Here is a 72,089-nt window from a genome sequence, read left to right as displayed (position 1 = left end):
TTAGAGCGTGGGGATTGCAGTGAGAGGGTTGGATGTGCATTAGCAGTCCAACAGCACTCTTCAGTGGAGGGCACAGCCCCTGGCAAACATAGAAGGAAATGCATGCGTCAAACTCGGTGTGTTTCGTTGTGTATAATCCTGAAGCGTGTCCACGGCAGGATTTAATCCAACAAGATAAACATAGGGCCGCACCGCTAGCGAGAACGCGGCAGCTGTGTGAGCCGTCATAAACTGGCCAAATTCGCCAGTCTCTTGTGCCGTCCCTCAAACTCTGAAGACTGAATTGTGCAGTGTCTGAAGGGCGCTCAAATAACAGCTCAGTTCAGTGACGCTTGAAGTGCTTGTGCTGCGAGACAGTCAATGTTAGAGTGTGGGGGAAGAACGAGAGGCTTCTCGTAAAGAACCGTAATAAGAGAATAAAATTTGCCGAAATCGACACGACTCGATACGTCTTAGACGAGACTAGGTCGCGGCGGAGTTTGGCGCGATCCGTTCGGCTAGAGAGGTAGTCAAACGGCATCGCTATATAATAGCAGTCCGCCATGTCACTTAATCGTGGCAAAAACCCGCGCCGTTCGTGATATGCGCTGATAAGGCTGCTTCCAGGACCTCGAAACCTCTTGGTGGAGGTCCGTGAGAAGGGTAGTTTATCCACCACGCGGATAGCCACATAATAGCACACTGAGGAAGGGGAAACGCGTTTCTCCTGTCCGCTCGGAGGGAGAGAACCGCTTATGCCGGTCAGAGCCTACTCTGAGTAGAAGCTGCGGTTAGACAACATAGTATAAAAGCAAAACTGCTCTGATTAACGCGCTCGAGTAGGGAAGAGCGAGCAAGTGGAAAACTCCAGTGCATCACTGTACTCATAGTCAAGCCGCACATATCGCCCCTAACCAACACCTCGTGCGGGGCCTCGGCGACCGCAGAAGCGAACGGTGGGGGTTAGACGCGAGGCGACTGAAGAAATAGACTCCAGAGCGCGGATACTTTTCTTTATTTACCATAGCCGTAGGCTATCACAGAGAGAACATGAGAGAGGCTGCAAACGAATCTCTCATGAGTGCCTCCCTGTGATAAACCCATATACGGCTCTTACCTTTCGTTGACTCATCGCGTCCGCGAAAGAGGAGTTAAACACTGCTCGAAGAAAATCGCTGGAGAACGCGAGATGATAGGGCACAGATGATTCGCTATTCCTGAAGGAATGAAATCTGAGCGAAATGGCGCGCTGCACCCAGGTATATCATGCGTGCGCATGCGTAGGGTGGTGCTATGCGCCATTTGGCCAATAGGATTGGCGGGATGGTATAGGGCTTCAGACATTCGTCACACCGGAGGTGTTCCCATACGTGGTGACGTCACCGCAGCATCGAAGTGACCTATGATAGGGAACCCCTCCTCTAGCCCCAGCTGGCCCGCTTTGGCCCAAGGTTTTCGTCGGGCCAAAAAACCCTGGCCGTTGGCCCCAAGGAAGCCCCGGCGAGGCACGATCAAGCCCCGGAAGTGACAGTGGAAACGCGACTGGCCCTGACACGCACTAGCACGCCCGGTCTTAGCTCGGTAGTGGAAACACGGCTATTCTGACCAATGTGTTACACTTGAACTTGAAGATGACCAAGCACTCTGGCCAAAACATCTCACTGACAAAGAACGCTGCTTAATAGTGCAGAGAGGCCCAGTTCAGAGCAAGGATAGAATTTATCCTTTTTATTTTTCTTATTTTTTTCTTACAGTTACAACTCCAGATGTCTATACATCATTGCTGTGTGAAGACTGCTGAAGAGAAGTAACAAGTAGGGCTTTTTTTTTTTTTTTAATAAGGATTGTCAAAAGGAGGGAAACAAGAGATGTAGAGGGCCCCATGTCTGTGTTTGCCTTGGGCCCCAAAATGTCTAAATCTGCCCCTGTGTACACATACAGTAAAAAATATATTAATTATAAATTATAAGTACAAGTAGTTTATTGTAATATTATATTGTAATTTTGATGGTACTTCAAGAAGGTCTAGTATCTGCACTAGCCCAATACTTCACCTGTCTACAGAACCATTTTTATAAAACACAAATTTGGTTTAATAATATTTAAACCAACAGTAATTTATTTTATATAACATGTTGTAATTTAAAGGGATTTTACTAAATGTTACTAGAATATTTATTAAAATATTAATCTGTAAATTATTAATCATTTATCATCTCTAATACTATCGTGTAACCACTAGATGGCTGTTTAGCTCTCTATATAAACATAAACATGACTGTATGTTTCCTAGTGGCTGGGAACTTGACATAATTAGCTACTTGAATTTTGATATACATTTAGACATTGTTAAATACATATTTATCAAAGTTTTTGCATTAGTCAAATCTGGACACAAAGAAAGCATTTTGTTACTCATTCTTGCTTCGTATAATAGCTTCATCAGTCACTACTAGTAAAATTTCCAAATATACAATTGAGAGTTAAATACCATAAAACATGGAAAAATTGACAAATTCATATTTAAGTAGCTTTATTGAAATGGTAAAAAGGTTTTACAAAGTATAGCACTCTGATACCCGTGCATTGTTCCATAACATTGTTTTGATTATAAAGTTTAATATCAGCTCAGTGGTGTAATCAGATTATGTAATTTAATTATGAATGGTTACCATGAAAACAAGGAAAGATTACAAACCTGCTGTCCATATACATGTGACATTATAATGACGTTAAGTCGAGTCTTTGAAATAACGTATCATTGTAAACTGACGCACGTGATTTCATTAGGGGGGGGGGTGCTCATTTCCACTCAATCTCCTGTTAATCTTGAGTACCTATAGGGTAGTACTGCATCCTTCATATCTCCAAAAAGTCTTTAGTTTTATTATATTTACAAGAGAAAAATAGTCTGTGCCGATTTTTTTCGGAAAAACACGAGTTCTGGAGGCGTGACGTGTGGGCGGAGCTAAAGAATCACGAGCGCGAGTAGGCTTTTGCGTTGAGAGCGTTTGGAAGTTGTGACATTACCCGTGAGGAAAAAAAACCATCATCCAAAACAAACCATGGCTAACAGTCAGATTCAGCCGTTTATTTATGATCCAGAATCAGATGCCGAGGCTGAAACTGAACGAGAGCAGCAGCAGCAGCAAGGACTACAGCAGGACGTCTCTATGTGGTATGTAACTGGTTAGCAGTTTTGGAAAATGACTAAGTTCCACTTTATGTCTTCTTTTTTTTTTAAAGGTGTACAAGGTTTACTTGATGTGCTTACGCGCTGATAGCTAAGTTAACAACACAGAGATATTTGAAGCAGTTTTATTCACCGCCTGCGGTTCCAACACATGATCGTGACCCTTTTTTGTTGGGACTGCATTATCCTTAAGAAATAAACAATATGCAAATCCGATGTCAAACTGGGCCTTGTTTGTAAAACCAGGGGCGTTTGAAGGAATTTGGGGGCCCCAAGCTTAATGGACATAGAGACCTCCGACCCCTGCACGCACGCAAAGCCTACAGGAACCACAGCATAGCCATACAGTTTAAATTCACCCACACTTTATATAAATAAAAAATGTTTACAGTGCAATGAAAAAATAGTTTGGTGGGAATTCAATAGTGATTTGCACTGTTTTTTTTTCTAATAATATGACAGCACACACTTATCAGTTTAAACTCTGGGCTGTGCAGGACATCAGCTATAATTATAGAGCTTGTGGTACCTTGGCTATATAGAGGAACATCAGCACTTAGAAGTGATGCATCTGTTGATGTTGAGGATGAAGTTGATGGTGTAGCTGGGAAAATAATTGAAAAAAAAAATCTGAAATTGCCTGTGAAGTACGTTTTACCATTTCACTGTTAGCATATTGACAGCTCAGGGGTGCGTTTCCCAAAACCATAGTTGATAAGTTAGATGGTAGACACTTTGTAATAACAATCATTAATAGATGGTAAATTGATAGTTAATTAATCTTTAATATTTGTCATTTAACTGTAAGCAAACAGTATTTTTACTTATTATAAAGTTTACCGAAAAATTTAAGATGTTAACATTTCCATATTTTGATATTAGAAGGGAAGGGGTGCAGACAGCTGCATTCTCTACCAATGCTTAAAAACATCCCAAGCTAATGTTTGATGCACAGAATTTATTGTGTGGTTTTCATAACCCCCATTTGGTAAATAGATTACTTATTTTAGATTACTTTCATCTAGGGCTGTAGCTATCAAATTTGTTAGTAATCGAGTATTCTACCAAAAATTCCATCGATTAATCGAATAATCGGATAAAATGTGTTTTTGCTTATTAATATTAATTATGCAAGAGAAAATAAGACTCCTGGGTCTCTTAAAATGAACAACTAAGTTTCCTTTTTTAGGATTTTTTTTATTTTTAAATACATAGAATGCAATGCATACATCAAAAATAAAAATTTAATTATTATCCATTGTTTCTGTCTGTACTTGTACTGTGAACAATGACAATAAAGTTGACAGATTAATTGAGTGCATTTAAGTGCCATTCATTTGGGGTTTTAAATAAAGCATTTTCTGAGATGCACATTAAACATTAAATACAAAACATTAATTTAATTTATATTTTAATTATTGAAAATTAAGCAAACTTAGCTTTTTGGTAAACAATGGGGATTTACTATTAAAAATAAAACATAGAAGAAATTTTGTGTGATTAAACTGCTGAACAATATTAGTACATCTCTGGCAAATACGTGTCTAAAACAGGACTTTTATTTTGACGGGTTGACGTACCTTTACAGTTCTGTGTATGTGATGTGACGCTAGTTTTACTCAAATCAAACGGTCAAATGCTCATGAAGTGACTGTCAGAGCAGTTCTGGAGATGTTGTTCATGTGTTCTCGTCTTATTTAGTGACTAGTGAGACAGCAGACGCTGAAATTACCATGAGTGTCACGCGCGCTTCTGTGTGTAAATAAAGGAAGTCGAGCTCCATTCATTAACAGAGACACGCAGAACATGCAGGATTCATATTTAAATAGACTGTTCCGGCTTAATATTTACAGATATTAGTTCATCACGTGAGATCACGTGGTTGGCTGGCTGCTGTCAGACTACTGAGAGGGGCCCCTTGAGGGGGATCCCGATAACAGTGTCATTACACGTTACTGTATTGACGATCAAATGGGCGCTCACACTGTGTAGTTGCATTTTATTCTTAACCAGTCATTGTCTTGTGGCCCCAGGTCAGCTCGGGGCCCCAAGCAATTGCTTGGTTTGCCTGCCTTGTCGCGACGGGCCTGTGTAAAACAAGCATCTTCGAAATGCAGGGAACAAACACAAACACTTGCACAGCTCCGTTGATGCTCTGTAAAAACAAACTCCATCCACTGGTCCCTTAATGTTTTTTGTCTTTTTTGGTAATCTGTGCAGGGTTGTCTTGCCCTGGCAACCAAAAACACACTTCTTTTGTGACATTTCGCGACGCTCTCGCTGTGATCAGTGATTGTCTGTGCACAGCCTCTCTCTGCTTTGCTATACGGGAGCCCGCGCTCTTCCGGCAGAAGTGTCCTTAGGACCCATATAAGGAAATTCCGCTCCATCTAACGTCACACAGAGCCATACTCGAAAAAAACTTTCCGAAACTTGTGACAAACCGGAAGGAGTATTTTTGTTCCAAAAATACTCCTTCAAACGTACAACATAATTTTTTTTAACTTTGTCCATGTTTAGCATGGGGATTCAACTCTTTAACAGTGTAAAAAACTCAGTATGCATGAAATAGCATTTCACCCCCCCTTTAAACAGAATGAGGCAGAAATATATTATTCAATGCATTGATAAAGGCTATATCGATTAGCACTTTATTTTAAACTTTATTCTTATTAAAAAAAGTGCAAGATGACTTGAAGAGCAGAGATAAAACATTAAATTGCCGCTGTCATTGTTTATTTTCATCATGTTTCATCAGTAAAACGTCTATCTTTATGTTGTTCAACTACTAGGCTACATCAACAGTGAGTCTCACTTGTGCAGTTTGTGAGCGAGGGCGCCCTTCCGACGACGAGTATGAATAAAAAAATTAATTAATTGAGTACTTATTATTTTTCACAAAATGTGAGTAAAAATAGCTAAAATGCTAATTCTTAAGTTTTTCTCCAGGGTAAAAAAAACGTGCATTTTTTGCAGCTATATGTATATGCAGCTATATTACAAAGGTAATATTCCTTATTAGGTTTAATATTTTAATTAGAAATAATAACCATAATCATTATTAGTCCTATATATATATATATATATATATATATATATATATATATATATATATATATATATATATAGTGCAGCAAACCTGTTTTTTTATTATTTTTTTTATTTTTTTATTTATTTTTTATTTATTAATACCTTTTGGCCTTTTTTTCAAATAAAGAAAATGTTTGTCTGAAAAATTCAAAGTGTTGGGTGCCCTGTACAGGACATTAATGTTAAAACATTCAATGTTTGTAGCACCAGTGGTATATGCAATAAATAAATAAATAAATAAAAAAGTTGACATACAGCTCTGGTATGATATTTATTATATACACATTTTCTTACTGGAGGAAAAATAGGAAAATAACAGCTAATTCAATAGGTGTCTTGTCTCCATCCTGCCACCAGAGGTCCCTCAAAGACCAACAAACACATGGACTACTCTGTTTACAAAAATACGTTTTCTGTGAATTTGTGTACAAATAATTGTTTGGTTTCTCAAAAAAGTACATCCATCTCTTTGATTCAGTTTACTGTCTAATCTCTCATATATGTTGCTGGCTCATTAATATTCAACATACAAGTATACTGGGCAAAAATGCATATTTAAACAGTACTAGTATCTAATAAGTTCAGGATATCTTTGATCTAAAAAGTTACTAGTAACGAAAAAATAAGTACTAGTTCCATTTTTTCTTAACAAGAAGAGTATAATTTAATACTAGTCACTACTGGGATAAGTATTAGTATCTAATGATTAAGTACTAACTTTACAAAAGAAACACATAAAGAATAAGCACTAGTACCTAATGAATAAGTACTAGTATTTAATGGAAAAGATACTAGTATCTAAAAAATAAGTACTAGTACCATAAAAAATATACTAGTACAGTTTCTAGATTAAATGTTACAACGGTTCTATATATTTTTTTTCTTAACAAGAAGAGTACAATTAAATAATTGTCACTTTTGGAATACTAATATCTAATGATTAAGCGCTCGTACAGTATCTAATGAATAAGTACTAGTAACTTTGCAAAAGACAATAATATCTAAAGAATAAACACTAGTACCTAATGAATAAGCACTATTAGTATTAACTAAAGAATTAGCACTGGTATAATGAATAAGTACTAGTACATAGTGGAAAAGACACTATCTAAAAAATAAGTAATAATACCATGAAAATAGATACTAGTAGGCTACGGCTTGTAGATTAAATGTTAAAACAGCTTTCCATAAATTCTGAAAAGTCAAATTATAATTATGATTCGCCGAATTACAATTGTAATATCTGAAATATATTTTATGGATAGTCAAACTAAGGTTTTAAACGCTAAATCTGCTTGCGATAGTTGTGCCATTTTAGCCTATAAATACAAATACACATACAAAAATAATAAAATGTGTATTAGTAAAACGTAGTAAAGTTGATGTGATGTTGATGTGGGCGGAGCTAGATGTCCACTGCAGGCTGCAGCGAGCCCTACTTGGGAGGTAGAATGTGGCTGCTGAAAATACAATGTTTTATTTTAACTAAACGATTTAAAATAAAATTTAAGCAACTGAAAAAAATTCAAATATAATATCTTGTGATATTTAATGTACAAAATCAATATTATAACCACAAGTAATAATCAATATATCTGCCACCTTTAGAAATAATGAGCTTTTGAGCTTTATTGTCATTCCGCTACATATGTGTGGACATACAGTGGAACAAAATGTCATGCCTCACCGGACCACAGTGCTATAAATTGTTGACATACAACAATTAAGTAAACAGTATAAAGCTATACACAACTATCTTACTGACAGATTTTGACTAAAATATACTATACATAAATGTTTGCCTATACATAAAAATACAAATCTACAAATGCTTCACATATTACTGTACATGTGCAAAGAGAAACATTGTAAGCCAAGCAACTGGCTGTGGAACAGTGCAAGATAATTTGTGGTGGACGAGCAATTTAAACACACATATCTTTTTTGGGATTATGTACACACAGCGGGGTTTGTGAAAAGTGTCTAGTGTGCATAGGAGAGTGTGTTACTTTAGGTGGTTTGTACAGGCCCACTCGCCTGTGTGTAGGACATTTAGAATATCACCAAAAAAAGTTTCAGACAATTTTTGTGATGTGGTAAGGTAAGGGGGTGGGGGGCGGGTGTCTTGGAGGTGAGATGGTCCATGTTTCGGGAGGTAGGGGGCTTGTATGGGGTTTCAGAGGAGGGTCAGGTGATGTGAGTTCAGGGCTGTCACAGCTTTGGGGAAAAAGCTGTTGAGCAGTCTAGCGGAGCATAGACTCAAAGTCCACTTTTTATAATATGCAAAACGGAGGACAGATTAGGATCTTTGAGCCAATCATGTTGCTCAGTGCACATCACACAATAACACATGTACGTCTCATGCACATTACATGGTAGATGCCTGTCTTTGGTACACAGTTTCCCCTTAAATGTTGTTTTTCAACTTAAATCAGTAATGTGCACACATTACATAAAAAACTCAATATCCCTATGGACTATATACTACCTTGATCATTGCATGTTTAAAAATATACATTCAACAGTTATATGCTGTGTAATATGTACTTAAATGAGATTAATGCAATCGATTCAAAATTAACTAAGTTAAAATTTCCATAACAATCCTCCCTTTTGATCATGATTGATCACTTATATTGATTAATGTAGATAAAAATTTTAAACACATTACCCATGATGTTTACATCAAGCATAAAAATAAATTCACTATGATTCAAAACACCATCACTCATAAGGATGGAAAGCAGCATTTTGTATTGTTTTTCATAGTCATTCTTAAAATATAAGCAAGTTATAAAGAAAACTCACTCATTACTTTTACTTCCATACAAGAAAGTGTATATTACATCTTATGAACTACTGAAGATTTCATGGTTGAATTTACAGCTTTTCTAATCATTCCCAATACACAAGGCCACATACACAGCAAAAATAAAATCATGGCCTGTCCGGAGACAACAATTAACTCAATTTATTCTGCTGTCTGCCATAAACCCTTAAATCAATTCCTTCCACACACATAATCAACATTTACTTCTCAAACTCTCAACCTGTTAATTGCATTAGTCATGTTCTTAATACCCATATCTATCGCATGACCATCAGCATGGTTATCAGAAATATCCAAACACATGCAGTTCCCACAAGTACACAAACCCCCTAAGAGATGCGGTAAGCTGGTCCAGGACAAGTCGGTTTTGCAGCACAGTAACCGTCAACCCTCATAGCTCCTCCTTGATACCTTCCATCACCTTATTAGTGTTCATGAAACTTATCAGATCAATGTCACTCGAACATTATATGATCGAATGGCTGATTTGGAAGTGGGTGTGCCACTTAAGGCATTAATTGCCATCAGCGCACAGGAAGTTAAGGTGCTGATAAGGCATTATTTGCCGTCTGCCCACATTGCTTGTGGCACAGATCACATGATTGAAAATGTTTGTCTGCAAAGGATGCAAATCCCTTTGTGAACCAATATTAACTCAGGAAATAAAACATTGCCCCTATACTCACATGATCTAGAGGCCACGTACAAGTTTTGCATAGTGTGGGAAAAAGTGTTTAGGCAGATAAGGGTTTGTCTTCAGTACTCAGCCAAAGGTTGTTTTTCAGTTTGCCCTGTGCCTTTATCCAATGTTTCTTCTCCTCTGCTGTGGTGAAAGCTTGCATGGTCGTAAGAAAATCAGAAGGGAGTGTGAATGAATCATTGTTAACTGTTACATATGTTATAGATGGTTCTGTTCTCATCGCTATGTCCTTCGCCGCAGTGTCAGCTTACTAGGTTTCCTAAAGACACAAAATCGTCACTTTTGGAATGTGCAACGCATTTGCAGATAGCAATTTGGTAGCAAAATTGCTTTTAACAATACTGCTTTTTTTATCATGGTGTAGTAGAACAGGCTTACCATCGGATTTTAGAAATCTTCTTTTTCCACGATGCCCCAAAATCAGGACGAACCCCAAAAGAGAAACAAGAATTTGTGTAAATGGTAACTGTTTGTGCTTCAGCAATTTTGCAAGTAGGGGTGGGAGTTATAGCCTCATTATTATATCACAATATTTCAAGAATATTTACAATATCAACATTTATGATGACATATATACATAAATAAATAAATAAATAAACTTCTGCGACTTTGATGTTTTGAATGGGAGAAGATTGGGACCCACTTTATATTAATTGGCCTTAACTACTATGTACTTACATTTTATTAATAATTTAGTACAATGTACTTATTGTGTACATACATGTTTTTACATTGTACTTATATTTTTTTTAAAAACGACATGTAATTACATCTGTATTTAATTTCTGTAATTACATTTATAATTACACTGTTGACCCATACTTTACACCTTAACCCATCCTTAAACTTACCCATACCTCCAACCCTCTCCCTAACCTTACCCCTATCCCACCTCAATAGCAGCAAAAGTGTTTTACAATACAATATGAACACAATAAGTACATTGTTCTTATTTTTTTATGTAAGTAGTAGTTAAGGCCACCTAATATAAAGTGGGACCGAAGATTGTTTTCTGGGTATATACGTAGACACTGTTCCTTTTCAGCACTATACTTATTGTCTTCTATCTTCTGTTTTTTTTTTTTTTTTCCTACACCGTGAAGGTAAGGTCGAACAAATATATTAATAAAATGCTCGTTTTAAAATCTTACAGACATCCGCTTCATAAAATACACATGATAAAATGATAAAAGCTGCTAAATACTTTAAACAGCAATGCAATAGAAATGAACAGAGCTACCGTTAAAATGGATGTTTAAAGACAAAAGCTTTCACTGCCACATAAGGTTGTTTTCCTGCAGGTTTATAGACCCTAAAAAACATAAATTGACACTCACATAATTCCCTGCATGACACTTCATATTTTGTTTTTCATCATTGAAATAATTTTTTCTTTTATAGTTTTTTAATATCAGTTGTGTACATTAGGGTTTTATCTTGCATCTAATGTTGTTAAATTAATGTTTATTGCATTATTTCAGTTTCATGTGTGTTACCATGATGGTGTTTAGTGTATATACAGTTGCAATCAAAATTATTCAACCCCCTTGACTTGCAAGACAATTTGCTGTGGAGCAAACTGTATATATATATATATATATATATATATATATATATATATATATATATATATATATATATATATATATATATATATATACACACACACAGTAAGTATATCCTATCTCAGCTTGTGGAAGAGCACATAAAAATAACTCCACAACACACAAAAAACTGCTTTTATAAATAAATTTATTTTGATTTAAGTGATTGCAAGAGTTTCAGAAAAGGTATTGAGAAGAATTAGCAGACATTTTAATAAAGCTTAATTTCAGAATAACTTTTTTTTTTTTTTTTTTTTGTAAACATAAGATCCAAGAAAATGTAAATGTAGTAAAATCAAGGAAACTGTGGAGCAGGACGACTACAGGTCTTTAGCACAAAAATAGCCCGCTGAAGTCGCACAGGTTATATCAACCCAGCAAACGTTAGCTGTAGGGTGGAAAAAATACATAAGATATTATGATCATTACAGTGCTGGTAGGATCAAAATAAAATAGAATGTTCAGATAAAGGCACTTGTCATTTCATGTAATTTAAAAAAAATAGACTATCTTACAGATGAAGTTAATCACCACACAGTTCTCTGAACCACCGCCATTAGGTTCACCAGAGCACCAGTAAGTGTAGTCATATGGAGTTCCATCAGTCCACACCCACTGTCCTTCCTGAAATTGAGTGATTATAAATAGTGCTGTACTCTGAATACTGTAAGCAGCTAAGTCAACCCATCTTCATATTTCATGAATTTTCAGTCTAACAAATAAGTCTCTTTAGTCCACATATTTTATCTTACTTGTATAGCATCATAAGCACCAATCCAAGAGTGCGTGGAAGAAGGTGGCAACAGACTCATCAGAAATTCGTTTTCCATTTTATTGTGCACAGATGCGAGATTTGAGTCAAGACTTTGGCAGTTTCTCTAAATAGACAGATTTTATTATTGTCGGTACAAAATATAATATTTTCAGCATGAAACACAAAGTGACTTTTTAAAACAAAAGTTTTAGTCAATTCTTAATTTTGCTCATGATCAGTTCTCTGTATTATTTATTCTCAGAGAATAAAGTTTTACTTTAAGAAAAATAACAACTTACCTCTGCTGTGATCATGTTAACCGTCTGAGGGAAGAACTTGAAGCATCGGACTCCAAAATTTTTCCATCCATAAGGGCATTTTTCAAACAAATTACCTGCAGTACATAAACATTAGGTCTCTTGTAATATCAGAAAAACCTTTCTTAATATTGTTATTTTATGTAGCTTATTTAATGATTGTGTTATTATTTGCTGCAAATGAGTGTATTTTAGGCTCTAGTAGAATGCTTATTATTCATGCAAATATTAGTTAAAATAATATATTTCCTGCTTTCCCTCTCCATAATGCTACAAACAAACAACAATTCAGTTTTGATAGAACAAGATGTTAAAATGAAAAACCAAGTTTAATTTTTTTTTTTTTTTTTATAAATATCTCTTGGTTACCCTCTGCATTGGAGAACACAATGCAAAGAAGAAGCAGAGTTCTCAGGATTGCCATGATGAACCTGGAAATAAATAAGCAGGATTAAGAAAATTAAATGTCCGCACTCTATGTACAGGATGTATTTTACAGACAAAGCAAAAAGATTCTTTAAGTAGAAAAAAGCTCTGTGCCAAAAACTCACCTTTGTTTTCAGATCGTTGCCTTCAAAATCTGAGAGAAAGATTTTGTGAAGTTCCAGAAAGAGCCCTGCTTTTATACTCTACTTGATGGCAAGTGTGTATAAGTCATTGACACAGGGTGTAACTGTTTGATCTGTTCCTGTGGCTCAGTGTAGTAGGTGAAGACACTTCATAGTAGGCCCGGATTGGTTGCTTTACGGGCTGTTTTAATTAACCACTGTCTAGATTCTATAGTGTATCTATATGTTTGATTGACTGTATTTTATTCTAATAATGAACAGGTTGCAGCGTTTGCAATGCACCCTCTCCCTGGCAGGAGTTTTCATGTGGATGAACGGCCAAACCGCATAGAAAAAGCTGCGGTTTTAAGAATAAGTAGTCAAGGACATGTTTTGCTTGATTTTAAGTTCAAATCTTCTCAAATGACTTGTTAGCATTTTCAAACTATAATAAACTGTTGGCTGACATGTTTGCTTAGTTATTTTTTCCACGGCTTTGCATTTTCTCACACATGCCACTTTGCAGACAATTACTGGTGAGTAACTAGGTTAAGTTTTTTTTCTTTTTCTTGATTCTTGAAGCACTTAACTATTTACAAGCGTTGAATGAATATGTGCAATAATGTGGATGTTCACATATCTGCCGTTCTGTTGTCAACGCTTGTCATGTATCTCACTTACCATTAGCTTGCTCAAATGTTGTTGATGTTTAGGGAAATGTAAATGTAACTGTAGCTGTTATCTGCTTTGTTATTAAGAAATGTTTATTAAAAAAGGTTCAGCATTATTCATACCATTAAACATATGACATTTGTAAAAAAGAAATCCAATGTTTTATTACATTTCTTTCAATCTAGATTTCCTTTCGATCTTGAATATATGTTGTTTGTAACATTTACAAAATTTACAAAAAAAATGTACAAATGGAATTATGAATATTGGAAATATGTTTACAAATACAAAGATACAAAAAAATATAAGCTCTTCACAAAATTTTCTTATTTTTTTACAGGCTTAATAATGCTTCAGTGTGTGGTACTCCTCAAAACATGGGGCAGCACACAAGGGAGTGTTGCATGGCACACACATGTAATTGGTGAGGCGCCTCTGCTTGTTCTTGCGTGTACTGGAGGCAGACCTTGCAGTGTCGTCTGGTCCGGCTGCCCTGGGAAGTCGTCTGAGATACTTCAGATGGAAATACCTGGCTGTAAGGTGCAGAGGAGTGTCAAAAAGCAGGACGACCCCCTTTGGATGAACATTGGGATGTTCTTTACTCCTCCAGCAGCCCTCTCATTAGGTTCTTCCTGAATTGCTTGGGGGTAATTTCCTTCCCTATTGATAGTAGAGCACATCAATGGGGATTAATAGTAGTAGATAGTGAGTGGTAGGGCTTTGTGATTTGGGGACAATATCTAATTGCGATTTTTTGACAGATATTGCAATTACGATTTGATTTGCTATTTTAAATTTGCAAAGTCAAGCTTCAGCTCAATATCATCAATAATGTGCAGCACAGTATGAGTGTCATTACTCTGCTGAAAAAAAAAAACAGAAATTCTTACAGTTTCCTTGAATCCATTACAAAATTCCTTTTTGTTTTTGGCATTATTCCAATAGGAATTACTGTTCTTATTGGCTTGCTATTACTTCCTATTACTGTTGTTCTATCCAATACAATTCCCATTATAACCCTGAAATCCTTTTTATTTTCAATTGTGTTTTAGGAGGGGTTCTATATATATATAAATAGCCTCGGGGGTGACTGTCACGGTTGGTAAACCGTGATCTCGGGTTGTTTACACTTTGTGGTGAATTCTGTGTGTTCCGCGTCTGCACTGATTAGTTGTGGGCGTCTCCGTTAATTGTATCAGCAACAGCTGCCACTCATTACTCATCCACTATATAATGGCTTGTCTCACGTCCTGTGTTTGTGAGATCGTTGTTTCATGTCGTTGTGTTTACCCCCGTCTGGCTTCTGTGTAGTTTGCGTTGGATGTCTGTGTTTCCCCAGAACCTCATCCACTCTTCGCACATTCACTCAGCCACGGACACTTACCATCGGCTCTATTCCCCGCAGTTCCTGTGCCACTCTCTCCTGCTGCCTCACGGCGTCAACATCCGGATTCCTCACCTTCTCTCCACCACCGTCTGGACTTCTCACCGCTACACCATCCCTCTGGAGTGTCGCTTATCGTCGTCATTGTGTGTTTGTGTACCATCATCATATCTTCTCATTAAATATCTGTAACTCGCCATTGTTTCCAGTCTGTCCTTTCACCAGCTGTCACAGAACGATCTCACCAATATGGAAGCAGCGAGCACCAATACCCTCACCAAATTCATGCACCACAGCATCAAGAGGATGGATCAGCAGCAGGAGCTCACCCAGCAGATCCATCAGCTCACGTCTCCCACTGCGCCCATCGTCCCGCCTGCGTCGTCTGTTCCCCCGGGGATTCCCCAGGACCACTTCCGGCCAGAGCCGCGACTTCCGGCGCCGGAGAACTACGCGGGTGAGCCAACCTTTTGTAGAACATTCCTTAACAAATGCTCGATGCATTTTGCTCTGCAGCCCCGCACTTTCGCTACGGAGGAATCCAAAGTAGCATTCGCGTTCACGCTTCTCTCTGGCAAGACTGCCTTATGGGGAACGGCGGTGTGGGAGAATCAACATCCGTGTTGTGCCTCGTTCCACCACCTATCGGATGAGATGAAGAGAGTCTTCGATCGGGCCGCTACTGGCAGGGAGGCCGCCCATCGCCTCTCGGAACTCCGGCAAGGACATTTATCTGTTACCAAGTATTCCATCGAGTTCCGTACCCTGGCAGCCGCGTGCCAGTGGAACGAGGCGGCGCAGTGGGATAGATTCCTGCACGTGTTATCCGACCGTGTTCAGCAGGAGATCTACCTCCTCGAGCTGCCCCTTACTCTCAACGAAATCATAGACCTGGCGTTGTGGGTGGAGGCCAGGTTTAATCGCCTGGGCCGCCAACACAGTCCTTTCAGACCACCCTTCTCTCCTGGTAGGGGGCGCTTGGGTCGAGAGAACACGGTCGGTTCTGTCGACGATCACGAGCCCATGCAGGTGGGTTGAGCTCGGCTGTCCCGGAGGGAGAGGGAACGGCGGAGGTCCCAAGAACTATGTTTATACTGCGGAGGCTCTGACCATAACAACTACTCTTGCCCGGTAAAAGAGTCAGCCCGATAGTAAACCTGAGGCTACTATCGGGTGGGATCTCCGCTGAGAAGTCCTCATCCACATCATCAACCCTCCTTCCGGTGAGACTGCGGTGGAAGAATCACCATCATGAATGTCAAGCCCTTCTGGACTCCGGAGCCGAAGGTAATTTCATTGATTCTTCACTCGCACATCACCTGAACATTCCTGTCCTTCCTGTGTCTCTCCCCATCCATGTCACCGCAGTCAATGGCCAGGAACTGCCTCACGTCACCCACCATACTGAACCGATCACACTCATCACATCTGGACGAGTCAGACGTCAGACGAGTGCTCCAGAGGTTATTAGAGAATAGGCTTTTTTTCAAGGCGGAGAAGTGCGTATTCCATGCACAGTCTGTCCCCTTCCTAGGGTATATCGTGTCGTCTGAGGGAATACGAATGGACCCTGACAAAGTAAAGGCTGTGATAGATTGGCCATCTCCAGATTCCCGTAAGGCGCTACAGCGGTTTCTGGGGTTCGCCAATTTCTATCTGCGTTTCATTCTTAATTACAGCCAACTAGCCTCACCTCTGACAGCCTTGACCTCCCCCAGTACTCCGTTCAGGTGGTCTGACGCAGCTGAGGCTGCGTTCACAAACCTCAAGAACCACTTTGTTTCGGTTCCCATCCTTGTGGCCCCTGATCCCACACGGCAGTTCTTGGTGGAGGTCGACGCATCAGAGGTGGGGGTAGGAGCAGTGTTGTCCCAACGTGCTGCTTCAGACGATAAGGTACACCCCAGCGCGTTTTTCTCTCATCGATTATCTCCTGCCGAACGTAATTATGACATTGGCAATAGAGAGTTGTTGGCGGTCAAATTAGCGTTGGAGGAGTGGCGCCACTGGTTAGAGGGTTCAGGGGTTCCCTTTATTGTTTGGACCGATCACAAGAATTTAGAGTACATCAGAACTGCCAAAAGACTAAATTCCAGGCAGGCTCGGTGGGCACTTTTTTTCGGCCGTTTTGAATTTACCCTATTGTACCGCCCGGGTTCCAAAAATGTCAAACCGATTCTTTGTCACATCTTTTTGATCCCTCCGCCCATCCCGTTACTCCCGAGTGTATTTTGCCTGAGAGATTAGTAGTCTCAGCACTCGTATGGGAGGTCGAGTCGAAGGTCAAGGCAGCCTTAGAAGGGGTAATGCCTCCATCCGGTTGCCCACCAAACCGCTTATTTGTGCCGGAAGAGTTAAGGTCCGAAGTTGTCCAGTGGGGTCATTGTTCCAACATGGCTTGTCACCCAGGGATAAGTAGAACTAATGGGTTGGTTAGACAATGATTGTGGTGGCCACGTATGGCTCGCGATGTCCGCGATTTTGTTTTGGCTTGTTCAGTTTGCGACAGTGGTAAGTCATCTAACCGACCTTCTCATGGGCTCCTTCAACCGCTGTCTGTCCCTTCGAGACCCTGGTCCCATATCGCTCTAGATTTTGTTACCGCCCTCTAATGGCATGACAGAAGTTACTTTTTTAGATCAAGTCTTTCGGCTTCATGGCCTCCCGGTAGACGTGGTTTCAGACAGGGGATCTCAGTTTATATCCAAATTTTGGAAAGAATTTTGCAAATTATTAGGAGCGTCAGTTAGCTTGTCGTCGGCTTATCATCCCCAAAGCAACGGACAATCTGAGCGAGCCAACCAAGATTTAGAGAGTACGTTGAGATGTTTGGTCTCCAAGAATCCTTCTTTCTGGAGTCAACAACTCTCTATGGTGGAGTACGCCCACAATTCGTTGCCAGTGTCAGCTACGGGCCTCTCTCCGTTTCAGTGTAGTGTAGGGTACCAGCCACCAGCGTTTCCCAGTCTGGAATCTGAAGTCGCGGTCCCCTCCGCTCACGCGTTTGTCCAGAGGTGCCACCGCACCTGGACCAGAGCCCGTGAGACTCTGCTCCGGGTGAGGGAGCGCACTAAGGCCAAGGCCGATCGCCACCGGTCAAAGCCTCTCGTCTATGTCGTGGGTCAAAAAGTGTGGCTTTCTACCAGTAACATTCCATTGTGATCCGTTTCTAATAAACTAGCTCCCAAATTTATCGGCCCGTTCACTATCACCAAGATCATTAGTCCGGTGACAGTCCGCCTCAAACTACCTCCTGCGTACAAGAGGATACTCATGTGTCCAAAATTAAACCCGTGTTTTATGCACGTATTAATCCGCCTATTCCGGTTCCCCCGCCGCCGCGTCTCGTAGATGGGGAACCGACATATTCGGTTAATCGCATTCTAACTTAACTCCCTTATTGATGACTACAATCAGCAGGTAGGCCCTTCTGGGAACTCCAGGAGGAGTTCTTAGAGGGGGGGGGGGGTACTGTCACGGTTTACACTTTGTGGTGAATTCTGTGTGTTCCGCGTCTGCACTGATTAGTTGTGGGTGTCTCCGTTAAATGTATCAGCAACAGCTGCCACTCATTACTCATCCACTATATAATGGATTGTCTCACGTCCTGTGTTTGTGAGATCGTTGTTTCATGTCGTTGTGTTTACCCCCGTCTGGCTTCTGTGTAGTTTGCGTTGGATGTCTGTGTTTCCCCAGAACCTCATCCACTCTTCGCACGTTCACTCAGCCTCGGAAACTTACCTTCGGCTCTATTCCCCGCAGTTCCTGTGCCACTCTCTCCTGCTGCCTCACGCCGTCAACATCCGGATTCCTCACCTTCTCTCCACCACCGTCTGGACTTCTCACCGCTACACCATCCCTCTGGAGTGTCGCTTATCGTCGTCATTGTGTGTTTGTGTACCATCATCATATCTTCTCATTAAATATCTGTAACTCGCTATTGTTTCCAGTTTGTCCTTTCACCAGCTGTCACAGTGACAAGACTTTATGCGAGTAAGTGTGAAGCCACATGGTGGTGACGACCACATGTGAGGGAAAGAGTGCACGATCCATGTAAAGTCTTGGATTGCAGGATGGGGTCTGGAAATGTCAAATCTAAGATCGATCTTGATGATTTGGACAGTGCGATTTACAATGACATGAAAAAGAAATATGGAAAATAATTATGGAAGTCATACCCTGGGTTTAGAATCATGGTTTTCCAAAAAAAAAAGAGATATCTTTAGCATAACAGCCCTGAACAGAGTAAAATAGAGCTTGGAAAAATGTGAAAACAAATTAAGAGAATAAAAAAAGTGGAAAAACAAACAAAAAGACAAGCTTCAGAAACATATTAATTTTTATTTCATTTCACAATACATTTAAATGCCATTTAGGAATGAACTAAAATAGTTAATTAGTTCAATAGTATAGTTCTGTAGCATGTGAAGATAAAAGAACATAACTTACTACTCAGAATTCTTCTCTTTATTCTCTTAAACATTTGCAGTGTGCCAAAGTGGACTTTGATCTGGACTCCTAGCTTCACCCCTGTCGACAAATGCCACAGCAGCACCAGATTCAGTCACCACCACTGCCTCCATCCTACAGCACAACTGCTTTTGCACCGCAGTCCTTGCTGCCAGACAAAAGACTTCGAACTACCGGCAACAACTTCGACAGCATCATCGTCATCCAAACCCTATGCTCTGCCCCCAGCGACGGCATAAGAGCAGTGAAATACTCTGTGACTGGAGTCAGCACCATATCTAAAGTTCATGAGAGAGTGACACTGCAGCTGGACAGCTTGAACGAGGATGAACTGGAGGAAAGAGGAGAGCACATCAGAACTTTCCCCATGATTCCCCATGGAACTGCGATGGTCTTTTGACCATGGAGCTAGAAGGACTTGAAAGAGGCTATGACAAACCTGCCTCACCCCAAAAGTTTTCAGATGATTTGGACATGTTTTGTCACAGTGGAAACAGTGGAAAGTTTTTGATCAACTAAATGGCTGCTGGACCAGAGAAAGCTAAGGCAGACTGACAACAGATACTTTTCCAGCAGAAGCTGGAGAAGGAGGGGGAGTCGGGACCAACGCAACAATTGCAATTGTATATTTACCTGTGGAAACTAAAAGATGATGAATTATGTGAAATGCTTGTCAATGTTGGAAAAAAGACATAGTTTCACCTAATTCTGAAATTATACCACTCTCTGAATTACACTGCTCAGCACATGTATCATTTGGAAGAGATTACATTTTTAAAATAAAAATGGTTTCATGTATAGACACAATAGACCTGAAATAGTTAATCTGGACAGAAAACAGATGCACTGTTGCTGTTGAATTGAGAAATGAACAGCAAATGTTTTTTTGATGTTGTTGATTCTCTTCCCCATGTTTTATTGTCTAAAAAACGACTATAGGGAAGACATTGGTTTATATGAAAAAAATGTGTATTTTTCACATTCATTGGGTGGAGACAGCAGAGGAAAATGTTGAATACAATCCAACACTATTGACGGTTACAAAGCAAGTTTGTAAAAAGGGAGGAGACATTTTTAGGTCATCTCATAACCAATGTCAAATCTCTATCTGAGAAACAAAAAGAGGCTAATCAAATGATTCCAAAGCCTATCATGTAAAAGCAACTAATATAATTTTTGGGCACGTGTTCATACTGTGGAACATTTATTCCAAATTGTGCTGTTGAAGAATAGCCCCTGAGCACTTTGGCTCATGGGAAGGGCTTGCAACCCCATGAAAAACTGACCTGGATCCCAGAAGCAGAGAAAGCATTTAAGAAAATATTACTGCTACAAAGGTCTCCAACGCAGGGACTTCCAGACCCAGAGACAAATTTTGTACAAACTGTTGATGACAAAATGGGTTCATGACTTCTGTTGTGTTGTTATAGGATCATGGGGGACACCTGTGGCGTATTTTTTAAGTAAACCCAATCTGGTAACGACAGTAATGCAAAATGCCTGAGTGCTATTGAATCTCAAGTAAAAGCAAATTTAGCTTAATTGGAAATTGTGGGGTACTCTGATGTGACTTTGCTCATGCTAAGTTACACCTCCATCAGATGACAGGTGGGTCACAGCACGCATCACAAGAGACCGGCAGAATTCAAATAAACAAACTTCCGCCTATCTTTCACCTTTTTTTTTGTGGATCATCTCATTCTGTTTGTGAAACTGTACACCACAAAACCATGCCATTTTTTAAATACCAAAACGCAGTTTCTGAGCGCGAGTTATTCCATAACGGACACAAACAATTCTGTCGCTGAAGAACTGAAATCTAAACAAAGGAATTATCATCCATATTACAACGTTATTGCTTCGTTGGGACAAACGTGCTCTATGAGAGACCCCCACCTTTCTAACTAAACTGGAATTTAAAGCTGTGGATGTGTTTATGACTCTGCTATGTACTGTGTTTTGATGTGTACTGCTTACATTTAGCAAATACATTCTTTATAAGCTTTCCATTGAAAAATAGCGATCTGTCGTCGATGCATGAAGCTTAGATCCTTATAATGATATAGTTTGTCAAGACTAAACTTGTCCCATTTCATTTAATCTATTTGTAAACATTGACACGTGCAAACAAAGAGAATTCAGGTGCAGGTTAACAGGTTAGAAGGTTTTAACAATGATTCATTCACACTCCCATTTGATTCTCTTTACAGCCATGCAAGCTTTTGCCACACCAGAGGAGGAGAAATAATGGGTGAAGGCAGAGGACAAACTGAAAAACAATATTTGTCTTATTACTGAAGACAAACACAAAACACTTTTTCCCACACTACGCAAAACTTGAACATGGTCTAGATCACTTCAGTAAAGGGGGAATGTTTGATTTGCTAAATCAATATTGGTTCACACTTGGATTCACTTACTTTGCATACAAGTATTTTCAATCATGTGATCCGTGCCACAAGCAAAGTGGGCAGATGGCAAACGATGCCTCAAGTGGCACACCCACTTCTAAATCAGCCATTTGATCATATAATATTTGAGTGACAATGGATCACCCTTTGCAAATGAAGCCATCACGCAGGTGTGACATTAAAAAAAAAAAAAATTCATGAGGTGTTGTTAGCAGACAGGATTGTCTTGGGTAAAAGCACTCCCATTGTGTTAATGTATATGAGAATGAGAAAAAGAACAACAGTCTAACTTGAGTCCTTTTGAAATTAAGTTTGGTAGGCCAACCTCCAGTGGAGGACCATCAAGAAACATGTGCATGAGCTTTCTGCTTAACATCACTCTTACACACACAGAGGCCTACCACAATAGCTGCCATCAAATTGAAGTTGAAATTAAAAGATATGAACTGCGAGGGCTGCGGCTGACTGTGCAAAACAGACTTGTCCTGGACCAGCTCACCGCATCTCCTGGGGGGGGGGGGGTGTACTTGTGGGAACTGCATGTGTATGGATATTAATTAATTGCTGTCTCCGGACAGGCCATGATTTTATTTTTGCTGTGTATGTGGCCTTGTGTATTGGGAATGATTAGAAAAGGTGTAAATTGAACCATGAAATCTTCAGTAGTTCATCAGATGGTAATGTACAATGTCTTGTGTGAAAGTAAGAATAATGTGAAGCAGAACCGACTAGCCATTTTCTAATATCCATATTTTACACAATCAATAAAATGCTGTGAAAACACTCAAATGGTTGCATCCAGGGCCGCTGCTGGCCAAATGGGTGCCCTAAGCAGGATTGTATTGTTTTAACCCCCTCCCTCAAATACGGTGAAAAAAAACAAACAAAAAAACTACTATAGGGGTGAAAAAATAGAACTTTAATAAAAAATAAAAATATCTAAATAAATTAATAAATTGTATTGTTTACACATTACAACTGTAGCTCTCGACATTTACTATAACTTTATTGTGTTTCCTATGGATTTTATAGTCTCAAGCATTCAGAAATCATGCAAAAGAAAATTAAGTAGTTTTATTATGATAAAACCATGGTTTATTTTTGTAAGGCTTGTGACTTCCTCCACATGTTTTTGGTTGAAGAAATTATAGAGGCTGTGTCAACAATAACAAATAGGTTTATCAATAACAAAAAGTCAGAGAGAATATTAGATGCATTGGTAATTGTGAAATTATTGCCAACATTAAAACTCCTTATTAATGTCAACTGCCAAAAAAATAAAATCCTCAATCATCAAGCTAACTTCATGCCTGTTTTTGTTTCACTTTTTTTCATTTATTTTTCTCTGCTTTAGTCACATGGCCTGTGAGTGTTTCTTCTGTTTTAACATCACTAAGATTCTTACCTATAATCAAATATAAGTTATTGTTTTCTTTATAGCTTGCTTATATGTTAGGAATGACCATGTTCCATAAAAAACAATGCAGTTTTGTGCTGTAGGCAGTTTTGAGATTAATCAGACATCTTCCATGTAATGTGCATGAGATGTACATGTGTTACAGGGTGATGTGCACTGAGCAACACGATTGGCTCAAAGGTCAATGTTACAAACGTAACTTAATTTTTATTACACATGAACAGGAAACCAAATACCTCATAAAATAGCATATTGTGAATATGAAAAGATATCTAAAAAAAATAAACGGAGAAACAGAGAAAAGGTATGCACAGCAAAATTATAGTAGTTCGTGATAAGAGTGATAATGAAGATAGCATTATTTGTTAAAGACAACATTTAAAGACTGAAATTGTTTAAATATTTGCCAAATTTGGCATGCAAAGTCTGTGTGCTTAGCTTTTTTTATGATCTATCTATCTATCTATGAATTATATCTATATACATATACTTAAAACAAAGCAATTTCGTCATTACTGCCCCAATATTTACTGAGGGCACTGTGTCTAAGAGAACTCCTTTATCGGTTCCGTATACATAACAAAAATTAATTTTGAAAAAGAAAGTTTTCGAAAAATCTATTAAAAAAACATCTTACCCTGGTGTTTACCCTGAGACTGCAGTCTTCTCTTTCATTTTTTTCTCTCGAGATCTTCTCTATCGTCATCAAGATTCAATACATTCTTAAAGAAGAACTGCATATATATACTGTGTGTGTGTGTGAGTGTGTGTGTGTGTGTCTATATATATAGGCCATTTGGTTCTATGCGAATTATGCAAATTAACATATAGCCTATATGTAAGTTAACAGTCTTTGCTCAGATCTTCTCAGCAAAAAAGCATCCATATTGACCCGTTCATATTTTGGTGGAATATTTGTGAAATGCTGTAAACCTCTGTTTAAACTTTTGCTTTGGGAGCTCAAGCCCCTGCCCTTTTCCAAAAATTTCAAAAGTGCCCCTCTCAGACAAATAGCAATTATATTTTTACATAAATCATAAATCAGGTGAAAATTAGCCTACATGGACAGACGAGCATTTGCTGAGCTATCTGGACCTGTGTTTTGTCTCGTTTTATAAATCAAATTACATCACTAAGAAAATGTATGCTAAATGACTGAAATGACTAAAAGCACTGCACAAAGCCATGAAGTACCAAAAGTCGCAATAATGTTAATACCGTTTACTATTTCATATAACCATCATAGTCAATGAAGCCCAAGTGCCACCTACAGGCCTGTTATGTGAAGTGTAGGCTGGTGAAATAGTGGCGTGCAGAGGACTTTATCATATTACACTTTTTGATAACTATGCAGCATTATGAAATTATGTGTCTTATGCTCATCAAGCCTGCATTTATTTTAATCAAAAATACATAAAAACTGTAATACTGTGAAATTATTTTGTATTTTAATATATATATATATATAATAATAATATAATATAATAATTTAAAATATCATTTAGCCTATTTCTGTGATGCAAAGCTGAATGTTTAGCATCATTATTGAAGTCTTCAATGTCTCATGATCCTTAAGAAATCACTCTGTGATATGCTGGTTTATTATCAATATTGGAAACATATGTGCTGCTGTATTTATTTATTTGTAAACTGTGATACCTTTGATGGGTTCATTGATGTTGAAAAGAAAAGCATTTATAAATAGAGAGGTTTTCTAACAATATCAGTCTTTACTACCGATGTTTTTATCAATTTAACAAATCCTCGCTCAATTAAAAACGAATTTCTTAAAAAAAAAAATACTGACCTCAAGCTTTTGTACAATAGTGTATATTGTTACTAAAGTTACACTTTGAATATATATATATATATATATATATATATATATATATATATATATATATATATATATATATATATATATATAATACTTTTTATTCATCAAAGAATCCTGAAAAACATAATAAATAATAAATCAGCAATGTATTTCAAAGTACATTTTGATCAAATAAATGCAGGCTTGATAACCATAAGTGATTTCTTTCAAAAATATAAAATAATAGCCTACTGTATCCAAACTTTGGCATATATGTGTGTGTGTGTATACATATTGTCAACAGTAGTGGACCTTTCGTCAGCAGTTTAACAGTAGGCCTGTTGCTTCTTTTATCTAGTAAACCACCAAATGATTTGACAGACGTACTACGTTGTTAAGCCATATACGATATTGATATATGCCATATTGATTCAAGTGCTCATCACCACTTAACAACGCAATTCAAAAAGCATGCATGGCAAAACTGTATGATTGGAACATATTATTATGAATAATTTAATCGTAATATTATGGTGTCTCATTGGACAGTAGATGTCGCTGTGGTTTCATGGTTTGGACTGTGGAGCAGGGGTTACCAATTTCGTTCGAGAGGGAACTGCAGGGGGTTTGTGAGCTGAGGAACAGCCAATAAATAATTCAATCAAATGGAACATTAAAATAAACAAATAGGGACAGATTTTCTTCTGCAAGTCCCTGGGGCACCGGCACCTTTGCAAGCCCCTTCTCTGATGAAACCAGTTAAACAATATATACATATATATATATATATATATATATATATATATATATATATATATATATATATATGTGTGTGTGTGTGTGTGTGTGTGTGTGTATATGTGTGTGTATATATATATATATATATATATATATATATATATATATATATTATTTATTGGCTGTTAATCAGCTCACAAACCCCCTGCAGTTTCCTCTTGAACGCACAGAGCAGCTACCTGCAAAACCGGAGACTGTATTTTCAGGAACGCAATCCAAAAAAAGTTCCAAAAAGGAACGCATTTCCATGACCCTAGGTTTTTAGTTCAATTCAATTCAGTTCAAGTTTATTTGTGTAGCGCTTTTTACAATTTAAATCATCTGGCATGTATAATATAATATAAGCAATATACAATATAAGCATCATCTGGGGTCCTCTGAGGGTCAGCATCATATCTTCTCAGGTGTTCTGGATCCAGACTGGAGCTTGTGTAAATCCTAGTTACAAAACATAGAAAAAAATAGAGAGATCATTAGCATAGCTGCTGTTCCAACAAAGTAAAATGAATTAGTTTAACTCGAGCTAAAGAATAATAATGGGCATTTGATCAGATGCAACTGCAGTCATAATTTAAGAGATGCATTATTCGAATGCTTGGTGAAAGAGATGAGTTTTTAATCTAGATTTAAACAGAGAGAGTGTGTCTGAACCCCGAACATTATCAGGAAGGCTATTCCAGAGTTTGGGAGCCATGCAGTTTTTTAGTGTCATAGCCACCTACCGAATTACAGAATTACAGGACCAGCGAAGATGGATGACAATCAGAGTGACAATCAGAGTGGATCAAATGTGAATTCATTCTTATTTGTTTAACATTAAAAACAATTGTGATGCATTTCATTGGAAAGTTTAAGTAGCCGAAGTGTTCGTGATTTGCTAAATAGTCTTGAATCCAGATATAGACATCTAAAGTGGGACACTGCCTGATGTGGGACACTTAAGCTTTCGTGTTTATAACTCCCCCATAAATACATGAATGCCAGTGAAACTCTGGGTTACCAAAGCTGGGGGCACATCCTGGGGTTTTTAAAATGGTATTAGTTGTGGATTTAGTGCTTTGGTTACACATCGCAATATATCACAGAAATCTGAAATGCAAAAAATATCCCACATTAGGGCAATTCACCCTTTATTAGCCTCTGATTCGTTTTACGAATCTGTTGCATGACTGGTAAGCTTGTGTTTTAGTGACAACACAATAATCTGTAGCACGTTCGTTGTGAAAGCTTGTTAAATACTTATTGTTTTAACATTTTAATTAAGTTAAAATAATCTTAAATGTTTTAACTGTCACATGCTCACAGTCACCCTGTTTAACATTACCCCACAATACATGTTATGAGTATGTCTCTTCTTTTTGACATGGTTTTATCATGTTGATTGAGACACGAAATTTCAATAGCCATCATGATAATTGACTGTTAAAATATCAAGTATTAGATTTTGTCATTTTCTGGCTACGTTCTATGCCATATGCATAAACATATATAGACCATTTCTCCACAGTCCCAATCATGAAACCACAGCGACATCTAGTGTCCATTGAAACAACACAATAATACTATTATATTATTCATAATAATATGTTCCAATCACACAGTTTTGCCATGCATGATTTTTGAATTACATTGTTAAATGGTGATGAGCACTTGAATATAAATATGGCTTAGCAACGTACATAATGTCTGTCGAAATCATTTGGTGGTTAACTAGATAACTAGATAAGCAATAGGCCTACTGTTAAACTGCTGCCGAAAGGTTCACTACTGTTTACAAATTTATTTGGTTGACACGATAACTAAACTCGCTCACTGCTGATGTGTTGTCATAAAGAGCTTGAATATTTTAAAGCATCGTTGATATCAGCTGAGCTCAGCAGTGAGAAAAACCCAGACTTGATACTGAAGATGCTTTCCTCTCCCAGTCAGGTGACTAAACTTTAGTCTTTTCCATTCTTTACACTACAAGAACCGGCATCCACAGTTTGTCAGGCATTGGGGGTTTCTCTGCACCATACAAAAGGCTTTTGAGTGACCGATCAATTGTATGCTTGTCACAGATGGATTGTAGAGGTCAAGCTCTATTCAAGCAGAGATTGTCCAGCTGAGTGACTCCTGTTATTCAGGTGGCCTGTCCATGAAGCATTTCATTCAACCAGGTCATTGTAGTAGGCTAGAATTTAGTTGAAACAACTGCACTTTTTTTTTTCTTTTAAAGCAAACAGTTGTTGTAAAGGATGTTTATCAATGCTTTGGTCTACAAAGTGGATTGGCTATTCGGAATAGAATACTAATATTCCCCCTTCATTTCTAGTGTGATTAGCTGTTAGAACTAGCTGCTCAATTTTAACTTTTTATTTATTTTTATTTTAGACAGACAGAAATGTTCACATAAAATGAGAAAAACTGCAAAAGAACCACTTTTATTTCCAAATTGATTGCTTTATGCCACTCAAAATGATGAGGTCATGTGACATCATACCTATTTTTCAAAACATATATTAAGGGTTAATAACTGTTTCAGTTGCAGCCCTGATTACATTTAATCTAATAAAAAATTTTGGCATGTGTCAAGACAGCCAGCATCAAATTTCAGATTTTAAAGTGTGATCCATGTAAATAATGTCATACTCCATGGGTTTATGTTGTTAATGTGTTGGCTTTCATGCAAGATATCACCCAATCTTTCAAGTATGCAGGAAAACGTCATATACAACCGGTTTTTCTCCTAGACATTGCTTATGTTGCCTGCATAGTACTCTACTTTCCTTTAGCTCATAGTGAGTGTGCGAATAGGCAGATGCGTGGTGTTTATCACATTAGAAAATTTCATGAATTTAATTCGTATTTTATGTATCTTTTCTGAGCTTTTTAAAAAAAAAAAAAAATGTTTATACATACATATATATTTCACCAGATGTTGGTAACAATTCAAGTAATCCATACATACAAAGAAAACAAAACAAATATGTTCCGAAATTAAGATCTGTCCTGTGTAATTAAGTGGAATGACACAGGAAACAAGTTTTGAACACAGAAAGGGAGGTGCAAAAAGGCATGGAAAGCCAAGACACCAGCGGAAATCTGTCAGTAATTAGAAAGCAATCCTTCACCCAGTCAGTGGAAATTAACTGTAGTTGGTTCAGTCCCAGCTGATGGCCTAAAAAAGGTGTTTCATGACCAACGTATTGCATGAGAAACACTTCATGATGGATAAAAGCAAAGAGCTCTCTCAAGAACTTCACAACCATATTGTTGCAAAACATACTGATGGCATTGGTTACAGAAGGGTTTCTATACTTCTGAATGTTCCAGTGAGCACTGTTGGGGCCATTATCCGGAAGATAATGAAAAAAAATAAAGGTAAAGTAGAAAGAACATAATTTCACCATAAACCAGCCACGACCAGGCTGATAATAAAAAGAATTATCAGAATAGTGTCCAACAGCCAAGGACCAATTGGTTTTAGAGAAAGAAAGTAAAGCTGCTAGGATGGCCCAGCCAATCACCTGACTTGAATCCAATAGAAAATCTATGGAAAGAACTTAAGATCAGAGCTCATAGTAGAGGCTCATGGAACCTTCAAGATTTGAAGACTGTTTGTGTGGAAGAATGACCCAAAATCTAACAACTATTTGTATGATTAAATACATTTCAGTAAGCGTGTTCAATACTTTTTCCCTGGATCATTCCAGTTTATTACACAGCATTTTTTGAAATATATTTACTGAGAAATATGGTGACGTGTTCAATACTTATTTTACTCGCTGTATATCACAGAAAATATACATTATATACAATTTAAATACATTAATCTTTCTATTCCTGTTGCAACTTTTAGTTCATTTTTTTTTACCCTAAAAGGATAATATTATTTCTAAAATGTGATCAGTAATTTTTGTTTAAGTGTTTATTTCTAGTTTATGGTATTTAACCTGGTATTGCGCTATATTTTATAACAAATTTAACATAGCCTTTTATTAATAACATTTCAAAAATACATTTCAAAATGTCATCTTTAAAGTGCAGTCTTTACCCCCCTTAAATATACTTTTGCTAATTATTCCAGAAACTCAAATAAAAAAAGTGTATAATGTATTTAATTTCAATGGGACATTAAAAGCCAGATCAATAGTTTATTAAGATAAATATTTGTTATTAATAAGAAATGTATTATTTTATTTTTCTATATAACAACTTTATAGCTAAAAAAAGTTTTTGAAACATTTCCAGTATAAAAAAGATTCAGGAGAATCAACAACGTTAGTTTCTTTGTAAGAAGAACGATGCAACACTGTTTAATGTCACAAAATCAGGTGTCAGGTAGGCGAGCTGTCCTCGAAACCGCGCATGCTCAGCTGAGTCACACGTCCAAGGCAGCTCGTGCACGGATATACTTCTCATTTACTTCCATCCATAGCACGGTGACGGGTCTCTAAGCAGCCTGACACAGGAGAGAGAGAGAGCGGCTAGAGGCAGTTTAAGGGAGGGGGGCAGCAGCAGTCGATGCTGGTGACGCAGGAAAAACACCCAACAGCAGACAATAAACCAATGATCTGATCTCAACACAGACGTGTTATTTATAATCGGGACAGCCAGGCACATGCACTCGGCTGAGTAATTAAAAAGCAGCACTTAAATGATCCGATCTGGGGTCGTATGGCGGAAAGATCCAGTTTGATTCTCGGTAAGTGGGGTTGTGTGTGAAGCTAAAGGAAGCTAGCGGCTAATAGCAGATGATTTGCAAGTCAGTGCTCACTTAGCTTAGCTCGAACAGCTCAATGAACGAATTTAAAGACGTCTGGATATATGTCACTTCTTACATATTTTTAATCCTCCCACACTTCACCTGCATAGCGGATTATTTGATCTATTCAAGCTAATTAGCATTTGCGTTTGACGGCAGTTCAGTCTGAGGTGGTTGATTTGTGGCTAAACAAGTGGTTTTGACGTGGGCAGGTCGGTTGTCTTTTTGCATTGGTTAATCTTTTTCGTTTTTGGCAGCTTGTGAATTATAACTTGAGCTTGTTGCTAACTATAAGGGGTGTTTTGATGTTTTAATGGCTTTAAATTCGCTGTCACGAGCTGATTGTGTTTTGCTGGAATCCAGCTGTTAGCCGTTAGCGAGTTAGCCTGTTTCTGCTGCTGTATTTACATTCACTTTCGCTATTATTTGAGTTATAAACTACGATTATATATTAAAAAACGGTGTCATGTGAAGCCTCAGAGCTTTAATAACATTTTATGCATGGCTGGTTACACAAATAACCTGGTGTAACTCCGATTGTGTTTGGAGGAGGAAACGGGCCTGAACTGCCACAGTTTCAAACTAGGCCCAATACATAATGGCTGTGTCTCAAAAGCAAGTGTGCTGCCCACTTAGACAATATTTTTGGGCATCGTAGGCACGTTTGCAGCGTTTAAACTGGCTGAGAGGAAAAAACTAGTAAGCGCCCTACTTTGACAGCATTTTTGGGTGTCAGCCTGATTATGTAGGCAGATCACTGTGTTTTGAGATACAGCCAATATCATATTTTTTCTGTTCAGTTCCGTTTTGTGGAATTTTTAGTGATTTCTGATAGCTGCAATATTTCTATTGACGGTATGGGCAACGCCCATATTTGGCTATTAGTGACAGTAAAATTAATTTCTTTCCATTATCTGAGAACGTCAATCTGTAGGTTCATATTCCGCTTGTCAGTTTATAGTCATCTGAGCGGTTCATTTTGACAAATGTGAAAATGTTTGTTGTAATGAGTTCTATCAATATTAGATAATTGTTTTGTCTCTGTATTGTGATGTCATATCGATTCAGTGAAATGTTTTTGTATGCATAATGCTTATAGTAGCATGTTTATAATTACTGCCAAACCAGCAGGTTAGTTAAAAGTTTCAAACAGTCTTTCAACAGACTATTACTGTATGTAATCTTGATGTGATTTGAAGGCATTTAAATGTTTATCTGCTGCAATACTGATTTTATATAAGGCTGTTTTTAATGAACACTAAGAATTCTCATCCTGATCAGCAGCCAAGATGTGCCAAGAGGTTTATTTAAAAAAAAAAAAAAAACCACTTAACTTTACAGAAATCAGTGCTTGAAAGCCTTCAGTGTTTTTTTTTTTTTTTTTTTTTTTTGTGAAATGTGTTTGTTTAGCACATTACAAATAATTTAGTAAAGCTTCAGCTATTCTGCCTTATTTGTTTGAGAGTCAGCTGGCACAAAATGAAAAAAGAAGGTTCTCTGATTATTGTAATGAAATTCTAAGCATGTTTGATTTTTAGATATCCCAGCCTCTAGAAAATGAAATAGTTTTGATATATTCTGTTGAATTTGGTAGAACGTTCAAGATAATGTTATATTGGCATAGTTTAGTTTCTACCTAAGTCTTTAAATGTTTTAGCATCACCTTATCTTTTCAGTTATGCTTTGCATTCTGAAAAACGTCCAGTTAGCTAAGAAGTGTTGATGAGAAAGATCCAGTGGTTGTCCTTCATATTTTTCTCTTTCATTCCATCACTGCTAGTGTGTGCTCTGCACTGCTTTTTCTTTACTTGGCCTTGCATTTATGTACTAACCAGACCTGTTTTGAATGCTATGATTTAATGCACTTTGCACTAGCCAGCAGCATCCTCATGGGAGGTATAACATGCACTATAAAAGTAAAACCTCTGCTACTTGTTTTGAACTATATATCTTGTATTTTTGTAGTTTTTGTTATGCAATATATTTGACCAGATAAGGGCACTAGAAATAGTTTCACTATTGTTTCCGAACAGCGATTCTGTGCTTCCATGTCTGTGCACTAAATGTGAAAAATGTCAGACATTCAGTTTTATGACCAAACTAATTTGAACTCAGTGAATACATATTTTTATGCTAAATACTTGACATCTGTACAAATGGAATTATACAGAGCTTTGAGAATAGTTAAATGTAAGCCTGAATTTAATATCCAAATACAGTCAAAATGGCACCCTATTTACATTTTAATGCACATATGTGGTCTTGTTGCACAAGATTCATCAGTGCATGTTGTTCATCAGTGCATGTCTTGCCTTTGTGATTTTGAATCATAATGTAAAAACTTGCTCCTCCTTTTCCTTTTTGGCTGTTGTCAGTTAGGCCTTACTGTGACGTGCTTTTAACCAATAGTCAAACAGTAATTTAGACATTGTTTTAGTTATCTCACCTTTGGTCTAGCTCCGTTCCAAAGTGCAACACCTACTTTTCACAATCCAATTCCCTATAGATAAAATCAAGTACCGCCCTTTTTTCTTTTTTTCTTTTTTTCTAGTCACTTGGTTATATGTCAGAAAAGGAAGTACATTCACATTAATTTTATTATAAAAACATATGCATGGACATGGAAATTAATAAAAGCTTAATTACATTTATTTCTTACACTCAGTTCTAAAATATTTAATGGGCTCTTTAAGTGCAGTCTCTATAAAATTATTTAAAAAATTATCTGTGCATAAAAGACATGTGAAATCATTTGTCAAAGGTGTGTTTTAAAGATTCTGATGTTAGTCTCTTTATTTTTCAGGTTATGCAATGGTCTCTGCAACATATCCAGTCCCCCAGGTGGTGCTTTCACTTTCAGAAGTGTGCCGGTTCTCCGTCGCTCCTAAGGAGAAACTGATTTCTTCTGGTGTGCCAGCAACATAAGCAGACAAGATTGCAAAGATCTGCCCCGTGTCGAGTATGACGGCCACGACCCGTGGCTCCCCTGTGGGAGGGAATGACGGTCAGGGCCAAGCTCCGGATGGCCAGTCCCAGCCACCCCTGCCCCAGAACCAGGTCAGTGCTCCATTTTGAGTTTTCCCTTTCCATTCTGATCCCTTTTTGTTGTTACTGAAGGAAAACTGTCGCTGAAGAGAATTTGTTTTATCGATTAAGTTTGCAGTGACCTTTCGTTGTGTAGACATGTGCTGGTATTTGGTAGTGCAATATATCACGGTAATGAATATGCACAATATTGTTATCATTGGCACTTCTCAATACTAGGGATGCACAATATATCAGCCACCATATCGGTATCGGCCAATAAATGTAATTTTTTCTGTTATCATTATTGAACAGGTAAGACAATTTGGCCGATATCTTAAAGCCGGTAAATAATGAATTATTCCCTGCTCACCATGTTTTTTAATTGCTTGAAATATAAATGGAAAAATTAAATTTAAATACAGTGAACTGCAACATGCGCAGGGCAAGTCTGTCATATTATGAAGTGAAGTGACGTGACATACACCCAAGTATGGTGACCCATGCTCAGAATTTTTGCTCTGCATTTAACCCATTCAAAGTGCACACACACACACAGCAGTGAACACACACACACGCTCTGTGAACACACATCTGGAGCAGTGGGCAGCCATTTATGCTGCGGCACTCAGGGAGCAGTTGGGGGTTTGGTGCCATGTTCAAGGGCACCTCAGTCGTGGTATTGCCGGCCTGAAACTCGAACCTACAAACTTAGGTTTAGGAGTCAACTCTCTAACCACTAAAAAAAAACCTCTATTAACCCTCATAGCTTAACCAAACACATTCTATATGAGAAAAATCTGATTTATATGCATGAAATAAACAATATTACAGCGTACAACTTCGCAAAAGACTGTAAATGCACAAGCAAACTTAACTGTGCTAGTCGTGTGGATCTATTGTGGATGAGCTCTTCCCTAAACAACGCACTAAAACACGGGCTAATAATACAGTAATAATTTACAGTAGCTAATAATATCATTATTGGGGAAGTCTAATAATGTAGCTAATAATGATATTATTAGCTACTGTAAAATAATGTAATGGAATTTTTGTTCACCCGTGTTTTAGTGCGTTGTTTAGGGAAGAGCTCATCCACAATAGATCCACACGACTAGCACAGTTAAGTTCGCTTGTGCATTTACAGTCTTTTGCGCAGTTGAACGCTGTAATATTGTTTATTTCATGCATATAAATCAGATTTTTCTCATATAGAATGTGTTTGGTTAAGCTATGAGGGTTAATAGAGTGCTTCAGTTCGCTGGTGATAATCTTTAGCTCAGTGCACGCAGCTTAAACAGCAGCTTACAACATTAATAACTCTGATTGAGATTGTCATATAGCATTATAATAACACCGTTATAATAAAACTTTCGGTTTGGTTTCCATGTTTCAGCGCGTTGTTGCGGGAAGAGCCAAGAGTGCATCCACAACAGAAGTTACACATTCTGATTAGCACGTAATTTAGTTAGTTCACATGTGCATTTGGTCTTTTTGTACATATCGTCGCTGTCAGGCAGAATCCTTGTATCTCCAAAACCATAATTTTTTAGGAAATAAAAAAAAACCTGGATATTTTTTTCAGATATTCAACATTGTATTGTTAAATTGGTATCATACCTTATATTGCTATCATATACTGTTGTGTACCAACATTAACACAACATTTCCCCAAAATCATGTTTTATCGGAGATACGAGTTTTATGACTTGGGAGCATGGAGATACGAGTTTCCGCTCTCATTGATAAGAATGGTACGGACACAGACGTCGCTGCTGCCAGCAGTGTTCATCAAAGTCTGCAGTCATGTTGAGCCTTTTGACAAGAGACATGGCTTTACGAGCTAATCAAAGCAAATGATTGTGGTTACATCTTCCTAAACTCTATTTTAAAAGTTAGAGCTATGAGTGATGCAATACCAAAATAAAACGATAAACTGACTAGGCTGTCTAATAGGCAGAATTTAATCTGCACGCAAAATTGGCGAACACGTTGAACCTTTTGACGAGAAAAGGCTTCAATAGTTAACTAAAGATAATGAATGTGGTTACATACAGCTTCCTAAACTCTGTTTTAAAGGTTTGAGAGCTGTAAGTGATGCAATACAAAAAAAAACGATGAGCTGATTAAGATGTCTAATAGCCGGAAATTAGTCTAATCTGCTCGCCAACTTACCTTCGATGCTCACGGGTTTCCTTCTGCACCGAAGCATTACAGCTATCGATTTTTAACAAAACAGGTCTAGTCAAATGTATCTAACCTAACTATTTTCACTCGTTATTGTATCCAAAGAGCCTTACTTGGTGCCAGTAGTGAGCCTTTTTTTTTTTTCTCCCATAAATAAAAACCTTGCTACTTGAGGTGTTTTACATGTACAGTGCCAAGACAGGCATAGTCTATAAGTAGGCCTAACAGTTGAACTTAAAGTCAGTAAAATAACAATAAAAACAATAATTTAATGGTGGTATCCAAAACATCCAATTTAATTCAAGTATTAGATACATTTTCTTGCACTTCAATGCACACGCATTCATAGTTTAACACAGATAACATTGCCATCATATTGACTGAGTTAATACTGCATCCTATATTAAGCTAGTGAAGTAAATTGTCATAAAAGCTATGAAAGTCCTTTGGGATGACTTCCTTCAGGTCTTGGAGGTGTTTGAATTTCAGCTCTTTGATCTTCAGGTGGTCTGAATAAAGGCCGCATCTGACAGAGTTCCTCTAGTCTAAGGAGACACACATGGTTGCTGCAAAAAATCAAATGAATAAAGGTCAAATTATTTCCCTAAATTAAACGGCATGTTTACATATGATAACGAGGCAAGAAGCCAACTAGCTTGCTTAAAGTGATGAACATGACCGAAAAGGCAGCTACTTGTTGAACATGATGGCATGCCTTGACATTGTAAGCTACAGTCCTGTTTTATCTGCAATGCACAGGGTTTAGTCTGCATTGCAGAGGATTGTTTTGCACTAAGTTTCGATCCTCAGACGACCGCCAGAAATAGCGGTGGTCAAGATTTCTTTTTAAGCCCCACAAAAATCACGTTAGCCATCTCACCAAACATGATGACAAAATCAATGCATAGTGGTAAACTAAATCAACTGCATGCAATTTTTGTGCACTAAATTCATTATGCTCGTCAGATACAAAACCATGGAAGATTTCAGTCAACAAGATAACTACCGTCCAATGCTTGACCTAGCAGAAAGAAGAATCTAGCATCCTCAGAAATGACACATTACACCTCAGCACTACTATTACTTTGACATAAAACTGTTATAAATAATATAAATATAAACTGTTATTATTTAATTCATATAACTGAATCATGAATAACCATTGTTTTGAGGATATTTACCTCAGAGGTCGTGCTGCTTGACGAGGATTCGTTGCGACTCTTATGCTGCGAATCTCCCATGGTGTGAAGAAGAGGTGGAGTTACGAGACTTCTCAAACAGTTGAAGTGTTCAATGGAGTTACAAGATATTCTCTTAAGCTATTCTTAAGACTTTAGATTAGTTAATAATTTGTAAAATGAACATACCCAAGTGGGGACTGACCAATAGCATCGATTTATGAAAAAATATGAAATTTAAATGCAAAAGGCACGAGACTGTTTCTGTCTGTGGTGTTTTAATTTTAAATATTTTAACAAGAAAAGTAGGATAATTATTGTGTTTAAATGTTTTGCCGCTTGATTGAGCAGCTTATTATACAAACCTAGAATTAAAATGCATGATGAAATCAAAACCAATGGACAAATGTTGTGTTTGTGGACTAAACAGATGCATATCAGGTGTGAAAGCACAATGAGTCCGTGCTGCAGACTGCATACTGCAGACGGAGTGTGTGTGAAACAGGCGTTACAGGAAAGATGGATGCGGCAGAACTAGTAGAATGTGACACAGAAGAACTTGTGGCAAAAAGAGGAGCCTTGTCTGGTGTTAGGAGGGTTTTTGGTTTCCAAAAATCCGACGTCGACCATACAACCATTTTATGCAAGTGCTGTTGGGGTAAAAGCACGTCTTGGAATATTAACCAGCAGAAAATGAACGCCTCATTAGAGCTTGTTTTTTGTTTCTCCGATCACAAATGCAGACATGGTTTTATGTTAATGCAGTGTGATACGCAACAATTAAAAAGACAGTCCAAGTCATTGTAATCAATAATTATGTCCCCACTGAATGCAACAAATGCCTCGTTTGTAATCGGTTTTATAGGTTTTGTCTTCTCGTGCCGGGTCACTCCGCATCAGTGTTAAGCGGCATAACATTTCCATCACACACTTGGCATTTGGCCAATCACAACGCACTGGATAGCTGGCCAATCAGCGTACACTTCACTTTTCAGAACAATGAATTTGGAAAAATCAATGCTTTTCAAAACTTTTAATAACTTGTAGCTATTGCTCATTGTGAATGTTATAGCATTAAAGGGTTAGTTCAGCCAAAAATGAAAATTAAGCCATAAATTACTCACCCTGATGTCATATCCCTAGCGTTGTGCTATTTTATGTTCTTAGAACCACATATGATCCGTTGTCTGATTTCCAACTAAAAAATAATAATTTGCTGTCTCTCACAGATGCAAATATGTAATTGTGCTCTGCCTTACTGTGCGTTCACACTGCCAGCGTCGAGAGCATCAAAGTGGCCGGAAGTCAATCGTTTTCAATGTAAGCCGGAGTTGAGGCACGCCGCAACTTGGTTGTTGAGAGCGTCGAGGAGAGTTGAAATCAAGGCAACTTTGAGCTTAATGAGCTATGACGTGGTTGGGCACAATATAGGACGGGTTGATTATTGTTGTTTTGGGTTTGCAGTAATCTATGATGTGTCCCTGTTTGTGTACAGGGACATAAAAAATAAATTAAAAGTGATACGTAGACACAGGTGTCTGAGATATTTTCAGGGATGGCTGAAAGTTGTTCACAGCATTCTTTTTCCTCGTTGTTTGAATTACATTATTGCTTATCAGCCTCATATTGTAATATTATTGATTTCAGTTTCACCTGCCACTAAACCACAGATTGTGTTTGCTTTTCCATCAATCTCAGATTGCTCTTCGTTTCTAATTGGGTGGTAAAGAAAATGCTGTGAAGTTACCATACATTACGCAGATAGTCTAGCTTAATGAGACATTAAAGGGAGTTCACCAAATAAATGGGAGATATTTTAATATACTCCATAATTTTTATTTATACGCTGTCATTTTTCCTCTACAAATGTGGTAAATGGAGGCTCTTATTTAGAGAAGAAAATTAATTGGTTGTCACATGTCAGACAAGCAAGGTTCAGCTTCTGTTGACCATATTTGTTGTGCTTTGTATATGTGTTGATGAATGTTTATATGTAAATAAAAGCCTAAATGGAATCGGTTCATCATATAAAGCCATTGTGTCTCTTCAGAAGACTTGGATTTAACCCTTCATTTTATATTGATTTCTTTCTTGATGACTTTAATATTTTGAAGCTTTATATTTTGACAACAAAATGGTGGGAGAATATCTAAATGTATTTTCAGAAGATGAACAAAATTTTGTGAGGTCTTACTGATAATTTGGATTTCCCAGAAGCAAGTGCATTTCTGTCTTTACAGTGTTTCCAATTTAATAATGTTTTTACAATGGTTTAATGTATTTGTGGTCAAAAAACCGACGTCCCAGCATTATGACCAAAGAAAAGATGAGCGGCTTCCTTTGATTATGTTGCAGAGGGCAATTGTTATGTTCTCAGGGGATATACTGCAGCAGTGTTATCTATTAAACCTGCGCTCACCGAGCGCATGTTAAAAGACAGGGATCAATGAGGATGAGACGCCTGGCAGAGAAAAGCACACCAGTTGGTTAGAAATTTGCAGCGCCTAGACATGAGAAGCAAACTGGCTATATAGGTCAGCCAAGCAGAAGGAGCCTTTTCCAGCACACCCCCACATTTCCCAAGTTCCTCGGGCTTCATTCAGCTCTACATGCAGAGCTCCAGCCCACATGTATCCATTGACACAGCACAGGAAACTGACTCGGAGCATCTTAAAGCTGCTTCACTTTTCTTAACGCTTTCTCTTTCATTCTTTTAATCCCTTACATGGATACATACTTTGTTCGCTTATTTGAAGGATTATCCCGTCACTAAGATACATGAATCATTAAGGTGGTTTACATTTGTTGAATGCGGTCTTGTTTTTCACCGTCAATTATACCGCATAAAGTTTCTAACAGGAAAACATATAGATTAAAAAAAAAATAAATTTAAGGTATATTTCAAAAATCATAAATATTTTATTCCTCAGTATTTAAATGATTTATGCTGTTTGTCTGTTGCTCTTTTTTCATTTAACCCTGTTCTCACCACAGTTAGTCTCGAATTTAAAATCGACCCTATTTACTAAAACAGAGCTGCTTAAAAAGATGTAATGGAAGTTTTGTTTTCAGTATTTTTTAAACATAAAACTCAAATCTGATTCTGAACTTTTGAACAGTAGAGAATTCCCTTTTTTCATAATATGGCATCAAAATCATTCTTCATATCTGATTCACGTTCTCTCTTAACCTGTGAACTGTTTGCATTGCAGACATCCTCTCCCAACTCATCCAATGAAAACTCCCCTGTGAGCCCACCAGATGACCAGGGTCAGGGGGACTGTCCCACACCCCTGGAGGAGGAGGAGCCAGCTTTCCCCCACACTGAACTGGCCAAGCTGGATGACATGATCAACAGGTTAGGGCTCGTATCCTATATTTGGTTGAATTATGTTTATCGTTATATCCAAAGCACTGCAGATGAACTACAAGGATATTGATATGAAGATATGACTTTTATTTATGCTGTGTCTTATCAATGATATATTATGTTGATTAATTGTTTTTTCTTTTGCTGTACAGACCTCGTTGGGTCGTTCCAGTTTTACCAAAGGGTGAATTAGAAGTTCTTCTTGAAGCTGCTATAGATCTTTGTAAAAAAGGTAATGCTTTATTTTTGGGTCTTTAATCATTTACATTTTTGGGTCATTTAATATTATTCTTGTTGTTTTAAATTAATTGTTGTATTTAGTAGTAGCAGAAGCAGTATTACCTTTATCTGCGATATCTTAAGCTTCCACTTTTGCTCTCGAAGGAATTCTTCAGCCTGTCTAAATGTCAGCCTCTGATAGGTTTTCCTTTCATTTCTGTCTCCAGGACTTGATGTCAAGTGTGAAGCATGCCAGAGGTTTTTCAGAGATGGCTTGACAATATCCTTTACGAAAATACTGACAGATGAGGCTGTTAGCGGATGGAAATTTGAGATCCATGTAAGTCCTGCAACCTGCTCGATGGTGCCATTTTCATAATTTCTTCCATTTCAGCAGCACATTTTTGTCTTTTTGTTTGCACATTAAAGGGTTTTACTAACCTCTCAAGAATTGATTACTACTTTGGGCGACTGTGAAGAAGCGTAATGTTATTTTGGTTGCCTTCATCTTATTTGGCTGGGTGATTGAAATGCCAAAGCTTTGATCAAAGAGCTCCTTTCAGTAAAACAGAGGCAGTATTAGGACACAGCGCTGAGTCATCGCTCTCATATGAGGCTTGTTTTAGCTCTTCCAATGCTGTTCTAGGATCAGCTTCAATGGCAAATAAAGATCTATTTTTTCTTCTTCTTTACATTTAAGACTTCCTACTCACTGTAAATCATGAACTATGCTTGCATTTCAGTGCATTTTAATCCCAAAACATACTCGATGCTTCTAGGATGTCAACCTGTGTCATTCTCATTCTCTTGGCAGCGGTGCATCATTAATAACGCCCACCGACTGGTGGAGCTGTGTGTGACCAAGCTCTCTCAGGACTGGTTCCCTCTGCTAGAACTCTTGGCGATGGCCACCAACCCCCACTGTAAGTTCCACATCTACAATGGTACTCGGCCCTCTGAGACGGTGCCTGCTGGGGTTCAGCTAGCGGAGGATGAGCTTTTTGCCCGTCCACCTGACCCTCGTTCTCCTAAGGTGAGAGAGTGTTTGTGCCTCATGAAGTCATGAATTTAATTTAAGAAATATTGAAATGTATTACTAGTCTCACAGTTTTTTTTATGCATTAGTATGTATTTGAACCTCTATGTTAATTGTATGATGTTTGATCCAAAGATGTTTTCTGCATTAACTACCTGTTAATGAATCAAGCCTTCAGCTTGAATTTCAGTGTTTTATTTTGCTTTGGTCTATTGGTCTGTTCGATGAAAACTTCCTGTTTATTTGTTTCCTGCAGGGCTGGTTGGTAGACTTAATAAACAAATTTGGCACGTTAAACGGGTTTCAAATTCTGCATGATCGATTCATGAGCAGCCAAGCTCTGAATGTTCAGATCATCGCCGCACTCATTAAGTAAGAACGATCAAACATATTTAACTGATTTGTCTGGAACCTGGATTTCTTTCTTTTTCTGTTTTTCCAAGTTTGACTCTCTTGTTTTGTTTTACAGGCCTTTTGGACAGTGCTATGAGTTTCTCACTTTGCAAACGGTGAAGAAGTACTTTCTTCCCATCATAGAAATGGTTCCCCAGTTTCTAGAAAACCTCACCGATGAGGAATTGAAAAAGGAAGCAAAGAATGAAGCCAAAAACGATGCCCTGTCTATGATAATCAAATCTTTAAAGAACCTGGCTTCTCGAGTACCAGGACAAGAGGAAACAGTGAAGAATTTAGAGATATTTAGGTTAAAAATGATTCTAAGGTGAGCTGAACATCAGCTAAAATTCGTTTTAAGACATTATGCAGCAAGTTAAATGATTGTTCTTGATCACTGACCTTGTTTTTGTTACAGGTTATTACAGATTTCTTCTTTTAATGGCAAAATGAATGCACTAAATGAAGTAAACAAGGTGATTTCAAGTGTTTCCTACTACACGCATCGACATGGCAATCCTGAAGAGGAAGAGTGGTTGACGGCAGAACGCATGGCAGTAAGTCATGCTGCACTACTTAACCAAATAGTTTGCATGACAAAGCTCGTAACATTCTCCTGTTTTTCTCATCGAAAGTTAACAAAACTTGGTGTTCTATTTGTTGGTGAACAGCTTAGAGGCAGCAGAAATAAAGTCTTTGATCTGCATCTTCACATTAGCTGAACATGCATTTGTTTCCCACAGGAATGGATTCAGCAGAACAATATTTTGTCTATTGTGCTGCGAGACAGCCTTCATCAGCCACAGTATGTGGAGAAACTGGAGAAGATCCTGCGATTTGTCATCAAAGAAAAGGCCCTAACGCTCCAGGATCTGGACAACATCTGGGCAGCTCAGGTGAGACACGCTCTTAATTTATATAATGTTAAATTAATTTTGGCAGCCCTTCTAGAATTCTGCTTTATTAGTAAACTTTGCAGCAGCTTGTCATTGTAATAATGGTGTCTGTATCGTCAGGCTGGGAAACATGAGGCTATTGTCAAGAATGTTCATGATCTCCTTGCAAAGCTGGCCTGGGATTTCTCACCTGAACAGCTGGACCATCTTTTTGACTGCTTCAAGGTTATTCAAACTGAACTAACGATTAACAATTGTTTTGTATTTAGAAAAAGTATCGTCTTAAAATAGAGGCCGTGCATTTGTAGGTGTTTCATTAGGATTCAGCTTTTCTCTGTGTGCCTTAACTAGCATTCCAGCCGATTACAGAATCTCTGTCCTCAATGGAATCATTTTATGGTTTATAGGAGAGCTGGACTAATGCAAGTAAAAAGCAGAGAGAGAAGTTACTGGAATTGATTCGTCGACTGGCAGAGGATGACAAGGATGGTGTGATGGCTCACAAAGTGCTCAATCTGCTGTGGAATTTGGCCCATAGCGATGATGTTCCTGTGGATATCATGGACCAGGCCCTTAGCGCTCATATCAAAATATTGGACTATAGCTGCTCCCAGGTATCCTGATCAGCTTTATTCATTTAGTTAACTTTTCAAATTAAAACTGTAAAATTGACTGAATTTTCCAAACAAAATCATTTTCTAAGATGTTTTGGTTCCTTGGAACAACATAGAATGGAGGTCAATGAATTAAAGACAGTGTTTTTGTTCTCCTGTAGGACAGGGACACACAAAAGATGCAGTGGATAGACAGATTCATAGAAGAATTAAGAACTAATGACAAATGGGTGATTCCTGCACTGAAGCAAATACGAGAGATCTGTAGCCTCTTTGGAGAAGCCCCCCAGAATTTAAGGTAATGCACCTCGACTCAACCATCTTTAACCATCAGTTGCATCGATACTTGTTTTAGTACGCAAAAATAAAATGGACTAAAAGACATTTTTACTCATAATCAAGGAATATGTATATGAAAATGTTCCACACATTTTAGGAAGAGCATGTAAATGTAGCAAATGTATCGTACACATCCCTGTTGTTTTTCAGAAAGAAAATACCTATTAACTTACTAAAGAGCTTAGAGGGGTAAGTGGACAGCTAATTTTGGGAAATATTATCATTATTATTATTATTATAACTAATTTAAAAACTGAAGTTTGCTTTTGGATTTCAGTAAATCTGTAATTGATGAAAATCTGCTTGGTGCGCCTTGCACCATCTAATCAAATCACCAATCAGTGCCCATGGACGTGGTTCATGCGTATAAAGCTTCTTACAGTAAGAGTGCTGCTGTGGGTTACGTTTCATAAACTTACAAATGCATACTCTTGGTATATGGTTTCAATTTAGTGCACTCTTCCTTCGGGATGCTTTAAACGTGTGAGTCCGTTGGAGAAAACAAAATTGCAGAAAGCTGAACTCACATTTTCCAGTACTTTCCAACACCTTATTGCAATGAGTTGAATATGACAAAAAGTTCTTTTTCTGCCTTTGCTTTGATGGCGTCTCTGGTTAATGCTTCTTTAATGTGAATTTAAGCTTTCAATTAGGGACAGAGAAACATTGTTTCTGTAGACCTAAAAAGCCCATTTTCATACAATTTAGTTGAAGAACTTGCAATATAATGGAGATGTATAAATGGAATGGTTAATTCAGTCATGTCTCTTTCTTAACAGTCAAACGCAGCGCAGCCCACATGTCTTTTATCGACATGACCTAATCAACCAGCTGCAGCACAACCATGCACTGGTCACTCTTGTAGCAGAGAACCTGTCTGCATACATGGAGAATATGAGGCAGTTCTCGAAAGGTTTGTGAGGCTAACACTGTTTGTATATATGGACAAACCTCTTCATGTGTTGTTCATTAAAAGGGGTTATGAAATGGAGAATCAAAATGTGCTAAATATTTACACACATAAGAAATTACTCTACCAAAAAAAAAAAAAAGTAAGTTCTGTAAGCTTCAGAACTAAATATGAATAATTTTTTCTACCCATTTTGAAACGCCCAGATTTGAAATCGAGAGAATTGTGGTGTCGCGATTCTCTTTGACACGCATCTATATATATGTCATATACAAACATATACAGCTCTATAAAAATGATTACCATCTCGATTGTCAAATGCAAATCACGGATATGGTTTGGTGAAGTTAGCAAATCTCAAAAGTGTGTGTTGACTTCGATTTCTACAAGATGTAATGCCATGAGTAAAAATGAGAATGGGTATAAAAAGCATATAAAAATCTGAATCTGCATATCATTACCCCCTTTTTTTATGCCCATGTTAAACATTTACCAGTGCTAATGTTTTCTGTGTTATCAGAGCATACAGACTTTGATCCCCAGACGGTTAGGCCAGGAAGTCGGTATAGTCATGTTCAGGAGGTCCAGGAGCGGCTTAATTTCTTGAGGTATTTATACTTTACAAGCAACCTTCCTCTACACTGCATAGATTGCAGAATCCAAATTCAATTCCATCCTTTTTTTTTTTCCACATTGTTATTTGTCTCCAAACTCTACTTATTTTTGTTATGAACCTGAGTATCACAGCGTGTACCAGAATAAGCTGTTTATCACTGTTGCTAGGCGATGAAGGTTTCACAAATGAAAAGTGTTTTTCACTTCAACTTTTTACCCCTGTTTCTATCCCTCTGATTTTATTACCACAACTATACAGAAACAGAATGTTCCGTCTGTACTAGACTATTATAGTATAAAAGGCAAGTTATTTGTTGTCATTGGCAAATTTCTTGTACACCAAGGAACAGTTTCTCGGTGTGCACCTAATTTCAGTTTGAAGATAAATTGATTTGGTCTGCACCAAACGGCTGGTTGTTAGACTCTCTAAAGGCTCCCCTAAATAACAAATCACTAAATATCCTCGTCTTTCAGGTTCTTACTGAAAGATGGGCAACTCTGGCTGTGCGCACCTCAGGCTAAGCAGATCTGGAAGTGCCTGGCGGAGAACGCAGTGTTCTTGTGCGATCGGGAGGCCTGCTTCAAATGGTACTCCAAACTCATGGGCGACGAACCCGACCTTGACCCTGACATCAACAAGGACTTTTTTGAGAACAACGTACTGCAGCTTGACCCCTCACTGCTGACAGAGAATGGGATGAAATGCTTTGAACGATTCTTCAAGGCTGTCAACTGTAGGGAGGGCAAACTGGTGGCTAAACGCCGGGCATACATGATGGATGACCTGGAGCTGATAGGGCTGGATTACCTGTGGAGGGTAAGAGTCTGTTGGATCTTCATTGGGATGTTCAGAGCCGCCTTGTTGGGTATTGCATATCTGAAATGCCTTCTGTTTTTAGTCTGTTGGTTATTTTGAAATAAGTCAATATACTGTAACAAAATGTCAAGTAGCTAAGTTGTAAATTTGCCTTGTTGATATTTTTGGGTGACATCACAGTTATGCTGTTGTAATATCACCAGAAGTAATTTTTAGGTAAAATTAGTCCAAGGTTAAATTGAGCCAAATCCTAAATGTCAGCTTGAGCTCAAAAAATATTTTTTCTTTAACAGGTTGTGATTCAAGGAAGTGATGACATTGCTAGCCGAGCAATTGACTTGCTTAAAGAGATTTATACAAACCTCGGACCAAAATTACAAGCCAATCAGGTAATAATACAGAGGAAAAGCGTATCACTTGCTGTAATAAATGTTGGAGTGCTCTTGAGTTTGTTTTACAGATGTGTCATATGACTGTTTGCAGGTAGAGATCCATGAGGATTTTATTCAGTCTTGCTTTGACCGGCTCAAAGCCTCCTACGATACTCTGTGTGTGCTGGACGGAGATAAAGACAGCATCAACTGTGCCAGACAGGAGGCCATCCGCATGGTCAGAGTGCTGACTGTGCTTAGAGAGTATATAACCGAGTGTGACAGTGACTACCATGAGGAAAGGACCATCCTGCCCATGTCCAGGTAGACCCATTCAAACCTGTCATCAAGTAACTCAATCAATTTGTATTTTTCTCTTGTATATGTTGGCTAGAATCTAATAAATTACATTTTATTGATTTATTTTTCTCTTTTAAGGGCTTTCCGAGGAAAGCATATCACGCTAGTTGTGCGTTTCCCAAACCAAGGCCGACAGGTTGATGATCTGGATATTTGGTCACATACCAACGACACAATTGGTTCTGTGCGACGCTGCATTCTGAACCGCATAAAGGCCAACAGCACCCACACCAAGATTGAGCTGTTTATAGGGGGAGAGATCATAGACCCAGCAGATGACAGGAAGCTAATCGGGCAGCTAAACCTCAAAGATAAAACTGTAGGCATCTGCCCTGTTTTTTCTCAATTTACTCAATAGGCCATTTCACACACAAGTTTTATTTTCCATTCAACAGCACTTTTGATCAGAAAATGTTATAGGTTATGAGGGTGTTTTTTTTTTTCTCTCTCTCTAGCTCATCACAGCCAAGCTCACCCAGGTCAGCGCCAATATGCCTTCCAGTCCAGACAGCTCCTCAGACTCCTCGACTGGCTCGCCTGGGAACCATGGCAATCACTACAGTGATGGGCCAAACCCTGAAGTGGAGAGCTGTCTTCCTGGCGTGGTAAGCATTGTGCCATAATTTAGCCAAACAGTCTATTTGTTGAAAGGGGAGCGCATCCAAAGTCATGAAAAATATCTTGACAGAAGCAGCGTTGATAAATTGTGCATATCCACCCATGGTGATTTGTGGAGAGATCTGTAGAAGCCCCCACCTTTTTCTAAATGTCTGGATTTAGTATTCCATTTATTACTGCTTTTATTATAACTGCCTTTAATGTTTTGCATCTCAGATAATGTCCCTGCACCTGCGCTACATCTCTTTCCTCTGGCAAGTTGCAGACCTGGGCTGTAATCTCAACATGCCTCTCCTGCGGGATGGAGCTCGTGTTCTAATGAAGCTCATGCCTCCAGGTGCTCTATATGCTTCATTAGATGTCTGCTCGAGACATCTAGCTGCACCAATCTGCCATCTCTATTCATTGCTCACTGTTGTTGCCTTTCAGATAACGCCACAGTGGAAAACCTGCGAGCCATCTGTCTAGATCACGCCAAACTCGGCGAGAACAGCCTTAGCCCCACATTGGATTCACGTTTCTTTGGACCATCACCATCGCAAGTGCTTTACTTGATAGAGGTTTGTTTGGTTCTCAATGCAAAAATATTTTATGGAACTAGCCAAGCGTAGACACATAGCCGGTTGTGTTATAGTATAATAGTATGTTCTAGTATATATGTATTCTAGTATTATTTCCTCTTTCCAATTTCCTTTTATTTATTTTATTTTGTTGAACTGATTGATTGAATCAAATAGTAATAATAAAAAATAAAAATACGCACAGATAAGTAGTGTAAACAAAAATGTAGCGCAAACCGTTAAACACATTAAGATTACTGAAAAACACACAAGGATATACAAATACATATATTTTTTTATTATTTAGCTTTATTTTTATTTCAGTTTAGGATTTTTCTTCATAATGGTATAATATTTATATTTTAATTTAATTAGCAAAAATGGGCACAGTAACACTTCCCTAAAGGCTTTTCTGTGTGCTATCATTCTGTGATATATGCAATGTTTCTGTGTGTCTCAGGTGGTGTACGCCTTGCTCATGCCTGCCAGTGGGACGTTGGGTGAGGATGCAAGTGACTTCCAGTACAACTTCTTGAAGAGTGGTGGCCTGCCCCTGGTTTTGAGCATGCTCACCAGAAATAACTTCCTGCCAAATGCTGACATGGAGACCCGGCGGGGAGCTTATCTCAACGCACTAAAAATAGCCAAACTGCTGCTCACAGCTGTAGGCTTTGGCCATGTAAAGGCTGTGGCGGAGGCCTGCCAGCCTGTGGTGGAGGGGACTATCCCTGTGTCGCCTGTAAGTTGCCCTTCCTTTAGCTCCTGCTAACTGTTCCTTTCAAGAAAGTCATGCAAAAGTATAGGCACAATACCTTCAGTGAAATTTATTTTACAGAAAAGGTCCAGAACTTATACCCTCAATTAATTAAAAACAGTTTCAATCTTGTAATTTTATAAGGAACACATTTTAAATTGTGATATCATTTTGGGATTTTAAAACTGTAGCAATGGCATAAGAGACATACTTCATCTCTTAGGGAGGAAAAATTGAACCTGCGTTCACTTGTGGGCTTCACTTTACACTTTTGTCCAGTACCTCATCTCATAAAAGTGCATTTGGCACAGCTCTAGTCTGCGTTCTGTTTGAAGCACTGCAAAAAAAAACATTTCAGAGTGAATTTTATAGGTTTAGCAGTGATGGTTTAATTTCTGTTTAAGATCATAACCTTTCAGCCTCCCTGACATTCATCAATCATTAGAAACCGGCTGGCTTGCCCTGTGTCGCTCCACAAATGTCAAGGGTGTACAGTGTCTTGAGAGGAAACACTCGCACAGACTCCAGAAGCGTTTCCATGAGGGAGTAATAACCATGAGAAAGGGGAAAGTTAAATGTAGTTTGATCATGCAGTTTTTTCTTTATTAGACTGTGTTTGATTATGTTTCTGTGCGTGTAATGGAACAGTATTAGTATGACTAATAGGGTTGGAAAATACCACTGACCATGATTTTGCCTGCATCACAAGCTGAAATGTGAAGCTATATTTTTTTGTTAAAGCACTGAATGTTTTAGTACAAAAACAAACATGATTTTAATTTTATACCAGTGTCGGGTAGAGTTTGCTACATTTTAAACTGTGTTTCACACATTACAACTTTGTACATACATGGTTTTTGGGCTATTACCAAAAATTTTGGAGTCAGTATTTTTATTTTTTAAGAAGTTAAACCTTTTTTTTTGCTTGGAATGCATTAAACTGAACAAAAGTGACAGTAAAGACATTATGTTATCAAAGATTTGTAGTTCAAATAAATTCTGTTCTTTTGAGCTTTCTATTCAAAGAATCCTGAAAAGAAAATGATCCCATAAATGTTAATATTTGTTTCCAAAAAATGTATTTGGCAGCACAACTGTTTTAAACATTCATGATCATAAATGTATCTTGAGCATGAAAAAAAAGCATATTGAAAAGATATTTAAAGGATCATGTGACTGCTTTAACCATCATAATAATTATATTTTAAGATATATTCAAATGGAAGAGTTATTTTAAACTGTAATAACTTCACAAGATTACTGTTTTTACTGTATTTTGTTCAAATAAATGCAGCCTTGGTGAGGAGATTTTTTTTTTTTTTTTCAAGCTTTTTGAGATCCAGCTTTTAAATGGTAGTTATTATCCGTTTCCTAGCTCTCTTTCTTGCTTTACTGTACATAAGAGACCTAGCATGGATCTGCGAGATAACACTTTTTATTTTTATTTTTTTTTCTTATTTGTTCAAAGATCAACCAGACCACACATGACCAGGCTCTAGTGTTGCAGAACGCCTTGCAGAATATCCCAAACCCTTCAGCTGAGTGCATGCTGCGGAACGTGGCCATTCGCCTCGCCCAACAGATCTCGGATGAGGTATGTTATGCAACAACACACAACTGTCACCTACATAAACTGGTTTGTTTGCATTGTTCAAATAAATGTCCTTAGCTATCTTAAAATGTCTGTAATGATTAAAAGTGTTTTTGTTGAAACCTCTTTTGCTTTGCATGTGAAAAAAGAGAGTGAAACACCTCATGTTTCAGGCTCAGTTTTCTTAGTTTGTGCTTCTCTTCCTGTACCCAGAACTTTTTCCAGGCCTCCAAGTACATCCCAGATATCTGTGTCATTCGAGCGGTTCAGAAGATAGTCTGGGCTTCTGGCTGCGGCTCGGTTCAGCACGTCTTCAGTTCTAATGAGGAGATCAGCAAGATCTATGAGAAGGTACTAGTTCTTGGCTAAGTTGAAAAAAGAAAAAAACCCAGGTGTGATTTTCATTTTTTATGAACTCAATATTATGAATATTATATAGGACTCAATTAGGGCTGCACGATATGTCGTTTAAGCATCGATATCGCGATCAGAGGTGGATAGAGTACCCAAAAACTGTACTCAAGTAAAAGTAAAAGTACTAGTCTGAATAGTTACTTGAGTAAGAGTAAAAGAGTATCGGATAAAAAAAATCTACTCTAGTAGTTAGTTACTAGTTACTTTGGGTCATATATACTGAGCATATTTTTATTTAGATATATAGATAAAATGTATGTTACGTGTGTGTGTATAAATGTACATATTTCATCAGCCTTTACTCCACTTTATTTAATTTATTATAAAACCCTGTTTACTTAAGTAACAGATATAGGTGTCATGCCATAACATTTTTAATAAGGCTGACTTTAAAATGTGAATTTAAAAATTGAATTTATCATTGAAAGTTAATTATATAAAAATTGCTACTAATCTTTCATTGTTCAGAAAGAGAGCAAATAACATTTATATTATTAAAGATCATTTTCACTGACAGTCTGGAGTTCAATATTGAACTCTCAGAAACTCCCATTAAAATTAATTATAGATTCATACACACATCTGCACTTTGTTGTTTCTGATGAGAGAATTCGCCAGGAAGAGGTATTCAGTCAGTGAGCGAGTGAAGGAAGCACCGGCATTTTAGTGATGATTCATCTGAATGCCATTACATTCATAAGCTCATCAGAATCTTGTGTGATTGGTTATAATGCGCATCGCTGTATAAACGCATCTATCTCTGGCTTAACGCCAGCCCAGCAAGCGATCACAGATCTGAATTTAGCAGCTGATCATATGCTGAACATACTCGCACCGGTGTGATTGTATTAAAATTAATAAAATCTTAATCAGCTATTTTTTGTCTTTTGGGAGCTGCATTCAACTTGACTCCCTTCTGTTATAAGCCACACACGTACAACAAACTAATGTCACAGTGGTATCGTGTACTGTAATAGAATGTAGCCCAACAAGTTATTACCTGTTAAACAGTAGACAGCACACGCGGTGTTCATCTAATAAGGATCTCCATCGCAAGCAAATAATAGCCTTTGTAGATTTGCTTTCAATTCAGTGCAGTTCCATAGCAACGTTTTCAACGCTGCTGATGTTAAACGTTACAACTCTGAGTGAACCGCTTCAGATGCTCAGCGCGTGCGGCAGGGAACTGAACGCATCATTCAAACTGATTCATGAACCAATTCACTCGTTTGCCAATTGGCTTGATCAAGCCTTTGAACAGAATTGACTCAAAAGAATGAATCATTCGCGAATAGGCATCGCTCATTGTCCAGAGAAAAGTAGACTGCGCGTTTGGAATAAACTGAAGCAGTTATAACATTTATTGCATTAAGATAAAGTAATGAGAGGAGCGTCGCCCACAGTAACGAAGTAAAAGTACAGATTTTTCCCAAAAAAATGAACTCAAGTAAGAGTAAAATTACCCATCTTTAAATATACTCCAAAAAGTATTAGTTACCCCAAAAAATGACTCAAGTAAATGTAACGAAGTAAATGTAACTCGTTACCACCCACCTCTTATTGAGATGTACGAATCCACGATAGTCACATCGCAGAATGTGTGATGTAGGCTGTCGTAGTTGATCCGTTATTCATTAACCATACGGGCCCGCTGCTCCCCGGCCCTTGACGAATGTGATTCGCAGATTAATTGCACAGCTTAACCATCATAGAGTGAAAGTTTATCATTTACACATTTAAGTCCTGTCAGTTTAACAGGGCGCATATAAGAACGAGCAGAGAGAGAGAGAGCGCGAGAGAGCCCCGGCCGTACGCGCATGCTCACCTTCACCGTCTTAAAACAACACGAGCGCTGTCTTGCTCTCTCTCCCTCGCGCATATTAATCAAAATCAATTGACATGATGGTGTCGAACAACAACAAAAAAAACCTATCCAGTGATGAAATGTTTTGTGTTCTCATATCTTGTGCAATATCCTAAACTGCAGAGATAATTACACAACACGTGCCGTACACGTCTGATTCGCGAACTAATGATTCCTTTGAACCGATTAAATTTAATGAATGGTTTAAACAACTGACCTGTCCAACACTGAACACACGAGACGTCTGAATTGGTGTATAAAAAAAATCTGAAACACTTTACAATAATGTCCTTTTTAGTAAACTATTTAACTACATTATTTAACATTTACTATTAATAAACTGCACTTTTACAACATTGTTAATTTCAACATTTAGGCTATAGCCTTTATTGTTGAAATCAAAAGTTGTACAGTATTTGTTAACATAGTTAATGCACTGTGAAGTAACATTACCAAACAATGAACAGCTGTGTTTTTATAAACTAAGATAAACAACATGTAGGTTGCCTACAAACCGGAAGGTTGGTGGTTCGATCCCCGGCTCCACCTGACAAAGTGTCGAGGTGTCCTTGAGCAAGACACCTAACCCCAGCTGCTCCCGACGAGCTGGATGGCGCCTTGTATGGCAGACACCGCCGCCGGTGTGTGAATGGGTGAATGTGAGGCAAATTGTAAAACGCTTTGGATGGCCATGTAGTCTTTTGAAAGCGCTATATAAATGCAGTCCATCCAAAATGCAGTCCATGTTAGTTAATATGTTAACAATTCAAACCAAATCCTAAAGTTACAAACAAATAATTTACTCTAATTTAAATAATACTCTGTTTAAATCATTTAAAATGAGAATGTAAGTGTGCTCACCTCATTTTTGTTTGTAAGAAAAAATCAGATTAGATTTCATATCGCAATATATATCGCAGAAAAATAAAATATCGCAATGTCATTTTTTCCCAATATCGTGCAGCCCTAGACTCGATATTTATGCTTGCGATGTTGGTTCTTCCACAGACCAATGCTGGCAATGAACCTGATGCCGAAGATGAGCAGGTGTGCTGTGAAGCTCTGGAGGTCATGACCCTGTGTTTCGCCCTTTTGCCCACTGCACTAGATGCACTTAGCAAAGAAAAGGCTTGGCAAACCTTCATTATAGATCTGCTTCTGCACTGCCAGAGCAAGTGAGTTATCGTAAAGTAGGGTACTGTTATTCCTGTTATGCTTTTTAACTTTCAATAAAATAAATATGCTTTTGTTGTAGTTTTCAGGAAGTCTTTTTATAAAAGTGAGGTATTAAATGTTTAAACTTCAAATTAATTTATTAACGTTTTTCAAACTGAATTTTGTCATTTTAGCAAACGGGATAGAATGGTTTTGTTTGATAAAATTCATTGCTAATAATGCATACTATTATTTGTATCTAGGTCTGTTCGCCAAATGGCCCAAGAACAGTTCTTCCTCATGGCCACCCGGTGTTGTATGGGCCATAGGCCTCTCCTCTTCTTCATCACCCTCCTCTTCACAGTTTTAGGTGTAAGTGTCTTATATGTCTTTGGGACAGAGCTGGAGTTTTTTTTTTTTTTTTTTACATTTTGTTGTTAATTCAGAACATCTAATTTGTAGTCATTTTTATACTGTCCTTTTGTGTTCCAGAGCACTGCAAAAGAGCGGGCAAAGCATGCTGCTGATTACTTCACTCTTCTAAGGCACTTACTCAACTATGCATATAACAGCAACATTAATCTTCCTAATGCAGAAGTTCTCTTAAACAATGAGATCGACTGGTTGAAGCGCATCAGGGTATGTTCATTTACCTAAACTTCTTTTTGGAATTAGAATAGTGAAAACTTTAGTGTGTACAAGTTTGAGGGTTTTTTTTTGTTGTTGTTTTTGTCTTAGGATGAAGTGAAGAGGACTGGAGAGCCTGGGGTTGAGGAGACCATTTTGGAAGGTCATATTGGTGTCACAAAAGAGCTACTAGCTTTCCAGACACCAGAGAAGAAGTTCCACATTGGCTGTGAAAAAGGAGGTGCTAATCTTATCAAGGTAAACATTTCAGTGGGAAACACTGGCCACTTTTACTAGATACCTACAACATCAGAAGAAAAATCTCCTATTTATGAGATTGCATTGGCAAATAAGACTAACTGATCTTCCTTTTTTTTCCCATGAACTCCTTATAGGAGTTAATGGATGACTTCCTGTTCCCAGCATCTAACGTGTACTTGCAATACATGAAGAGTGGAGAATTCCCCACTGAGCAGGCCATACCTGTGTGTAGCACCCCAGCCACCATCAATGCAGGCTTTGAACTGCTGGTTGCACTTGCTGTCGGATGTGTGCGAAATCTCAAGCAGATTGTGGACACACTAACTGATATGTACTATTTAGGTGTGTGCTAATGTTGATTCCTGATTCCTAGAAATGGTGCACTCAACCCCATCAGTTTTCATGGATACATAGTTATTTACTTGGTTTTTTTTTTTTTTAATAAATGGTTTTTATGTACCTTTAGGTTGTGAACCACTTACAGAATGGGAATATTTACCACCAGTTGGACCAAGGCCCACCAAGGGGTTTGTGGGTCTGAAAAATGCAGGTGCGACTTGCTACATGAACTCGGTGATCCAGCAGCTCTACATGATTCCTCCCATCAGGAATGGCATTCTGGCCATCGAAGGCACGGGCAGCGATGTGGATGATGATATGTCTGGAGACGAGAAGCAAGATAATGAGGTACTGCCTAGCATGGTTCATTTCTGGAGTTTCAGACTGCATTGTGTTCATGAGAATTATATATATCTCTGGAGGAGGTCACAGTATGATTCACTTAGATTGAGCAATGTGAACACGCAGTGCTCAAGGTTTATTTAATTTTTAAATTTAGGATATTCCATGTTTTTCCCATTATAGTTTTGAGTTCACTTTCAATGGACTGTGAATCCAATTTAATCACTTTTTTTTCCATATAAGATATGGATATATCTTGTATAGATATTTTCCAATATAAAGATTCAAAGTGCTTAACTGTTATTTTAGTATTACTTATATACTGGTACAGCTTTGAATTGGCTTTTATTTCAATGTGTTTTAAGTATTAAATTAGATTTTTTTTTAATTATATTTAGCTTTGATTCCTGTTCTTTAATTCTTACATACACTAAAATAAGACAGATTTTTCATCTAATATTTATATATATATATATATATATATATATATATATATATATATATATATATATATATATATACATATACCTGTACCAGTCACAGTGAATAAAAATGGGAGTAGGATTGCCTTGGAAACAGTTCAGGTGGAGGGGTGTGGCTTCTCATTTCCCAGTATAATTAAGCTCAGGTGTGTGCTTTATTAACCCCGAGAGTGCATATAGCTCTTGGGCTTGTTGTTGTGGAAGCACACACATTGGATTGTTTCTGGAGAGGTTGTGCCTGCAGTTTCTGATGGATGTTAATTTCATTAAATTGAAATCATTTTGCATATTTTTTAATGGATGAACTGCCCAATGATGACTATCATCCTTTCTCATTACCAAGTGACTGAAAAACTTAGCCATCTCTGGGGTGTATATGCCATGTGGGCATTCCTTGGAGTTGAGGGCATTTTAACAAAAAAATTCTTTATATCATTGTGATTATTATTTAAAACAATTGAAGTTTATTGAAAGTCTTGCTTCAATTGTTGCAGAGTAATGTGGATCCCCGGGATGAAGTGTTTGGCTATCAGCACCAGTTTGAAGACAAACCTTCTCTCAGTAAGTCGGAAGACAGGAAGGAATACAACATTGGGGTTCTTCGGCAGTTGCAGGTCATTTTTGGACATTTGGCTTCCTCCAGGTTGCAATACTATGTGCCTAGGGGATTCTGGAAGCAATTTCGGTAAATTTATCCTCTCTTTTTTTGTGTAATCCTCCTTTCTTTTAAGAGTACTGAACAAGACACTATTCTCTAAATCGATCGCTTCTTCCTGCAGGTTGTGGGGTGAACCGGTCAATCTGAGGGAGCAGCATGATGCCCTGGAGTTCTTTAACTCGCTAGTAGACAGTTTAGACGAGGCTTTGAAAGCATTGGGTCACCCTGCCATGCTGAGCAAAGTGCTGGGTGGCTCTTTTGCTGACCAGAAAATATGTCAGGGCTGTCCTCACAGGTACATTGGAAATCTAATATTGCTTATTTTTTTTGCCTTCACAGATCTTTGTGTCAGTGTAACACATTCCATGCTGTCTTTTCAGATATGAATGTGAGGAATCGTTTACGACGTTGAATGTAGATATCAGAAACCATCAAAATCTCCTCGATTCTATGGAGCAGTATGTGAAAGGAGACTTACTCGAGGGTGCAAATGCCTACCACTGTGAAAAATGCAACAAGAAGGTGTGTGTTCTGTCTTTATCGTAAGGATGTCTTTGTTGTTATTTAAGAGAACACTATTAAGCTCAAGGTGGTGTGTCTACATGACAGGTTGACACAGTGAAGCGTTTACTCATTAAAAAGCTTCCTCCGGTGCTGGCCATCCAGCTAAAACGCTTTGATTATGACTGGGAACGAGAGTGTGCCATCAAGTTCAACGATTACTTTGAGTTCCCACGGGAGTTAGACATGGAGCCTTATACGGTAGCTGGAGTAGCTAAGCTGGAGGGGTCTGATGTGCACCCAGAGAATGAGGTATTACACCAGCATTGTCTGTCTCTGGTCTTCAAATGGTCTCATTTAAATAAATGCAATTTGGTAATATTTTATATAGCTGAAGTTTTGAAACTGTCCTTAGCAGGAGGTGGTCCAGCAGAATGAGCCGTCAGAGCCGGAACCCCCCTGCAGCTCTCGCTATCGTTTGGTGGGAGTGCTGGTCCACTCAGGCCAGGCTAGTGGAGGTCATTATTACTCCTACATCATTCAGAGGAACGGCAGTGGTGGTGAGGGAGAAAGGAACCGTTGGTATAAGTTTGATGATGGAGATGTCACTGAGTGCAAGATGGACGATGACGAGGAGATGAAGAACCAGTGCTTTGGTGGAGAGTACATGGGTGAGGTCTTCGACCACATGATGAAACGCATGTCCTACAGGCGACAGAAGCGCTGGTGGAATGCCTACATCCTCTTCTATGAGCGTATGGACACGTTAGACAAGGACAGTGAGCTGGTTAAATACATTACTGAGCTCACAGTGACCAGCAAACCTCACCAGGTGAAGATGCCCTCTGCTATTGAACGCAGCGTGCGCAAACAAAATGTGCAGTTCATGCACAACCGTATGCAGTACAGCTTGGAGTACTTCCAGTTCATCAGGAAACTGCTGACCTGTAACAGTGTCTACTTGAACTCCCCTCCAGGTAAATCCAGCCGTTGACCTTGCTCTATTCTCCACTGTTGCAGATGGGATCAGGGCTGCAATGTGCTGTCATTCTTCAATCTGTTTCTCTTAAAAATTGATAAAGCAGAATTTGACTTTGAGGAATAATCCTGATATTAAAAATTGTTAATACCTTAAGATTATATTTAAATGTAAGTTATATTTGGTGATTTATAACATTTGAGGAAATTGTAAGTAGGGATGGGCAATATTTTGCATGCGATTTGTAATGCGCATTTCGTCAGTAAAGCAGTGATTGGCGGTAAATCGCCATCACCTGCTTTCAAATGGAGCGGCATTCAATAGAGCCATAGATCACTGACAATCAATGCAATATCGCGTTCATTATCGAAGGTGATTCATCTGCGATAATGAAAGCAATATTGCGTAGCTTAATTTTATTAAAGTAATATTGTGAAATATTTAAATTTTACAATATTACAATCACAATTCTTTATCATTTTTATTGTGATCACATTATGCACAATTCAATAATGAATTCAAAAGTAGTTGACAAAAGTGCAATAACGTTTGGTATGCACAATGTAATCAAATTAAATATGAAACCAAAGCTATATACCACTTCCAGGGCATTAACCTTTTATAAAAATCGTATATTATGGAAAAAAAAAGTTGTGCTCAAAGATTTGGGTGGGGGGTGCAGGAGAATAAGGGTACACACACTAGGTGTTTTGAGCCTGAGCGCTTGGGCCTCAAATCCCGGTTCGTTCATGCGCCCTGGCTTGGTTGTAAGAGGTGGGCCAGAGCGCGGTTCAGTTGGGCTCGGGTGTGGTATGCCTGCGAGCGCTAACCGTGCCATAGCGCAGAATTTCTGATGTTCAGCATGATTGCGTTAACATTTCTGATCAGCAAATGTGATTGATCTGTAAAGCAATATATTGTAAGAGGGTCATGTTATTGCATCCCAAATGACTTATTATAAACCACAAAGTTAACAAATGAACTCCACTGGGCTCAGTGAGATCGCTTCCCTGCTGTCATCACATGCTTACTATTTCCCACTTATGAAGTCGTGAGTGATGCCATCTTAGGCCTTCCCCAAAGGCTTTCATTGGTTGAGACGTGTGATGACACCCATCCAAAGCCAGTACTGATCAACATCCCACCTCTCCTGTGACCCATGGTTTCTGTATGTGTATTCAGAGCCAGTGAGCAAAACTTTCATAATAAATTGTTGCCATTAATCAATGCGTTAACTTGTCCATCCCTAGTTAATATATTTTAAAACGTAATTTATTCCTATGAGGTACAGCAGGTATTTCAGCAGCCATTACATTGTTTTTTTTTGTTTTGAGTTTTGCTAAATCCTTCAGAAAACATTTGTGCGCACACTACGTTGACATATATATATATATATATATAAGCATATTACCATTAGTGTCTAAGTGTGTGCGTGTTTGGTAAATGGGTTTCCTTTTTACATCATTACACATTCTCCTATTGTTGCTGCTGCAGAATAATCTATTCCAGGGGATGGTGAAAGTCATTGTAGCAGTAACGATAATTCTTTTGTGGCTTTTAGGTCAAGACCATCTTTTGCCTGAAGCAGAAGAAATGGCCATGATTAGTATACAGCTGGCTGCTAGATTTCTCTTCAGTACTGGATTCCACACCAAGAAAATTGTCCGTGGCCCTGCTAGTGATTGGTAAGCCTGTGATTTCTGAGTTTATCAGGCACGTGCTTGCCTTTGTTATTCAGCAGTTAGATGATTCCTTGTTTATCTACAATAAGTTGATCCTTGTTTCTTTTATTTCAGGTATGATGCTCTGTGCATCTTGCTACGGAACAGTAAGAATGTGCGTTACTGGTTTGCACACAACGTCCTCTTTGCATATCCGAACCGCTTCTCAGAGTACCTGCTCGAGTGTCCCAGTGCAGAGGTCCGAGGAGCCTTCTCCAAACTCATTGTATTCATTGCACATTTCTCACTGCAAGATGGACCCTGCCCTTCACCCATTGCTTCACCTGGACCTTCAAGTCAGGTACGTCCCTCATACATGGGAAATCAGGGTATGTCTACAATTTGGAGCTCACTCCACAAGGTTCTTATGTTTTGCATTATTTGTTCTTTTGTCTCAGAGCTGTGATAATTTGAGTTTAAGTGAGCACTTGTTCCGTGCTGTACTTAATCTGCTGAGAAGGGAAGTCTCTGAGCATGGACGTCACCTGCAGCAGTACTTCAATCTTTTCGTCATGTATGCCAACCTTGGTAAGGACCACTCGCCACCCTTAAGGCTTGCATTCATATGGGCTTTCATGCTATAGTGCTGTCCAGTCTCACTCCCATTTCTTTGTCAGGCTTGGCAGAGAAGACGCAGCTTTTGAAGCTTGGGGTACCAGCTACCTTCATGCTTGTGGCTCTGGATGAGGGCTCTGGTCCTCCCATTAAATACCAGTATGCTGAGCTTGGAAAGCTCTATACTGTCGTCTCACAGCTGATTCGTTGCTGTGACGTGACTTCACGTATGCAGTCCTCAATCAATGGTGAGAATTTTATACTTTGCTTCAAAATGTGTTAATTCAGATAACAAAATAGTCTGTAGGCTTTCACACATAGTTTTGGTCCCCATTGCCCAATGAAGATTCACATCCTTGCTCAGGACTTACTGACTGACACACAGCCATCTCCAGGCTTGAGTGCCACGTTGGCATTGCTTGGAGCTGAGGGCATTTACAGAGAAACAAGCAGAGATGCACTTCCTTTTTGTTTTTTTGTGTTGAGCCAACACAATGTTTTAGTAGTTTGATCTGTTGAAACTAGTTTTAAAGATTTGCATTGAAAACCAACATTTTCCAGACCACATTCCAGGATATGAGCTGACATTTCCAGGATACGAGCTGACATTTCCACATGTTGACATTTTTAGGAAACCCTCCCCTGCCAAACCCATATGGTGACCCCAACATCACCGCTCCCATCATGCCTCTGCAGCAGCTGGTTGTGGACATCCTGTTTGTGCGCACCAGTTATGTGAAGAAGATTATCGAGGACTGCAGTAACTCTGAGGACACTATCAAACTGCTGAGATTCTGCTGTTGGGAAAACCCTCAGTTTTCCTCCACTGTGTTGAGTGAACTACTGTGGCAGGTGAGAGGCATTACCGGCCTTCGTCTTTGAAAAGATGATGACAATTTTCAATTTAAGCAGCATTGTGAATATTACAATTACATTATAAATGCACATTTCATTTGGCCATTAAGTTTCCTAAAGACCATCATTGGACTAAACTTCTTTCCTGCTGTCAATCTCTCTTGCAAATTGTTATGATGGAATTTAGACAAGTATTTTAATAGCATCTGGTTTAAACTGAAGAAGCATAATGTTATTGGAGTTTGGAAGTGAGTCTGTGAATCTGTGTAAATGGTCCGTAACACTTATGTCGACGTTAAATGTATAAAATTTTTCACTGTATCGTCTAGCCATGTGCATGTGTATTTTTCCTGTCTGAAGATGGTTATTAACATTGGTGTTTTTGCATAGGTGGCGTATTCATACACGTATGAGTTAAGGCCTTACCTGGACTTGCTCCTTCAAATCTTGTTTATTGAGGACTCATGGCAGACTCACCGGTAAGTCAATCTTTCCACTGTTTAGCAAATGTCTCTTTTGTGAAATGGCGTATGAAGAAAAGGCCCCAGAACAACCAGAAACTCATATCTGCAATTTAGTTCCTGGCGTGAAGTCCTTAATCTTAAGGCATCCTTACCTTTTTTTTTTAGATTAATTAAATTCCTGAATGGATCGTAATGTCCTGCTCTGCCCTTTTCCTTTGTTAGGATCCACAATGTGCTGAAGGGAATCCCTGATGACCGTGATGGGCTTTTTGACACCATTCAGCGCTCCAAAAATCACTACCAAAAGAGAGCTTATCAGTGCATCAAATGCATGGTGGCTCTTTTCAGCAACTGTTCAGTGGCCTACCAAATTCTCCAGGTCTGCTTGATAATGAAAGACTGCATTTGAATGTTCTATGTATGTGTGTTTGCATGTAAAAACTGATTATGGTCTACTCTTTCCAGAGTAATGGAGATTTAAAAAGGAAGTGGACCTGGGCAGTGGAGTGGCTAGGTGACGAGCTGGAACGGAGACCGTACACTGGCAATACTCAGTACACGTATAACAACTGGTCCCCTCCTGTCCAGAGTAATGAGACTTCTAATGGATACTTCCTGGAGCGCTCCCACAGTGCCCGTATGACTTTGGCCAAGGCCTGTGAGTTGTGTCCAGAAGAGGTAAGTGATGGCTCATGCCACCCCTCATTGTCTGCAACATTAGCACCAGTATGTTTAAAGTCTAATCATGCATGTGTGCTTCTGCCCATTAGTTGAGAGACGTTTTAATAATTACTTACTTAAATATCTGAATGGTTGCCCTTTAAGAACCCCTAATGTAATGTAGAGTAACACTTTATTCAAACTTCAGAAATTAGCACTGAAATCTCTCACTATGACTGTATAATGATGGTCAGGCACATTTCAAACGTTTAACCTTTGGAAAATAATTTTGAAAAGGTTTTAAAAGGAAGTCTTTTCTAATCCTGAAATGTTTAACTATAGATAGGGCTTTGAGTTTTCGACTTTTATTTCCAGGTTTTAATTTTTATAACCCAAAGCAGTTACAAATGTTGATATTTGCATAAATTTAAGTTTCGTTACATTTACACTTGATTTTTATGCCGTAGATGTTTTTTTTTTTAAGCCATTTCTATTGATTTGCAGAAATAAGGTGCTTTCTTTATCAAGTTTAATCAGTAGCAAATTGCCACAAATGTTAAATGTATGCAGCCATAGATGCATAATTTGTTGAAACAGTATGCAATATTAACTGCCGTTTCAAAATAGTGTCACTTAACGAAGCACGAGGTGGTATCTGAAGAGGACGCTGGCCGGAACCCGTCCTCGACACAGCAACTTTTGCCAGGGGAAGTGACAGGCCAACAACAGCACACCGTAAGACTCGTATGGCCCGGCCACACTGGTGCCATCTGCGCAACTTTTTGGTGTTCACAGGGCTTGATGTAGACAGAACCATCTTCCACCTCCCTCAAAAACAACACAAAATCAACTGTTATTTCGTCCTCATCTCAATGTGTCCAAACTGTTTCCTTCTACACAACAAGAAGTCATAGTGTGTAACTAAGTGATCGAAAACTCTAAGCCTTGGCTATAGTGTACAGATGAGAGTTGGAGGTAATTGTTGTGTTTGGTGGTGGTTTCCTTTTTTTGTTTTGAGTCTGATTTTTATTTTGGGAATGTAAGATCAGGTCATCTAATCTGATAACAACCTGCACGAAGAAGCTTTTGTGTGACTATACAAATTTGGATGTGGTATCAGTTTTATTCCATTCTGCTGATTAACTTTGAGGAAGAACACAATGTTCAGGAGAATGTTTAGTGTTCTAGTCATGCCACTGTCTATTCAGTTAATCCGTGGGCAAATTCCTGTCAGTCATCAGAAGCTTCCTTAAGTTAAAAACAGTTGAATCAAATTCAAGTGTAAGTGTTTGGTTTGTGTTGTCCATTTATAGTGGTCCCTCATCTGTCATTGGATTTCACTAAGTCCCCCTAATAATTTTCTTTGTTCGTTAAACCGATAAAGCCTTGAACTTTCCCATTTGATTGAATTTTCATGTTTATATTGCAAGGGACTCTTTATCGAGGACATAGTTCACAAATATCTCTGGTTAGTTGGAATGAAGCAAATTGTTTTATATTGTATTTTATATCTGGTGCTCAACTTAATTTGTGATGGTTGTTTTAGGAGCCTGATGAGCAGGAGGCCCTCGATGAGCAGGACACTTCTCCTCCAGAGGACACTGCTCTGTACCCTCACTCTCCAGGCACAAAGTTTCAACCGGTACTGAGCTTCAGTCACACAAACCTCATGCTACTCTTAAACACATCCTGTATTTGTGAGATTCCAAAGACTTTAATGAACTTTCTTAACTGCAAACCCATGTAGTGTTTTTACTGGGACATTAAATTGCATTAAAAAAGAGGGACACTGTGTTCCTGGTTTGAAAGATTGTTGTGGGAGTTTACTATTAGATGGCTAAAGATTTTAAAGGTTTTGGTCCATTAGATGCTTCTGGGAAAAAAGTCTCTTATACTCAAGGCAGCATTTTTTGGATCAAATATTATAATTTAAAGTAACTACGGTTTAACTTTCGATCAATTTAATGCATCTTTGCTGAATAAAAAGTATTTCAAGAATGAAAGTTTGTTGAACATCCATTTAAACAGCACTTTGTTTTCACTGACTAATGGCTTTTTTTTACCCCAGTTGGGAGTGTTTGCACTTTTTTGATTTGTCCAATGTGTCGTTATATAATGGCTTCTCCAAGTCGAAGTAAACCATAAATATAAATTCTTCCGATTGTCATGTAGTAATATGATTGTTCTTGCATCTTTTCAGCAGAATAACCTCCCGCTTACACAGCCGTACACTGGCCCTGCAGCACAGCACGTCAACAACCCTCAGCGTCCAGGCCCACGAGCACAAGAGAACTGGGAGCCCCCTGAGGAGGTGCCGCCCAGCCAGACTAAAGACTAACAATGTTGTCACACTGTCCTCCATCTGAGCTCTCCAGAAGAGATACTCGAATCCAGAGCAAGGCCAGGTCCCACCATGCTGCTCTACTCCAGAGCCCGTGTAACCAGAACATTCAGCTTCCCTCAATTTCTAACCCTGGAGCGGAGAGTCTCTTCACCGTCTGCTCTGCAGTATTAACTGTCAAAAGTGTAACTTGCAGTGGACTGTGCATATTGTTTGTAATAATAAAATGGGCCTGTCGCACTTGTCTCAAGACAGAGGTGTACATACTATGTTAATGTTTTGACTGTTCGAACGCAACAGCGTGTGTGATGCTGTTGGGAGACTGCAGATTTATGAAAATAGAAAAACAACAAAAAAAGAAATCCAATGGTGAAAGACAAAAAAAAAAAAAATCCCTGTTTTATCCCATGCTCAGTAGTAAGGTTTGGGCCGTTTGGGTCATTCTGCTTTTGATCATACATTATATTCATGTCATAGCTTAACCGGACGTGGCACCTCGTGAGCAAGAGTTGGCCATAGTTTGTGAACAATGGGACGGTTGGGTTATGATCTTGACGTTTAGTTGATGTGAATGGGGTGATGCAACTTTATTCTGGAAATTCCTATCGCCTTTTTTATTTTTTTCTGGTAATTCAATAATTTGAAAGCTCCAGCTGACACGCTGTAACATCTTAGCATGGCTTCACATCAAACTAGTATAGCCTAAGGGTGATTCTGCGCCGACTTTCTCCATGGTGATTCAGAAGAGCCCTTTTGTTGGTCCCTTCCTCCATATCTTTTCTAGATTGATATTTCCGAAGCAATGTAAGAAGTAAGTGGCTTTACAATTGCACACGTTTCCATGGATAAATATTTGGCTTTTTTATTTTTTGGTGGGATAAATGCTTAGGTTTTGATGATAGGAATTTTAGAAAGAGAAAATGTATGCAACAGTTTATGCCAGGATGACTGGAACATTAGTGGACAGAACTCGGTTTGCTTGTTTGTCTCGACCTTTTTTTTTTTTTTTCAGACAAATGAGCTCCTGGCAATTTAGTGGGTCGCCTGACTTCATGATCCCTGTTCGCATTCGTGTACTCGAAAAGAGCCTCGGTTTGGGGATTCTTCATTTAAGGAGAGTGAACGTAAAAGCAAGAGTTGTACCATAAAATAACTGCTGGTTAGTCATGTTGCAACTTCAGTTAGTCAAGTCTCTTGGATTAAAGGAGTATAAACATCAGTAGATACTGTATGTATTTAATTGGTAACTTGAATGCTTTTTTTTTTTCTTGGATTTTGTTGGAAAACATACCAAATACTCCTGCAAATGAAAATATTCTGCCCATCATATATTTAAATATTTTGCTGTTTTATTTTATAGAATTTATTTTGTTGTATTTCACTAAAAGACAAATAGAATTTGATTTAAGAGGAACATTTTTGTCCTTGTGTTATTTTTAAAGATTATTGACTGTACAGAGTTCTTCGCCCTGTTTTTTGCCGACTTTTGTTTTGGCCATGATGTGACATTGAATTCTGAAGCCACAGTCACACTGTTGACTTTCACTTTGTGAGGTTTTTGTGCACAGAAATAGAGAAAAGCATTGCGCCCTTCAAGAATAAAGAAAAGAAATCGGGAAAATGTCTGTCCGTTATTGTGAAGATTCAAAGCTGTGAGATGTTTCATATAGATTGTTTCAAGTACATTAAAATCACTGTAGTTCTATTGGCACAACAGTGAAAAATGCAACCATGTGTGTTGGTGGGTTAGGTATTAGATTTTAAATTGCCTTTATAATAGTCCATAGAATATCGACAGACAACACTTTTAAATGTGACTCTGCACCACAAAACCAGTCATAAGGCCAGTCTTTACTAAATCCTAATGATTTTTGGCATAAAAGAAAAATCGATCGTTTTGACCCATATAATGTATTGTAAGGAAAGCTATTGCTTCAAATATGCAAACATGGTACTTCTGACTACTTTAGTGGTCCAGGGCCACATATTTCAAGTCATTTATAGAATGTCAATGATATGCTTCTAAACCTGTTAGTTTTGATCTTGTAGTTAAAAAGAATTAGCTTGAACCTGTTTTAAACCAGTTTGGACTGCTGTTCCAAAAACACATTTCTTTTTTTTTTTTTTTAAGCAGTCTCTGATTAGAAAAGACACACGGCAACAAATAAAATCCATTAAACCTGCATGAATACATTTTCATCAGAATACAACAATCCTGGGAATACAAAATTGAATTATGGGAAAGGCTTTTTGCTTGAAAAACCTGTAAAAATGGAATCTTGGAATTTAATATCTAATCACATTTACGTTTAAACCCAATGTTTGCACACAAAATCATGTTAACATCCAGATAATCTTGTAAACACTAAAGTACAAATAGTCAGAGGCAAACACTTCAACAGATTCCTGAGAACACGCTTAAATTGTTCTTCATGTTGGGTAGGCTGCAGAGTTCATCTGCCATGCTTAACCAGTTTTAATCAAGCCCATAAGGCCATTCTTAATACAGGTGCATCTAAAATAATTAAAATATCATGGAAAAGGTCTTTATTTTTTGTCATTTAATAAAATAAAAATAAAAGAAAACTTTCTTATATTTTAGATTCATTGCACACAATTCTTATGGAAAAACTTAATTTTAAAAAAAGCTTTGTATGCAATAAATCTAGAATATAAGAAAGTTTGCTTTTTTGAATTAAATTACAAAAAATAAAGAAATGTTCCGTAATATTCTAATTTTTTTGAGATTCACTTATATGTACAGGGTGAGAGTTTTTCAACAGGGAATGAAGCGAGTCTGGGAAGACAGAGCACAACTGTGGACTGCTTGCAAAAAAAAAAAAAAAAACACTTAAATTTGTCTTGCTGCCCAGACATGGATATGACTCACAGAATTAAGACTTAACTCACAGAAGGCAACAATGTATTTTTAGAAATCAAATTAAAGTTCTTGTCATTACAAGTTATCTATTCTGCATCTAAGATTTATGTTGTCTTCAAGACCAATGGGTGATTCTGTAACTTTCCATACTTTGGTTTTATGTTCCCATGTCAATCATGATTACAAGCAGAAATGTTTTAAAAGGTTCTGTATTATATATTTATGTGTATAATAAGTTTCAAGAATAATTTGATACTTAAAAATTAAAGTAAAAGATTAAATTAATAGTAAAGACGTTTTCAAGTCTGTGTACTACTTTAAAAATAAATTTTTCCTGGTAGTAGAAACTCTTTATAATGGAACCCTTATAACTTCTAAAATTCTAAATATTCACCTATTACAAACGTAAAATTAATAGCCATTCGAATACTTTTTTGGTAATTTGATTTAACTTGGTGTTTGTTTTCATGCTTCTGATGTTGTGCAGTGTTCCTATGAAAACAGTAACTGACAATAACCGATAAAAGACCTCAAGAGGCATATGAAATTTGTTTGGACACATTTTATTATGAAGATGCTCATTAGTTCTCCTTGTCCTGGACGGTCTTTGTTCCACGCAGTCTGCCAGTACGACGGGCAGCGATAAGACCGACCTTGCGTCCAGCTGGTGCGTCCCTCCTGATTGTTGAGGGCTTGCCAATATGCTGATGGTTACCACCACCGAAGGGATGCTCAACAGGCTGAAGAACAAATAGCACAGGTCAGATTTAAAACCAGCATTTAGACGACAAATCAGAATCTGAAATTACCTGGAATCACATAGAAATAAAAAATTAAGTTTGCTTACGTTCATAGCAACACCACGGACACGAGGCCAGCAGTTCCTCTTGGCCTTGTACTTGTGGTATGCACGACCTGCCTTCAGGATGGGTTTGTCAATACGACCACCACCAGCAACAACACCTTTAAGAAGAGGCAATGACTTAAGACTTCAAACTGGAATACCCCTAATCATTTGCTATAGCAAGGATTCCCAAACTTTGTGAGTTGAATCTCTTTGACATTTTAAAGTACTACGTGAGATTTAACATCTGTAATTTCACTTTCAGGTATTTTTAATAATTTTACAAATTTAAAATGTCATCATTAGCTGTTCCACGTTACAAACCCCTTCAAATCTGAGAAACCCAGTGCTACAGAACACATCCACAAATTATATTCTCACAATATAGATCCCTATGTTCACAGCATATTTCAATGGAGAAATTTGACAGCAAGCACCACAGAGAAAATTGTTCTTTTATGAAATATAGGGGGGGAACAAAAGCCCAAGAATTTTACAAAATTAAAATCAAATAAAATCTGATTTATAACTATGCAATGCAAGAAACACAAAGGGTTATCAACCAAAAGCCTTCATGGTTGCTTACCAACGACAGCTCTGTTTGCAGAAGAGATGACCTTTTTGGATCCAGATGGAAGCTTGACTCTGGATTTCTTGGTTTCAGGGTTATGGGAGATGACCGTGGCATAGTTTCCGGATGCACGAGCGAGTTTGCCTCTATCTCCGGGCTTCTCCTCCAGACAGCAGACAATGGTACCCTCGGGCATGGTGCCAACGGGGAGCACATTGCCAATGTTCAGCTGAGCTATAACAGCCCAATCACTTTGATCAGCATGTGCACATAAGACCGGATGTTTGTTTGAGCAATTCTCAACTTAAAATACATTACCTTTCTTGCCACAGTAGATGAACTGCCCAGTGTGGATGCCTTCTGCTGCAATGAACAGTTCTGTCCTCTTCTTGAAGCGGTACGGGTCACGAAACATCACCTTAGCCAGAGGAGCTCCACGGCCAGGGTCGTGAATGATGTCCTAGAGGAAAAAGCAGCATTTTTCATTGTAACTTCCCTCTTCAGATGACAAGTGATCTTTACAAGCTTTCATTTATTTCCCAGTGTTACCTTTACAATCCCCTTGATGTAGCCATGACGTTCAGCGAAGTCGATATGACGGAGTTTAGCAGCACCTTTTCTGTGCTTGACATGGGCTTTGAAGACGGAGCCCGCACCTTTTCTCTGTCCCCTGATCACACGTCCCATCGCAGCCTGTACAAATAAGCAATAACATATGTAACAAGACATTTCAATGCTATATTTAAATAGAGGCAGTATTTCAACCTGCATTACAACTCACTTGGTTACCATTCACATTACAAAGAAAAATCTGCAATTAAAATGCACATATTCGCTGTCAGACTACTTAAAAAAAATTTGCTTGTTTTGCTTAATAGAAGGAATACAGACACTGAAATTGGTAATGACATTAATGTGACGTTTACTTTGACTATTCGTTCAACACACTGACAGCCGCTATAATTAATTTATAAGCGACTTTATAATAGTTCGTAGTTAACTGTTTCATACACTAACGAACCCACGCACGATTAAAAACAACGCATAATTATCCGCTGGTTAACAAATGTATTAAACTCTCGTTTATTAGAAATAAACTCCGCTGAGTCTTCAGAGTCTAGGCCACATCGCGACAGCGGATACACATCACTTCTGTTATAAATATCACATTCAGTTTAATCACAGAGAGACCAAAACCAGCAACACTGTGTCCTTAAATATTATACTGACATTATACGGCTTGTTATATACGTGGATGGTGAACTTTAAACAGTGATTGCATTCAGATTGAACAGAGACACAGAAGATTGTTTCTCATACCAAAACCCCGTTGACAGAAAGAGGAAGTAGAAGGGAACGACGGGGATTTTCTTCCGGAGAAATGGGCGGGGGGATTAAGTACCCGGATGTCTGTCTAGTCTGCGGTCCGCCCTCTAGAGGCTGAACATGTTGTCTGTTGTTTAAAAATATGCTATTGTTTATTTTCGTGTTGTTTTCTGTTTTATTAAACCCGCAAGCTCTCCCACGCACACTAGTCTAATTTGTCCACGAATAATTACAAAAAGTTACAATTTAAGTTTAAATCAATGTCATTTTTTAATTAATAATAAAATCATAATAAATGAGTTCAAATTGAAAATCTTGTGAAAAGTGGGACTTAAAAGCGTCATAAGTTGAAAAAAAGAACATAAAAAGTATAAAAAGATAGCCAAAGTTAGAGGCATTGGACTAAAATGGATTCATCGTTGTCTGTTGTCTAAAATATGGCACATTTGTGCAGTTTTGTGCTTCATTAAACATATGTCTCTGTTATCAACAAAAGACTCTCAGTGCACGTAATTTGTCCATTTCGTGCATCGACAAATTCTTGTCATTTATTAAGTCATGAACATTTCAATCACAGTGTTATCTCCATCACGTTTCTCTTTTAAATCTGTTGATTACCATTATTCTGTATTCTCAAATGTTGTTTTTTGTTGCTTTTGATTCATTGATTTATTAGCATTTTATGTATCCTAAATAATCAGGGTATCTTCCGTCCATTCCAAATCCGTTTCAAATTAAAAAACAGAAAACGAAAAACTCAAGAGGATTCAAGTGAGAGAACATGAATTAAATAACGAGAAATGGAAAGATGGCTCGTTTATTCGTTATTCCATCTAGGTTAACAAACGGAAAATTAGTTTTTGACTTGATTTCTCATTTTGTCGTTTTGGGTTTAAAAAACGGCTTATGGCTTCAATATTTCATTCGCACTTGTGGGCGGAACTGAAACGCTCCTTTCATCTGATTGGTCGGATCGCTCCGCCTTCAACTCGATCTTACATTCTTTCAGAATAAGAGTCTTATAAGAGTAGTGTCTAGAAACCACCGCTCACTGTTAATTAACATAATATTTGAGTCAGATGTTGCTGCGCACATAATTCGTGCTGCTGTGACTTGCAAGTCACGCCTTTAAATTATTTCTAGGTTATAGTATTGTATGAATATTGTCCCACTGTAAATACAGTGCAAATAGTTTTGTCTCCTTGGATAAAAGTGAAGAGGAAATAAAAATCAATAATAGACTGAACAGTTCCATGATAATATGTCTGTAACATTTACCACTCTCATCTTTTAAGTCAAAAGGCACTAGGTAGGTGTGTGTGACATTAATAATTAATTGGGAAAATTACTATAGTTAAATTTATGAAATATATTAGCAATATTCGTTTTATTACATACTAAATTGAATGGTTTTTCTTTTAGTCTTCTTTGTTGGCCTTGAGAAAGCCAACGTATATTTGAACATTATTATAATTTATTATGAGAGTAATTGACAACGACTAAAATTTTAATGTTTCACCAAATTTCCTTCTCAAAAAATCCTAGTGACTTTCATAATCTGAGCAATGAAGGTCTTACACTTAATGTCCACTAGAGGGGGAGACAGGATTTCTATTTACGTAAAATGGCAAATAAATACATTAATTTCATGTGTACTACCATGAATA

At 38.0% G+C, this 72,089-nt stretch overlaps 3 protein-coding genes across 9 annotated transcripts; 1 reads left to right on the top strand and 2 right to left on the bottom strand.

Moving 5' to 3' along the window:
• Window positions 1–11,529: 11,529 nt before the first annotated feature.
• LOC113109323 (ladderlectin-like) lies at window positions 11,530–13,143 on the bottom strand. The gene is made up of 6 exons (XM_026272941.1): window positions 13,019–13,143; window positions 12,837–12,898; window positions 12,450–12,544; window positions 12,149–12,274; window positions 11,912–12,020; window positions 11,530–11,784 (listed from the first exon to the last, which is right to left on the bottom strand). Exons 2-6 carry the CDS (start codon window positions 12,889–12,891, stop codon window positions 11,717–11,719), a joined length of 453 nt encoding a protein of 150 aa, XP_026128726.1. The 5' UTR covers window positions 12,892–12,898; window positions 13,019–13,143; the 3' UTR covers window positions 11,530–11,716.
• Window positions 13,144–30,356: 17,213 nt separating this feature from the next.
• LOC113108514 (probable ubiquitin carboxyl-terminal hydrolase FAF-X) lies at window positions 30,357–66,421 on the top strand. 7 transcript variants are annotated; one of them, XM_026271688.1, is made up of 48 exons: window positions 30,359–30,670; window positions 33,534–33,787; window positions 40,332–40,477; window positions 40,642–40,721; window positions 40,936–41,048; window positions 41,523–41,741; window positions 42,001–42,116; window positions 42,214–42,465; window positions 42,556–42,694; window positions 42,881–43,033; window positions 43,154–43,258; window positions 43,441–43,647; window positions 43,809–43,945; window positions 44,137–44,175; window positions 44,766–44,899; window positions 45,417–45,504; window positions 45,986–46,328; window positions 46,622–46,717; window positions 46,812–47,023; window positions 47,138–47,378; window positions 47,515–47,664; window positions 47,894–48,014; window positions 48,107–48,237; window positions 48,698–48,976; window positions 50,460–50,585; window positions 50,796–50,933; window positions 53,869–54,035; window positions 54,279–54,387; window positions 54,508–54,654; window positions 54,754–54,900; window positions 55,038–55,245; window positions 55,370–55,590; window positions 56,561–56,751; window positions 56,846–57,019; window positions 57,105–57,246; window positions 57,334–57,537; window positions 57,644–58,202; window positions 59,766–59,889; window positions 60,001–60,226; window positions 60,324–60,453; window positions 60,543–60,728; window positions 61,112–61,332; window positions 61,726–61,814; window positions 62,022–62,178; window positions 62,265–62,477; window positions 63,087–63,194; window positions 64,006–64,101; window positions 64,660–66,421. In XM_026271688.1, exons 2-48 carry the CDS (start codon window positions 33,692–33,694, stop codon window positions 64,795–64,797), a joined length of 7,818 nt encoding a protein of 2,605 aa, XP_026127473.1. In that variant the 5' UTR covers window positions 30,359–30,670; window positions 33,534–33,691; the 3' UTR covers window positions 64,798–66,421. The 7 variants fall into 7 exon arrangements, with proteins under 7 accessions (XP_026127477.1, XP_026127476.1, XP_026127478.1 ...); XM_026271689.1 differs by having other exon boundaries at window positions 57,641–58,202; window positions 64,663–66,421; XM_026271687.1 differs by having other exon boundaries at window positions 30,360–30,670; window positions 57,641–58,202.
• A 1,804-nt stretch (window positions 66,422–68,225) lies between these two features.
• Window positions 68,226–70,495, bottom strand: LOC113108513 (60S ribosomal protein L8). Its single transcript, XM_026271686.1, has 6 exons — window positions 70,417–70,495; window positions 69,646–69,789; window positions 69,415–69,556; window positions 69,112–69,330; window positions 68,529–68,644; window positions 68,226–68,421 (listed from the first exon to the last, which is right to left on the bottom strand). The coding sequence occupies exons 2-6, from the start codon at window positions 69,781–69,783 to the stop codon at window positions 68,263–68,265; spliced, it is 774 nt and encodes a 257-aa protein (XP_026127471.1). The 5' UTR covers window positions 69,784–69,789; window positions 70,417–70,495; the 3' UTR covers window positions 68,226–68,262.
• Between the last annotated feature and the right edge of the window lie 1,594 nt (window positions 70,496–72,089).

This window comes from Carassius auratus, chromosome 9 (assembly GCF_003368295.1).
Source record: "Carassius auratus strain Wakin chromosome 9, ASM336829v1, whole genome shotgun sequence".
In the NCBI taxonomy this organism is placed as follows: domain Eukaryota; kingdom Metazoa; phylum Chordata; class Actinopteri; order Cypriniformes; family Cyprinidae; genus Carassius; species Carassius auratus.
This window is presented reverse-complemented; position numbering and strand designations above follow the sequence as displayed.

Excerpts from the sequence above, each read along its gene's own strand:
- LOC113108513 (XM_026271686.1), bottom strand. The coding sequence starts at position 69,783 with ATGGGACGTGTGATCAGGGGACAGAGAAAAGGTGCGGGCTCCGTCTTC. Across the intron at positions 69,557-69,645 it reads ACATCAAGGGGATTGTAAAG|GACATCATTCACGACCCTGG; the intron begins GTAACACTGGGA and ends TTTTTCCTCTAG. Across the intron at positions 69,331-69,414 it reads CATCTACTGTGGCAAGAAAG|CTCAGCTGAACATTGGCAAT; the intron begins GTAATGTATTTT and ends GGGCTGTTATAG.
- LOC113108514 (XM_026271687.1), top strand. The coding sequence starts at position 33,692 with ATGACGGCCACGACCCGTGGCTCCCCTGTGGGAGGGAATGACGGTCAG. Across the intron at positions 48,238-48,697 it reads AAGTGCTTTACTTGATAGAG|GTGGTGTACGCCTTGCTCAT; the intron begins GTTTGTTTGGTT and ends TGTGTGTCTCAG. Across the intron at positions 57,247-57,333 it reads GTGAAAAATGCAACAAGAAG|GTTGACACAGTGAAGCGTTT; the intron begins GTGTGTGTTCTG and ends TCTACATGACAG.
- LOC113109323 (XM_026272941.1), bottom strand. The coding sequence starts at position 12,891 with ATGGCAATCCTGAGAACTCTGCTTCTTCTTTGCATTGTGTTCTCCAAT. Across the intron at positions 12,275-12,449 it reads TTAACATGATCACAGCAGAG|AGAAACTGCCAAAGTCTTGA; the intron begins GTAAGTTGTTAT and ends CTGTCTATTTAG. Across the intron at positions 11,785-11,911 it reads TGTGGTGATTAACTTCATCT|CTAACGTTTGCTGGGTTGAT; the intron begins GTAAGATAGTCT and ends TCCACCCTACAG.